General features: G+C 32.0%; 4 protein-coding genes across 5 annotated transcripts; all 4 read right to left on the bottom strand.

The window, feature by feature from the left end:
- Window positions 1-12,414: 12,414 nt before the first annotated feature.
- On the bottom strand, window positions 12,415-13,688 carry LOC108475073 (uncharacterized). Its single transcript, XM_017777076.2, is given in 2 exon segments — window positions 12,415-12,776; window positions 12,779-13,688. Coding segments are annotated over 2 exon segments (888 nt in total). The 5' UTR covers window positions 13,485-13,688; the 3' UTR covers window positions 12,415-12,594.
- A 6,919-nt stretch (window positions 13,689-20,607) lies between these two features.
- On the bottom strand, window positions 20,608-21,096 carry LOC108475072 (protein FAR1-RELATED SEQUENCE 5-like). The gene has a single exon (XM_017777075.1). The coding sequence runs from the start codon at window positions 21,094-21,096 to the stop codon at window positions 20,608-20,610; it is 489 nt and encodes a 162-aa protein (XP_017632564.1).
- Window positions 21,097-21,709: 613 nt separating this feature from the next.
- On the bottom strand, window positions 21,710-28,438 carry LOC108476194 (glutamine--tRNA ligase, cytoplasmic). Of its 2 annotated transcripts, XM_017778320.2 has the most exons (23): window positions 27,992-28,438; window positions 27,850-27,900; window positions 27,677-27,748; window positions 27,499-27,598; window positions 27,234-27,329; window positions 26,728-26,789; window positions 26,537-26,644; window positions 26,357-26,446; window positions 25,525-25,677; window positions 25,380-25,435; window positions 25,113-25,203; window positions 24,946-25,032; window positions 24,614-24,811; window positions 24,427-24,525; window positions 23,854-23,985; window positions 23,620-23,756; window positions 23,386-23,485; window positions 23,213-23,308; window positions 22,920-23,020; window positions 22,704-22,809; window positions 22,464-22,553; window positions 22,242-22,371; window positions 21,710-22,078 (listed from the first exon to the last, which is right to left on the bottom strand). In XM_017778320.2, exons 1-23 carry the CDS (start codon window positions 28,121-28,123, stop codon window positions 21,984-21,986), a joined length of 2,382 nt encoding a protein of 793 aa, XP_017633809.1. In that variant the 5' UTR covers window positions 28,124-28,438; the 3' UTR covers window positions 21,710-21,983. The 2 variants fall into 2 exon arrangements, with proteins under 2 accessions (XP_017633809.1, XP_052884040.1); XM_053028080.1 differs by lacking the exons at window positions 24,946-25,032; window positions 25,113-25,203; window positions 25,380-25,435; ... (7 more) ...; window positions 27,850-27,900; window positions 27,992-28,438 and having other exon boundaries at window positions 24,610-24,780.
- A 25,915-nt stretch (window positions 28,439-54,353) lies between these two features.
- LOC108475445 (uncharacterized) lies at window positions 54,354-55,903 on the bottom strand. The gene is made up of 2 exons (XM_017777410.2): window positions 54,841-55,903; window positions 54,354-54,731 (listed from the first exon to the last, which is right to left on the bottom strand). Exons 1-2 carry the CDS (start codon window positions 55,699-55,701, stop codon window positions 54,645-54,647), a joined length of 948 nt encoding a protein of 315 aa, XP_017632899.1. The 5' UTR covers window positions 55,702-55,903; the 3' UTR covers window positions 54,354-54,644.
- Between the last annotated feature and the right edge of the window lie 16,186 nt (window positions 55,904-72,089).

Raw genomic sequence — 72,089 nt, forward strand, 5'->3', positions numbered from 1 at the left:
CTCCTTTTCTTATAATTTTGATGTTTTTGGAATCCTAGAATAAAATACTACTTAGTATATGTTGAAATTTTGAAAGTTAGTAGATTTTTGGACATGGTTTATGTTGAATTAATTGATGAATTAGGGGTTAAATTGATAGAATTTCAAGTTAGAATTAGGTAAATGATTAAATTGAAGAATAAATTAAAAGTTTTGTGTAAAAAGGGACTAATTTGTAAACTTGTGAAATTTAAAGAAAAATTCTGAATTTTATGAAATATAAGTGCTGTAAATGTGAGATGTAAAAATCAAATAGGCTTGGAATAAAGGATTAATTTGCATAGATATTAATTTACGAGCCTAGGGACAGAAATGGAATTTATGAAAAGTTTAGGGGCAAAATAGTAAGTTTGTCTAGAACATGAGTTGAATTCAAATGAGTATGAAATATGTTGAATTGATGTTAAATTTATTTATATAGACCCGGAAAGATCGAAAAAGGAAAGTGATCGTGGAAAAGAAAAGATATCGGATTAAAAGAATTTCGATTACAAGTTGCTATCAAGGTAAGTTCGTATAACTTGAATGAGTATGTAAATATGTTAATTTAAATGTTGTATTGTATTGTATATGATGTATGAAATTGAATATATGAATTTTATAGATGTGAAATGAAAGAAATGATACATGTTTGGAAATTAATAAATGGGTGAAATTCCGTTTGAATATTGGTGATCGATGGATAATGGAAATTTCCCGAAATATATGAGGTTCTGCATGTGTTGCAGAAATGGATTGAGCTAGGATGGAAAAATCTGACAAAAGCCTTCTCAAGAATTAAAAGTGAATAGGATTTATTCCTAATTCACTAAAAGAAATTAAAGTGAATAGGATTTATTCCTGATTCACTAGAAATATATAAAGTGGATAGGATTTGTTCTTGATTCACTATGGTAACTCAAGGTGAATAGGATTTTCCTAAAATGGTAATCTTGATTTGCTACGGTTACTTGATATGTAACTCGAGAGAGTGCTTGACGATTTAACATCCTAAGGGCTAAATCCTGGATATGAATTGATGAAATATGAAGATGTACACTTTGTGTGTACTACTAGAAAATCCATCGATAATTCTAATGATTCAACGGATGAGATAGTAAAACAAAACATGAGAAATATGAGATGGAATGAGACAATAGCATGATGAGCTCATCTATGCCTATTGGTATGTTTGTTACTAACGTGTTTGATTGAAATGTTTATGAATAGGCAAATAACCAAAATGAATAGAAATTATGCTTTTATATGATTTAAATATTAAATATGATTGGTAAGTTTGATTCATATTATATGAACTTACTAAGCATAAATATGCTTATTAGGTTTTATTTTCCTTGCCTTATAGTGCTTGAAAGCTCGGAAGAAGTGGAAGACTGGTCGGAGACTTCATCATACTATCATCTTGTCAATTTTGGTATAATGGTTTACTTATTTTGAAAACGGCATGTATAGCTAAATTAGTGAAATAATAAATATTACACAATGTTTGGAAGTTAGCCATTGGTATGGCTAGCAATGATATATATATAAACATATGAGTTCATAAGGTTATAAATGGTTCTCATACACACATGGATGAAATAATATAAGTATGGTAAGGAAAATATGCATATTGATGTGCCATATGGTATATTAATTAAGGATATATGATATTATGTAATAGGTATTTGTGATGTTAAAGTAGAGTTTTCTTACATGAGGAACTATGTTCATAATATGATAGTGAAGGAAAATAAAAGGGAGTGATAGGAAATATTGTATTGAAAGGAAATAAAGATGTTATAAACTTAGTCATTAATATTTTGCACTAAAACAGTCTTACATAATAGCTGTAGTCTGATTTTGAAAATCCACCAAAAATTTTTAAGTTGAATTAGAGGTTGAATTAAATATGAAATTAAATCCTATTGAGTCTAGTTTCATATAAAGAAAACTTTGTAAGCAAAAGAATTTCATATTAAGAGATATTTGAATTTGTGTAAGATAGAGTCAGGATCATTTTGAAATCCCTTGTTCTGATTTGATAAAATCATTAAAAATTATAAAAAAATAATTATGAGTTATAATTTATATTCTTAGAATCCTTGATGAGTCTATTTTCAAAATAAATAAACAAGAACATCATTCGAATCTTTTACTAAGAGATAATAATTTTTTTGTGAATAGGGGTCAGGACTGTTGGACAGTGAAATAAGGGTGAATTTAAAGAATAAACTGTACTTATTGGCTGGACCAAAAATTCTGAAAATTTTATGGTAAGAAGATATATGAGTCTAGTTTCAGGAAAAATTAGCCGTTCTCAATTTGGAGTTCTTTAGCTCAATATATAAATAATTTAATGACTATGAATCAGGTGGACAATTTTGTTATGAACATAGGAAAATTTTTGAAATTATGTGTAATAATTCTATAAACTTCGGTAACATCTTGTAACCCTATTCCGGCGACGGATACGGGTTAGGGGTGTTACACAATCTTCATCTAGAAAACCAACACAATTAACAAGTAAGGTTCATAGCACACTAAAACACCAATTGTGCGCAAGGAAAACTAAAAACCTTATCATAAAAAAAATGATACTTACACTAAGATTTAATTACGATCAACTCTATTGAAACACCATGCAAATGATCACACAAAAGACAGTAGCACAAAAAGGCAAAAAAAATGGTAGAAAGGAAAAGAATAGAAGAACAAAAAGAAAAGAAAAGAGAAAAGGAAAAACTAATGTAAAAGGAACTGGGGAAGAAACTTGGAACGTAAGAGAGAAGAATGGAAAAGTGGGACGGCAGTTGGAAGAATTTTGGGGAAATTTTGATTTTTTTAAAAAAAATAAATCATATAAAATCCTATCTAAACTACTAACTAACCACCTATCAAATTACTCAGCAGTTAAATTTGATTGAAACTCTGACAAGTATGGACGGCAACGGAAGATTCTAAACAAAAATTTATTCCGCTCGCACGCACAAAATTCAAACACGGGACCTCTAAGTAAGCTAAGGTCTTACCACTAAACCAACAAGCTCATTCTTGTCAATAGTTGAGCTAAAATAATATATAAGCCAGATATTCAAAAATAGGGGTTGTAACAAAAATTCAAGGGAAAGGTTTCGAACTTAGAACTTTGCACACTATAACGCCCCGAATTTTGGGCCTAGAAGTTTTAGGATTTGAGCATAGGGACAATGAGGAGGTTGTACATATGTGTTTAGTCATGCAATTTAGTGACAGAATAGGCCTGTTGGTCTAGTGGTTGGATGAGTGTCAGTGTACCCCGAGGTTTTAGGTTCTAGTCTTGGGGTGCGCATTTTTTGGAAAGCCTTTTTATTTTTTATTTTTTATTTTATTTTGTTTTGTTTTTTATTTAGTTAATAATTATAATCTTTTAAAATTATTAAATTATGTGTTTAGGATATAAGTTTATTTTTATTTTTCATTTTTTTTCGTTTTCACGTTCTGCTATGTCTCTTCTCTTTTTGCTTTTCTTTTCGCTTTTGATAAAATTACTCAAAGATCGTTTTGGTTTTTGGCATCGGGGATTTCTGCTCAACTGTCATTTCCTTCATCGTCGAAATAGGTGTGGGATTCAAACCTTGACTACTTTTCTTTTGTTTTGTAAGTAATTGTTTCGACTTTTTGAAATAGTGCTTTAACTCCTTGGTTTTGGAGTTTTGATGGCTGAAAGGAAGTGCGATACTCCATTTTTTGATATATTTTTTATGTTGCTAAGGTTGGGGACTTAATTGGTGGCTAAAGCAATATTTTCGGGGCTGTTTAAGGGTGGTTTGGTGACCATTCAGGCAGCCACACGGGCGTGTGTTGACTCACACGGCCATGTGAAATCGGGCGTTAGGTTTTGCAGGCTGAATTGGGTGCCACACTGCCGTGTGGCCGATTTGGGGATTTTTGTCGATTTTCACATAGCCGTGTCCTTTCGGCACATGGTCGTGTGGGTTTAGGAATGAGGGATTCTGAGCTTTGGTGTTACACGGCCGTGTGACTGATTTGGGGATTTAGGGATCCCATACGATTATGTGTTTCGGTACACACGGGCGTGTGAGATCCTCATATGGCCGTGTCTGCCCTGTACTTGAGTTACACGGTTTGTTCACATGGTTGTGTCCTTACTTCACAAGGTGTGTATCTCTGTCACACAGCCGTGTGCATCTCTTCACCCGGGTATTTAGACCCCTAAACGACTTGGATTGTCCCACACGGCTGGGGCACACGAGCATGTGGCCCCATCTCATCAAATATTGATTTTAGGTCAATTTAATTGAAATTGTGACTCTGTGTGTTTCATCCCTTGGCTAAGCTTTAGTAAGGGTAATTATGTCTCTGTTCTAACTTCAGTTTAGGTAACATTTTAATTGGTTACGTAACATGTTTGATTCTGAACCCGGTTGATGGGGTGTGTGTGAGCAATATCGTTCTGTCTAATTGTCTGATTAGGCGTCACTGTTCTGCGAGGTTACATTTCTGTTGAATCTTAATTGGGTAGGTAAGTATTCACCTTTCTGATTCTGACTGACTGTACGTGAGTTCTGTCTCCGAATGACTGTCTATAACCTTGTACTCTAATTTTGTTCATCTATTTGCACACATACATATGCATATAATGTTTTTGGGTAGGATTTTGAAGAGAAGGAAAACTAAACTGGTAGTTTATTTGCTTGCTGAATGCCCTAATACCCAAAGGGTCGTGGGCTATCCCAACACCCTGAGGGTCGTGGACTATGTTGATAGCAGATTACCATATTGCACTGTACCACATTTACGTCAGCTTCACTGCGTATTCCCACTATCTGATTTGGCAGCTCATACTGCATGTCTGTACAGTGGTTTACCGCATGGCACCATACAGCTTACTATTAGCCCCAATACCCAGAGGGTTGTGGACATTATTGGAGTGCAAGGTTGGATGGGTTTTACAGTCCTATGTGGCGTAATTGGTCGGATGAGCTCAAATAGCTCTTATTTGGAGTGATGGGGATCGGAGAGGTGTGTTCACTGGATGGGTGGGTTTTATAACTGAACAACATTCATACGCATTGGTCTGACTGCACTGATTGACTAAAAAGTACCTATGTCTGGTGCACTTCGTGAACTCTGAATGTTTTGTCTGACTGATAGTACTTGTGACTGTTAGTGAGTTGTTATGGCTCGAATTTTAATAACTGTCGGAACTTCTGTTTTGAGCCTACCATATGGATTTGTATAGTGCTGTAAGTATGTTCTACTTTTGAACTATTTTCTGGCTTTTTGTATCTGATTCTGTAGTTAGACGGTTTTGATCTCACACTGAGCTCGAGCAGCTCACCCCCTGTTCTATTTCCCTTTCAGGTACCCTTCTGAATTTTGACGCTGAACTCGGTATGCAGAGGTCTTAAACGGTCATGGTTTCAAAAGCTTATTTTGGTTCTACTTTCTAAATTTTATTTTGATTATACTATTTTTGAGTTGTAAGGTTTTATAAGAATGTGGTACAGTTTCCGCTTCAAATTTTCATTCATACATTTATTCTGGTTATTTATCAAACTTAACGATAACCTTATTCAATGGATTTTAAACGATTAAATGTTTTGGTTCGTAAAGATATGAATGGTTTTGGAAACGAAATTAAGGTCGACTAGTTTTGTAGATTTTTCTCACGATCACTTCGGTGACCAATGTAGCATCCTGAATTCGAACTAAACTCCTAGGTCGGGTTTAGGTGTTACACACACATAAACACATCACTCAACCACTTAACTAAATCAATTCACTTGACATGTTTTAACAATTTAAAAACAAGAATTTTGGGCCGTTATATCTCTACCCTCCTTAAAGAAATTTCGGCCTCAAAATTTACCTAACTCAAATAGATATGGGTATTGCTATCGAATCGAGTCCTCCGGTTCCCAAGTAGCTTCCTCAGCACCATGATTCCACCACAGAACCTTAACCAAAAGAATAGTCTTCCTTATCAAGACCTTTACCTCTCGTCCCAAAATCTGTACTAGCTCCTCCTCAAAAGTTAAATCTAGCCTCACTTTTATCTCCTCAAATTATTAAAAATCTCGTGAATAGAATGTACGTCTCTAAATGCAATAACAAGAGCCAATGTAATCAATGAGCTAAACAATGCACATAAGAAGCTAAAAGACAACCATTAAGAAATAATGATTTCCATTCCTCACACATACTTCATCAAGAATATTCTAAATATAAAGACTATGACGAGAGAGAACATCACATATTTCATTCTTAAGAGTTAATGATGATGTATCTCTAACATGAACAGGGTCAAATAAATGCTCCCTAATAAAGCCATCTCTATTAACAAATCTTAAAACAAGAGCCATTTGTTCTCTTTTCGATTCATCACGAGCTTTATCAACACTGATGTAAAATTTTGAGTCTCCAATATCTTCACGAATCTTTTTAAGCACTTTATTAATAAGAACATGCAAAATCTTCTTTTAAATTGAAGAAGAGACATATTTAGTGGTTTTAGGAGCATTTTCCAACACAACATTTTTAACATCTCCATTATAGGAAGCTAAAAGTTGAATCAACTTAATAAAATTACCGTAATTTTTTTTAATCAAGTGTAATGACCACGGGTAATCAGAAAGTGTATTTTTGGGTCTCCGTTTTCGTAAAACAAATTCGTAAATATTTATTAAAAATATTTACGAAGTTAATTGTGTGGTTAATTAGGTTTTGACTAGGTAAATTAGCTTAAATTAAGGGTAATTAGGTATAAGGATTAAATTGAATATAGGGTGAAAGTTTAATTATATATTAAAGAAAAGTAAATAGACTAATTAAGCAAATAAACCATAAATTGACAATTGTATGCTAATGGTAATTTACATGTGTAATAATATTATATATAATAATATACATAATACATAATATTTAAGTTTAAATATTATAATATATTATATTATTATAATAATAAATTAAAATAAAACAAACAAATAAAGAAATAAAAGAAAAGAAAGAACAAGAAGAAAACGAAACCAGGGAAAGAAAGAAAGAAAAAGGAGAAAGAAAAATAAAAAGTAGGGTTTCAAGTTCAAAGCTTAATTGGTAAGTTTAATTTAGTCCCTTTTCATGTTTTTTTTTTCATTTTAGAGTTCTAGTATTAAATATTACATAATCTATGTTGAAATTTTAAAAATATTGAATTTTTATATAGTGCTCATGTTGAATAATTTGAGTATTTGGGACTAAATTGATAGAATATTAAGTTAGAAATGAAAAAGGGATTGAATTGTAAAATAAAGTATAAGTTTTGAGTTATAGGGACTAAATTGAGAAAATTTTGAAATTTAGGGATTTAAGTGAAATTAGAGAATTAAATTTAGTCTAAAATGGAAATTGAATGAAAATATGAAATTAGTTTTAGAGAAATAAAGTTAGTCTCGGTTTAGGGACTAAATTGGAATTTAGGCAAAAGTTGAGTACAAATTGAAATATTCAATATGAAATTATAATGTATTGATGAATTTCAATTGTTTCAATTTCGTCGCTAAAGTTATGCAGGAGACCTCGGCTAAGAAAAGAAAAGATAAAGTTAACAAGGAGTAGCTCGGAAATTACGGTTTGTATTTCTATAATCCGAATTTAGTAATTATTATTCGTTATGATTTGATTAAATGTTCATGGTAAGTAGTTGAATTGAGTATATGATATTTAGATATTGATTTAATTTAAATTAATCTTATGAGTATATGTGATTATTTGAAATGATATGAATGTTGATTGAAATTGAAAAGTGATTTGAAAACCCTATTAACGGTATCGGGCTGAATCAGATATAGATGGCATGCCATAGGATTGGAAGTGTTCAGGAATACTTCGACTTTGATAAGACACTGAGTGTCATATTATTACTTCGGATAAATTCGATGAGGTACTGGGTACCAATTTACTTCGGCATGGCCGATGAGACACTGGGTATCAACTTACTGCTTTGAATTATCCGATAAGGCACTAGGTGCCAAATTGGTGTGTTTTGGTTGGATCCGTGTATCTCTCAGGGTCCGAATCATGTTAATAGGGAAAAATAGAGGAAAAAGATACTATGAATGGAGCTAAAAACTTTGAATGTGGAATGAAAATGAATTGTGTATCATATTGAGAAAAGTTATTTGAATAGCAAGTGATGAGAATTGGAAATGCCAAAAATGATATATTTATGAAATTGATTATTTGAATGATATTTGTTATGGTAAGATTAATTGAATAACTATGGTTATTGTGTGATTTAAATGTATATGTTATATTAATTTACCTTTAAGCATTCGGATTATAGAAATACCATTGAGTTCATACTTACCATACGGTTTGTTTTCCGTGCGCAGGTTAGGTGTTAAAGTTGAATGTCGATTCAGCATCCACAACGATCTTGAAACCCAAACATGGTGAAATATATTTCTTTTTGGTAATGGCATGTACCTAGGTTGTTTTGTGTAGGCCATTTTAGGAAATGATTGCAAATAATGTTATAATATGAATTTGATTGAATATATATATATGAACATATGTGTTATGTTTAAAGTCATCAAATGGTATATTTTGGTTAAAAATTGGTATAAACTTAGAATTGGTTTGTATGGTGTTTTAATAGATTGTTTTGATAATATATGTAAAGTACCTATGAAAGTACATTGGTTAGGTCATTAGGTTGATTGTTTGGACATGTTTTAGACGTATTTAAATATGTTTTGGATTGGTTTAACGATTGGTTTTTGAAATGTTTGTTGTTCAAGATTGCAGGGTTAGTAAACTTGATGTATAAAGTTCATTGTGAGTCCACACGGCCAGGCACACGAACGTGTGACTAGACTGTGGGAGACATATGGCTATCACATGGGCGTGTGGTTCGGCCGTATGTCCCCTGCAACTTTAAAATTTCAAACAAAATGCTCAGGTATTTTCACACAGGCAGAGACATGGGCGTGTGTCTCAACCATGTAAGGCACACAGCCTAGCACACGGGCGTGTGGTTGGCCATGTGACCTAAGTCAGAGAGTTGCACGAGGTCGGACATGACCTGCGGCATGGGCGTGTCTTATGATCACATGGGCGTGTCCCTTAGCCACACAGGCATATGTGCCCTGCATCTAAGAAAAATTTTGAAATTTCACAAAAAATTTCTAAACTACCCGATTAAGTCCCGATTTATTTCTAACACGTATTTTGGGCCTCGATGGCTCATTATAGGGACATTATGATTGAATTATGATGTTTATGTGTGGATAATTATCTAATACTCGTATTTGATCTGAAAAGTCAGGTAATACTCCATACCCCTATTCCGTGACAGATAAGGGTTAGGGGGTGTTACATCAAGTGTCTCATCATGACCTCAAAAATCACAAGCTTGAAATGCAAGCCACCGGAAATCATCTATAAAAGTCTTAACTCATAACATATTATTCAAAATTCGTTGTGAACTTTATTGATGCATTACTTTATCAATATGCTCAAATTATTTTATCAAATCCGCACAAAACTTCATGGCATCATTATGTGGTGAACAAGGATCATCTCCAATGTGATTATGAAATGCAAAATTCTTCCCAGAATTAACTTTTTCCCAACTTGTAAATCCTTTAATAGTGAACACATCCCAACTGGGTTGCCTGACGGGTTTCATGTGAAAAAGGTAACATGGAAAACAATATGCAACATCCTTAGTTTGAGAATACTCAAGCTAAGAAGAAAATCAGTAAACCAAGAATATTGAAAATGCATAGGATGTTTTCCTAGTGATTATGGATAATTAGAGAGATGAATTTGATACGAATATGCTCTCAAGTAAGCTTGTCAAACTTCATCTCGTTGATTAATTGGATATTCCCACATTGGTCGATGTAACCCCAGATTATGTTCTATAAGAGGATAATTAACATCTTTAACATCAATAGACAGATTCTAGAGGAGATTGAGTACAATTTTAATGCTCAAGCTTAGGGGATTTGGGTGGTATACTATTTTTGTAGTATCGACTTCTTTATTTCTAAGAAAAGAGTCTAATTTTTATTTTTTTCATGAACAATAAATTCACGCAACATATAATCACATATATAAATATGTTAGTTTAAATTTATATATTTTATTTTGCTTCCAATAAGAAACATAATAGCAGTTCCACTCCATTACAAGTTTGCAAGATATAAATATTTATATTTTTATGTGTATATATACACCTACAAACTTACTATATATATACATCCACTACGTTACAAGTTTTGTAAGATAATTTACATATATACACCTTCTACTTTATAAAGCTAAAATTGTTAATATCAAAGAAACATCCTTTGAAATAATGTTTTTAGTATATTTATTTTTGTATAAAATTTTAAAATTATTAAAAATATATATGTCATGAAGTTTAAGCTTATTTATCATTTTATTGAGTTGAGCGGGTCATGAAAAATAGAGAACTAAAAACATGACCAAAAAAAAAAAAAATCTTATAAATTTGCCAAAGAGAATGGTAGTCTCCTTCCTTTATCTTTGTTTAAATTTGTGAAATCCAGCCAAACTTGTAATGAGTTTATGATGCTACAAACAAAAATATAAAAAGAAATCAAATAGAAAAACAAAATTACAATTAAAAAATACGAATATTTACAATAATAATTTATAAACCTCAACTTCAAAGAGAATTGAGAAAGAAACTTGAAGTTTGATATTTCGTAATCGAGATTTAAGATTCAAGTTTTGTGAATAAAAATATAATATTGGGAGAGTTTTGCACTTTGTCTAGAGTTGTATCTTTGACATGATTTTAAATTTAATTAAGTCTCAATTTAAACATCAAAAATTTTACAGAAGATAAATAAATAAATAAATTACAACCCCAATCTTAACAGTAAAATAGACATCATATACTAATATATAAGTTTACTTTTAATGTTAGAAATTAAAATTGAGTTAATATTTGATATCATGTAAGTAAAATAATTTAATTTCACTAGTTTTTTAATACTGGCACGCGCACGTCTTACTTTTTTATGCTTAAAGTTTTATATTTTTACTATATCTTAAATGAGTATGTGTCACACATTAAACCATATTTAAACTCAATTAAATGTGTATAAAATAATTTCCATAAAAGCTTACTTAAATTTTTTTATTTTATAAATACGATTAAAATAATCAATGTCTTAATGTTTATTACTAATAATAAATGGGTTATGTTATACTCCAACTCCCTATACGGAATATAATTGTACTTTTCATATTTTAAAATTTATATTCAATTATTAATATTTATCTTTTAAATTCACTAGTTTAACATTTTGAAATATAAAAAGTCAGAGTGATTTACCTTTATTGAAGTTTTTATGAAAACATATGTTGTAATTTAGCAAGGGGTAGAAAATAGTGAGAGACCTAATTTGGATTAAACAAATTTACTTTTGCAATGAATTTACTAAATAATCTTTTGGTAATCTATTATGTTTAGAGAGATAATTGTAAACAAATAACAAATACCTATTTTATAAGTATAATCTCTTAAAAATATTCCCAAACTTTTGATTTTGGGTAGCTTAAAAGTGCAATATTTTATCCGGTTTATCACAGGAAGATAAGTCATTTTATCAACTCCAATTTTTGAATTTAAGTCATGCTGGATAGAGGTTGAGTCACGCAAATATTAACTCCTCTTCATCAACTTAAAATCCAAACAATTTTTTACACATCTTTGTTCTTCAAGTAAATAAACTTTGCCCAGTTTTTATAATAATTATCTTGTATCTCCTACTTAACTTTGTAATCTTTAGAAAATCTTATTAAAACTCATTTTGTAATACAAAGTTGTAGGGAAAGTTTGATAGTTTCTAAAAGATTTAAAATAATAAAACAAACAAAATTATATAAAAATAAATTTATACTTTTAAATTCAAAAGGTAAATTGATTATATTCCTTGAAATAAAAATAAAGAAACTAAATTTTAAATACACAAATAATATAAAGATTTAAGGAAATGATTGAATGAAACAGAGATATCACTTTATTATTTATCTCTTACCAATTATTTAATGTCATTTCAGCATTTTTTCATGTCACTAATACATTATTTTAGTAATATTTTAACACAAGTTCTAGATCTTAAACCCTAAAGTTAAAATTTTGAAACCTTAAACCCTGCAAGATGCATGGTTATAGGGTTTCAGGTATAAGATCAAAGATTTTAAAATTTAAGATTCAAGATTGAAGGTTTAAGTTAAAATTTATTAAAATGATGTGTCATCCACGTAGAAAAAGATATTAAAATAACATTAAATAATTAATGAAAGATACATAAAAATAATGTGATGTGTATATTTTATACAACACTTTTTTCAAAGGTTTAGTGCATATTTTAATCAAATAAATAGTATTATAATTTATTAATGAAAATGAGGATAATTTACAAATTTCGTCCAGACTAAGAATTTTCACGTATAAGCAGTCTCATCGTTTCTAAATAAATAAACGCGTTAACACAGTCAGGTTGAATCGTCAACCCGCTCTTCGGAGACGATGCCGGAGTCAGCATCCTACCAAATATCACACTCACATTTCGTTAAGTTCCTTAACGGCGACATCACCATCCTCAGATCACCCACTGTCGCCAACTTCTCCGTGACGTCACCCCTTATGTAAACCTTCTCGACGCCGTCCGCATTGATCGCTGCGATTTTCTCCACTGATTGTTGCGGCCTCCATTCTGCTACAATAGCCGGTACCCTACAACGAAGGCGAGTACCCACGCGCCTACAGCAGCTCGTCCAGATAACGAGTCAACACCAGCAGAAATGATGACCGCGGGCGATGACAACGGTGCAGAAATCGCTTGAAAGCCGTCCTTGCAGCCGAAAATGGAAGCGGCATTCGTTCCTTTGTTAGCGTCGTACACGTTTAAAGCGTCCTTGCTTTCGACACCAAACCCGAACTTTAGATTGTCCCATAGTTTCACTACGCTTTTCCCTCTGCTTAGCTCCTCACTGCTTCGCCTATTTGGAATGGTAAAATAACTCTTTCGCCACTCGTCGCCTACAAGATGACCGGATTCAGACTCTCTAACACGAAAATCCTCGTCAACTTGTCGCCAGGTCCTGGAAGTAAACGACAGTTCCTCATATTCTGGTTCATCGTCCGACGAGGAATCAGTGTCAGTGTCGAAATCTGTATCATATAGAAGAGGTTGGGATGGTAAAGAATGGTGTCGCCGGAATCCGATGATGAAAGTCTTGAGTTTATTGATAATGGTAGATAGCGAAGCTATTAGGGCAAGAATCAAAGCTCCCAACTTAAAAAAGCTATGGGTTTCATAGATTTTCTGAATCCCAGAAAGCAAATGATGTGGGGAATTGAAAGGTGGGTAGTTTAGAGGGGTAATGCCGGCCGTTTCAAAATCGCTTATTCTGTTGATAACTGGAACTTCCATGGATTGTGTTAAAAAAAGATGTTGAATACTTAGAATTATACCTAGAGTTTTGGAGATAAGAAATGGAAGTTTGTGAAGGTGGTAAGGTTATGATGGCGGAATACATAAATAACAATGTGGTAGAGAATATTGGGGACACGTTAGAAAAAGGAAGGAGGCTTTTGTTGGGAGGGATGGGATGGATGAGTCAGCAACAAATGGCCCAGCCATGAGAGTTTTCTTTTTCTGGGTTTCATTTTTAAAATTTTAAAATTCAAATTTAGATAAAATTTTGAGGGTTACAATCTAATACCACCCGCGGTTGAACACCGGCATTTCCTACGAAGTCAAGGAAAGATTTGTTTGTAGAAAATGAATATAGATGTCTAGGCATCGGAGTTGAAATCCATGTGCCTGCTCTGCGTTGTTATTTGCTAGACGGCAACCCAATTAATTAATTATTTTGTTCAACTTATTTAGCTCATGAAAATCGTGCCATAATTGATTTCTGCATTTTATCTGTTATTATATAGTCAACTAGAGTGGAATGACAATATAACCAATCCATCACCATCAAACATATGTGAACTCATATTAACAAACTGCTTGCTTTATAATTTTTCTTTTTTATCAAAATCATATTTACTCCCCTTTGAAGAATCTCATCAAACAAATTTCAAACTTTTTCAAGGCTTTAAACAATTTTTTTTTTTTAAATTATATCACACCTTTCCTCGGGTATTAAAACAAACAAATACATGAAAGGGATTCTCGAGCATGATTTAAAAATACCAACTTTTGGAGTGCAATAGACCTTGTAAGCTATTAATTACTGTTAGAATTAAGTGATTTAAATTCTTATTTAAATAAAATACGATGGAAAATAAAATAAAAGTAAAATTCATATAGAACTAGACTTCTTTTATTTTATTTTATAATAAAGTTTTTAAACCTTATTAAACTCCATCTATTTTATATTGATTAGGATAAGGTGTTTCAATCTTACTAGAATATGGCTTTGCAAGCCTATAAATAGACATAGTCTATTCCTCTTGTATTTGAGTCAAATTTTTTCGACATAGTGAATTTTCTTCTCCTCTGCCCGTGGTTTTTTCCCGAAAGGGTTTCTACGTAAAATTTATGTGTTCTTTATTTTATTTATTTTATTTTATTTTATTTTTCACAAATTGGTATCGAGCTTAGGGTTATTCATCTCGATCACGGTAATGGCGTCTTTGAAGTATGAAATTCATTGTTGGATCGCAACACCGATTTGCGTTGTGGCAAATTAAGATGCAAGCGTTCTTGCAGATGGATCTGGAGGATGCCTGCTAGGATAGATAAGATGCCTTCGACATTAACAGATGAAGAGAAGAAGCGTAAGGATCGAAAGGCATTAACACAATTACATCGCATTTGTCCAACGAAATTTTGCAGGATGTGATGAAAGAGAAAGCTGCATTGCATTATGGAAGAGGCTAGAACAAATATGTATGTCGAAAACTCTAAGCAAGTTGCATATAAAGCAGCGTCTTTATGCTCATCGTTTGGAGGAAGGTGAGTCTGTACACGAACACTTAACAGTGTTTAAAGAAATTCTCTCAAACTTGGAGGCCATGGAGGTTCAGTATGATAAGGAAGATCTAGGGTTGATTCTACTTTGTTCGTTGCCCGTCTTATTCAACCTTTAGAGACACGATTTTATATAGTCTGAGTCTCTCACAGTTGATGAGGTTTATGATTCTTTAACCTCGTATGATAAGATGAAGCATCTTGTGGTTAAACCCGACTCTCACAGAGAGGGTCTCATTGTTCGTGGGAAACAAGATCGGAATACTGATGATGATCGTGGTAGGACACAAGAACGAAATCCTCGTGGTAAATCTAAGGGTAGATCAAAGTCTTCAAATAGAGGTAAAACTTGTAACTTCTGCAAGAAGAAAGGGCACATTAAATTTGAGTGCTATAAGCTACAAAATAAGATTAAAAGGAGGCTGCGAATCAAAAGGAAAACAACCGAAAATTTGGTGAAGTGATGTTGTAGAAGACTACAGCGATGGTGAACTTGAGTCGCTTCATCAATGATTCTAAAGTAAGCGAGAGTGGATACTTGATTCAGTGCACATTCCACATGAGTCCCAACCGGATTGGTTTACAACTTACGAAACAAGATCTCGAAGGTGTTATTTTGATGGGAAATAATGCTTCGTGTAAAATCGCAGTGTTGGAACAATTAAAGTTAAGATGTTTGATGGAGTTGTCGAACACTTAGTGACGTGCGGCATGTTCCGAATTGAAAAGAAATTTAATTTTGTTGAGTACTCTTGATTCAAAAGGGCATGATATACAAATTGAAAGTGGGGTTTTAAAGATTTCAAAGGGTCCCTTGTTGTGATGAAAGGGCGAGAAAGATTGCCAAGTTATATGTTTCTGAGGTTCTATCATTATCGGTGATGCAATTGTCGCTTCCTCTTCCTTGTCGATGATGATGTTACTAAACTTTGGCATATGCGCCTAGGGCATATGAGTGAGAATGGCATGACAGAATTAAGCAAAAGAGGACTTCTTAATGGGCAAAGAATTTGCAAACTGAATTTCTGTAAGCACTGTATTTTTGGGAAGTAAAAGAGAGTTCGATTCACTAGAGGAATCCATAACACGAAGGGAACGTTAGAGTATATTCATTCTGATCTGTGGGGGCCATCCAGAGTGCCTTCGAGAGGTGGAGCTAATTATATGCTAACCTTTATTGATGATTTTTTTAGAAAAGTTTGGGCGTTTTTCCTGAAGCAGAAAAGTGATGTGTTTTCCGCATTTAAGTCTTGGAAAATTATGATTGGAAAACAGAAGGGAAAACAGATAAAATACCTCCGCACAAACAATGGCTTAGAGTTTTGTTCTGATGAGTTTAATAGATTGTGCAAGTCAGAAGGGATCATGAGACACTTGACAGTTCGTCATACTCCACAACAAAACGGCGTTGCAGAACGAATGAACAGAACGATCATGGAGAAGGTTCGATGTATGTTGTCAAATGCCAACTTACCGAAGGCATTTTGGGCGTAAGCGGCCTCATTGCATGTTTTTGATCAACCGATCTCCATCCGCTGCCATTGAGAAAAGACTCCACAAGAGGTATGGTCTCGTAATCCTGCTAATTATTCTGATTTAAATATTTTTGGGTGTCCTGCGTATGCTCATGTTGATAATGGAAAATTGGAACCGAGATCTATTAAATGCATTTTTCTTGGTTATAAAGCTGGTGTAAAAGGGTATAAGTTATGGTGTCCTGAAAATAGAAAAGTTGTGATTAGCAGAGATGTTGTTTTTGATGAAACTTCTATGCTACCTAACTTATCTCTTAAAGACTTCCAATAAAGAAAATCAAAATCAGGTGGAGCATCAGATTAATACAGAGTCAACTCCTCAAGCCAGAACAAAAAATGAGAATAGAGTTGTTTCTTCACCACAATACTCTATCGCCAAAAACAGAACTAGAAGAGAAATTAAACCTCCAAAGAAGTATGTAGAGGTTGATCTAGTTGCTTATGCTTTAAATATGGCTGAAGATATAGATGCGAATCAAGAGCCATCTAATTATTCTGAGGCGGTTAGCTGTGAAGACACAGAAAAGTGGATGTTTGCTATGCAAGAAGAGATGAAATCACTCCACAAAAACAGAACATGGGACCTTGTGAAACTTCTTAAAGGTAAAAAGGTTGTTCGTTGTAAATGGGTGTTTAAAAAGAAAGAAGGGACTCTAGGAGTTGAAGAACCCAGATATAAAGCAAGGCTTGTTGCAAAGGGTTACAGTCAAATTCCAAGAGTGGACTTCACAGATGTGTTCTCTCCAGTTGTTAAGTATAGTTCGATTCGAGCTTTGCTTGGTATTGTGGCCATGCATGATTTGGAGCTTGAGCAGTTAGATGTAAAAACTGCATTTCTGCATGGAGAACTTGAGAAAGATATTTACATGCAACAACGTGGGGTTTTATAGTCTCGAAATAGAGGACTATGTTTGCTTCGAGAAAGCCCTTTACGGTTTGAAACAATCACCAAGACAAAGGGTACAAGAGGTTTGATTCCTTTATGACTTCTCATGATTTCAAAAGAAGTAGTTTAGACAGTTGTGTTTACTTTAAGAGAAAGCAGTGATGGTTCTTTTGTGTATCTACTTCTTTATGTTGATGACATGTTGATAGCGAAAAGATAAAGGAGAGATAAAAAAGTTAAAGCCCAACTAAGTGAAGAATTTGAGATGAAAGATTTAGGACCAGCAAAGAAGATACTTGGTATGGAGATTCTCAGAGATAGAAAAGCAAGTAAATTGTACCTAAGTTAGAAGGGGTACATTGAGAAAGTTCTTTGCAGGTTCAATATGCAGAGTGCTAAGCCTGTTAGTACTCCTTTAGCAGCCCATTTCAGACTTTCATCGGCCTTGTCTCCTCAATCAGATGATGAGATTGAGTACATGTCACATGTTCCATACTCTAGTGCAGTGGGATCTTTCATGAATGCTATGGTTTGTTCACGTCCAGATTTATCATATGCAGTCAGTGCAGTTAGCAGATATATGGCAAATCCCAGTAAAGAACATTGGAAAGCAGTTCAGTGGATTTTAAGATACTTACGAGGCACTACTGATGTTTGCTTACAGTTTGGAAGAACTAAAGATGAAGTTATAGGGTATGTTGATCTTGATTTTCTTGGAGACCTTGATAGAAGAAGATCTCTCACGAGTTACGTCTTTATAATCGGAGGTTGTGCAATTAGTTGGAAAGCCACTTAGCAAACTACGATCGCTTTGTCTACCAAAGTCGAGTACATGGCGATTCTTGAGGCTTGTAAATAAGCTATTTGGTTGAAGGACTATTTAGTGAACTCAATGAAGACCTTCAAATCAGACGATGATTTTGTGACAATGAGTGCCATCTTTCTTACAAAAGATCAAATGTTTCATGAGAGAACAAAACACATTGATATTCGGTATCATTTTGTTCGTGATATTATTGCTCGTGGTGATATTGTTGTGAGCAAAATTAGTACTCATGAAAATCCTGCAGATATGATGACTAAGTCACTTCCTATAACCAAGTTTGAGCATTGCTTAGACTTGGTTGGTGTTCATTGTTGAAGTTAAACCCTTAAGGGTTTTATGGAAGAGGTGGAGAACTTGTTTATTAAAAGTTCGCGATGAAGAACTTGTTCATTGAGAATTTGTGTCAAGGTGGAGATTGTTAGAATTAAGTGACCCAAATTCTTATTTAAATAAAAACGATGGAAAATAAAATAAAAGTAAAATCCATATAGAACTAGACTTCTTTTATTTTATTTTAGAATAAGGTTTTAAACCTTATTAAACTCCATCTATTTTATATTGATTAGGATAAGGTGTTTCAATCCTACTAGAATATGGCTTTGCAAGCCTATAAATAGACATAGTCTATTCCTCTTGTATTTGAGTCAAATTTTTTCGACATAGTGAATTTTCTTCTCCTCTACCCGTAGTTTTTTCCCGAAAAGATTTTCATGTAAATTTTGTGTGTTCTTTATTTTATTTATTTTATTTTATCTTATTTTTCACAAATACTTTGTATAGCTGTACCATTTAAGCTACTAACTTACATGTCTTGAGACTTTGAATCCCTGAAGCTAAATTTTGGTTATTAACTTTGTATGTCTTGCGACCTAATTGCATGAAACCAAAAATCTTAAGAGCATTTGTTAATTTCATTTCGAGGAAGCATACAAATTTGTTCCCATCTTAGACAAAAATCTTACGAGTCACTCAAACTCTACTTGACTTTTTGAGGCAAGATACAAAACACGATTAAAAAAGGAAATTAATGATCCTTGACACAATTTCTCGATTACATCACTGTCGATACCAGAATAGATGGATGGCATGCTAGCATATCTGGCATTCTTGGTTCATCAGTTCATCATGCAGGACCCCGGTATTAACTTCATATGCTCAATCTTCGTCACAAATATAGAATGTCGGCAAGGAAACCCTTCAATTTCAAACATTGTACATGAACAACTCATTGTTCCATCTGATGAATCGTAACACAACTTTGTTTCCTTCTCAAGATGAAAATACTGTATCAGCCTATACATTCTCCTATTTTGGTCCATTTCTATTGCATTCTCTTTTGTATTATAGTATCCTGCCTCCTCAACTCTTTCCAGAATCGCTTAAAAGAATTTATTGTATAAACTTCTGCAGCATGTTTCTCAATTGGTTGTATGAAGCTTGTAGTCACAGGCTCACTTTGCCTCCTATTCCAACCTCCGCATGCTAGGTACAACATTATCGATTGAATATAAAAACCTAAGAAACGATCCACATTTCTCTTTATATACTTCTTCAAGTACTATGAGTTGCGCCCTTTGCATTTAGATGTTTTCATACGACCAAAAAATTTACTTGTCAGAAAAGCTTGCACCTACAGACATCTTGTGTTATATTTCTCAACAATCCATGAATGATTTGGTAGGTTATGTGTCTCAACCATGTTCTTCCACTCTGTCAAATTCTTCTTCCGTCCAGCATGAGTACATGCATTTTTTAAATGACCTAGAATTTCAGCTTTGTGGATATGAGACAGAACATTCCTTTGTGTGTCAGATGCAAAGTCAATGGTTAACTTCTGGCATAATCATTTTCAGCGCCAAATGCATTGCCCAGTTCCTATACGTAACCACCAGCACAGACATCTTTGATCTCATACATCATACAAACTCATTCAGCCCCCAAACAAAACAATTATGCTTCTCATTTGAAAATATTGCAAATGCAAATGTTATTATCTAGTGATGACTGTTCACTCCAACAAATACCAATAGCGTGAGATTGTATCCATTATTCTTGTATGTCGTGTCGAACGCAACATCTCTGAAGTACGCATAATCAATCCTCTTGCAGGAGTCAGCCCAAAAAATATTTTGAAGCCGGTTGTCCTCATCTCATGTACAAACTCGGATCATTTGTTCTTTTTGCCCCAAAATATTCTAAAGCAGCATTTGCCTCTCCGTGTTCAACTGCTTTCATCAACTCCACTTGTAGCAAGTTAATAAGATCATTTTTCCTGAAGCTCATTTTATCATATCACCAAACTCGGTCAGCGAATAACGACATCATCTAGGAAGGTTGGATTGTGGCTCGTCTCATCGCCAAAGCTTCAACCTTTGCACCAAGGGGAACTTCACGAAATTCATGATTATGCTTTTTCACAGAGCTCGTAACAACCCATTTGCTTTTAAACTTCTTAAACACCACTCGCATCTTCGCTTCACATCCAGTTCGAGTTATATTTTTTGGTTCTCGAATCCTTTTATTATTGTTGTTGTGATTATCCGACCACTCCCCTTCTTTATTACGGTATAAATACTTAGCAATAACATCCCAAGTTTTGGGATTTGTCTTTGTTCCTCCAAGACTAACACAAAAACCAATGATATGAGCATAGCTTAGATAAAACGATTGAGCATCATCTAAGCTATTGAATTCCATTGCTTTAACTTCCTCTGCTGTTAATTCAGTAACGTTAAAATCAAAAAATTCATGAACCTGTCTCTTCCCATAAATATTTGGCATTCCTTGTTTTGATTCTTCATTTAACTGTATCATCTGTGTGTTGCCCTCAACATTCAACCATTCTTAAACAATTTCCTATTTATAAGTACAATTTTTCAGATTTAATCATACAGAGTTTCAGAAATCACCGGACTTACTGATTAAGTTACTTGACAACAATTTTAAACTTTTCCCCAGTACTTTAAACCAAAATCTAGATTAATCTGTCTTCAAAGATTACCAAATGGCCACACCTAAAGTTCGTAATTTTGTTCTCGTTCTCAATGGGTTCAACAGCTTCAGTTAGTCTACTGCAATAGAGAGAGAATAGTATTACTTTCGTTTAAAGCTTGGCTGAAAAATCCCTTGCTTGTAGATGGAACCGGTTGAATTGGTAGAACAAAAATAACATAATTATCCATAAAACTCCAACGTACATCATCAATGATCTTTTCTTCTTCCTTTTAATTTCAACCCTTAATTTAAAGAATCCCACCAAAAAGAATCTTTAAATAGATGCCACATGCAATTAAGCTTTCCTTCTTAACACTATTATATTAGTAATATTTTAATAAGCGCACTCAATTTATAAAATAATGAGTTTTTTATATTTTTATTTTAATCCTTAACATTAAGAAAATACATCATTCTATCTTTCAATCAAATGTTGAAATAAACACAGTCAACGGAGACTTCTCTGCATTGAAAAAATTAAATTTCAACAAGAGTTGTTTCAATGCATTTGTCTAGTTCATTTAAAATTCAACTTCCCAACACAGTCTATCAAAATAAAATAAATTTCACATATCGTAGAATTCTATTTAAAGAAAACGACTAATAAACCTATCAAAACCATGTCGAATTCATTAAAACAGCAAACTGTATAACGAGTGTGTGTTCATAACTGCATTCTTGATGTGCGTGGTTCAAGGGGCCACTACCTATTTCCCACCCTTACTGTAAGTATCCTTAAGGGTAACCGTACGATTAAAGACAAGCTTCTCGGCAGTCGAGTTCTTATCAACTGTGAAATAGCCTGAAATTACAAATCAAAATAAGTACACTACAATGAAGACCAAGCACAACAGAGGGAAGATTTATAACTCAATACCATATTGACGGTATAAGAACCAATAACTCGTATCATAATCATCATAATCTATTCTCAGATACTATATTGATGGTATTGTTCAACCTACCTAGCCTTTCGAACTGAAATGTATCCCCTACAGCAGCCTTACCAAGTGATGGCACTGCATATGCATTAGGTACCACCACTTTGGAATTCGGGCTGAGATCAGTGAGCCAATTATCAAGTTCAGCAGGATTCTGATGAAATAATTCAAGTCGTAAGATTTCATAATACAACTGGCAGAAAGCAAGAAACAATTCCAAATCACTAAGAAATAAAAACTGCCAACCTCAGAATTAAAGAGTTTGTCAAACAATCGGACTTCAATCTTCAATGGATCAGAACCCGGGGACGGTTCAGCAACCCAGTGGAGAACCCCCTGTGCAAAAGTTTTGAAAAGGACATGGGACTAAATACGGAGTAGAAAAAAGTATATATTGCATTGCACGAACCTTAAAGAATATGATTCAAACAACTAGTAGTTATCAGAATACTCCAGAACTACTTCAAGAAATAAACAAATAAGAACCTTCGGCTTGCTTTTTTTGGAAGGATCGTATTCAGCTCGAATCTCAAGCACAGTTTCTTTATCATCTGCCAATATTACATCTGTACACTTTATAGGGAATGCATATCTGCAAAATAGAATCATGCAAACCATTAACTAAAATTTACTACACGAAGTTAACATGCGTCGATGTGCAAGTGGTTGGGGTGTGGAGGGGGATTCTGTACACATGCATACCTTAGCAGTGCTGACTTGCCAGGAGCCAATCCATAGTAATCTTTAGAATCTTTCATCCGGAAATCTGAGCGCTCAATATATACAACATTTGAAAAGGGCACCTAAAATTAGAGTAGAACAAGTGGTTATGATCACAGACTAGAATAACAAAAAAAAAAAAATTGGAGAATATTGCTATTTGAAGTTGATATCTGTTTTTGTAATTGAATTGAGATACATGATCGGACAATACTCCATACAGATAATTCAAATTTAAAACAATCCAAAAACATGTCATTTTTATTTATCCCCACCTTGTAAAAGGCAGATGTGTCATCTGTTCGAGCATCAGGCCATTTCTTTGCATCAAGATCCAAAACAGAACCAGATTCGAGGTTGGTTATGACAACCTGGAAAAAGGAGAGAGAGATGAGGCAGACAGTAGAAAATATGGTTTTTGAAGAATGAATCCAGACTAGATGATGACCTTAAGAGGATGCAGCACAACCAATACACGAGGTGCTGTCTTGTTTAATTCTTCTCTTATGTGATACTCAAGGCGATCCAAACGAATCATGCTACAATCACTGCGGCACAAGTTGTTAAAACATAAGGCTCAGCAAATGAAAAGCCACATTCGTCTTTGTTGCATGTACTTATAGTGTACTATAACATAACTACACATTTAAGTTCATGAGATGAGAATGTGTGTATATTCAACCTTCTAGTGATTCCAATTCCTCGAACAAAAGAATTTATTGCAGTTGAAGTCACACCCCTACGTCGTAAACCAGCTAATGTCATGAGACGGGGATCATCCCAACCATCAACATATTTGTTTGTCACGATGTAGTTTAACTAAATCACATCATAGTAGATGAATATTAGACATATAACTCGATCAACTCCGTGACACAAACAGGAACTTTTGATGCAAAAATATTATTTTTTTCACCTTCCGTTTAGACATCACAGTGTTTGTAACATTCAGTCGTGAGTATTCCCACACATATGGCTGGTAAAGGTCCAATACATGTAGCAGCCAATAGTAAGACGCACGCCTCGTCTCAAATTCAAGTGTACACAGCTACACAAAAGAATAAAACAGCACTTTAAATATCTTTAAGAATGAATTGGCACTTTAAATAACTAACAGGACACAGTATAAAGAACTCAATCTATTTGTCAGCAAAGGCAGCAAGAAAACATAGATCTCCCATGCCCTAGAAGCTACTTTTGAAATTTTAATTTTTGTTCAGTTAGTTCAATAAAAGAAAATATATATATCTTCTATTTGAGAAATTAGGTCCACAAAGCAAAAATCTATCCATGAAGCAAGAAATTTAGGTCCAAAACAGTACAACCTTAAACAAAAAGAATTAGACAAAGAAATCCTGTATCACACATATCACATACATCTAGCATATTCATGATTTCAGTAGATGCACTGGTTTAAACTAAAAGGCAAATTACCCAATGTTGTCCTTGAAAGTTGCAAAATTAAATAGAATAGTTAAAGAAAACATACTGAATGTGTGATATTTTCGAGAGAGTCCACGATGCAATGAGCATAATCATAGCTCGGATAAATGCACCACTGATCCCCAGCATGAGGGTGAGGAGTAAACTGGAAATAGAGAAAGAGGATGTCAAAAAATAATGGCAGATGGAAACAGACTAATCATTAACTGAACATCAATAAGATACATACTTGCCTTGATACGATAAGCAATGAGGTCATACATATTGAAGTTATCACTCTGCATATCTTGCTTCATCCTAAGTGTTGCTTTGCCCTCTTCTATCAGACCTCTCTTCATGTCATCAAAGAGTTTTAATGACTCAGCAATTGGTCTATCTCTCCAAGGGCTGTTCATCTTCTTTTCCCTATACTCCTTTATCTCTTCAGGGGTCTAACACCAATAGAACTAGTGCTGGTTAGGTCAATCGGGCATTGCATGAAAGCAACAATTAAATGTCAAAGTAAAAACAAGAAAGTAGCATGCATTTGTTGTTCCATGTTATGGATAATATCATGTATAAGAACCTGGTGATCAACATATGCATGACCCCTTCGTATCAGCTCCACTGCTAATTCATACAATTCTTGGAAATAGTCACTAGTGTAAGTTATCTGCAAAAAATCCAATGCAAACATCGTCAACCAAATCTTTTACTAGAACACTCAGCTTATACTGTTGAGAAATGTTATACCTTGAATGGTTCCCAGCCCATCCACTGGACAATTTCTTCAATGTGATTAATGTATTCTTTCTTTTCAGCTTCAGGATTTGTATCATCATATCTAAAAGTAACCAAGATAAGATTAGAAAAGTATGCAGCTAGACATATCATTAATCCGTTTGAGTTGCCAGAACACATTAGAATAAAATACAGAGCTCCATTGATTATCAAGATGTATTAACAAAGAAAAAATAAGTTAAAAAAACTTTGGATGATAGCACAAAGAGCAATTCTCACCTGAGGTAGCAACACCCACCCCTCTCTTTCGCAAGGCCAAAGTCAACAAACATCGCCTGAGAAATAGTTATATCATTAGAATAATCATTGTAAATTATCAATAGAATGTCTGTACCCTTCTGAATGAATTCTAAATAGAACTTACTTTTGCATGTCCAATGTGTAGATACCCATTTGGTTCGGGAGGGAAACGAGTAAAAACTCTTCCCGCGGTGACCTTCAAGTGATTGTCAAGCCTTTCCCTTGTATTGTAACATCTTAGCACAGAACCATTGCTAAAAAATACTTCTGTGTGCACCTAATATCCACAAGAAAGTTACAATTTATGGAGCAGTCCACTGGTTTTCCAATTAAAAGGAAAATATAGGCCATGTAAAATATTGCTTCAGTTCTCATCTTCTTTTCCCTTTGTTTTCTTCAATTTTCCAGTTCTATTTCTTTTAGAATTAGGGAGTCTAAATAAATAAATACTCTTTCTGTTGGAAAACATCGAATTATTATAAGAAAATTAAAGCATTAGTTCTCTTGCAATTGCCTTATGCAATCAAACTTATGCCAAGACTCCTAAGGAACCCCGGTTTGAGGATTGGGGTTTTCTACAATTCCAACTTAGATGTGACTCGAATTAGATTTCTTTGGAGTAATAAAACTCTTCCCAAGGAACTCTAGGTGCCAAGTTGAGGAATACATTTCTTTTCTCTATTTCCGTTAGAATTCTTATCAGAAAATGGCCTTAACTCTAACCTAGTTGCTATCTTACGACATCTTTACCCTTTATTTTTGCAATTTTCCAGTTTTGTTAATCATTGCCGGACCAATAAACACAAGTAGTGCAATTATATACAGCCAGAACTACAGACAACAAATATAGATTGTAGCAACAATGGTACTGAGGTAAATAATGTTGTTCCTGAATCTTTGATTAATAGAAGGCAAAGGAAGAAGAGAAACTCTGCAAGACAAATTTAGCTATATACCTTTATATTGTCTTCTGGAGCAGGAAATATTGAAAATGGATTAAGTTCTTCTTCAGATGGCTGTGCAGGAGTCTCATCAACAACAGCTTTCTACACAAGTGTAATACGAACTGGTGTCAAGAAAAATTATATCACAGAAAACTCCCATGTAATATATGAAAAACAGGCTGTGATGCTCACTTCAACTTTAGCAGGTTTCTCTTTCTTTTCCTTCTTTTTAGAAGGCTTCTCATCATCTGCTGCTGTCCTCTCACCAAGTAACTCATACATTTTTGCATCTACAAGTTGCTGTTAGAGAAGAAGAGAGCAGAATCAGAGAGTTTTTATATTAATTAATAGCCCTTCAGGCAGTTGAAAGTATAGAAAATCACCTTAGCCATCTTTGGATCCGCCCAAGGATGCTTCTTCCTAATGCTCCCAAACAATTCACCAACTAGATTTGCCGGTAAATTATGAAAAGAATTAGAAAAGTATACTACAATGCATGTACATGATAGGAAAGGTGCAAAAATCGCAGAAAGCATACACCACAACAGAGAGATTAGAACAAACTAGACAGCTGGTTTCAAAAAGATAAATGAAGGCATAACAGTCTGTTCATGTTATAAGCTCCTATAATCACACTGTCCATCATAGTGCATAAAGTTTGCACATCCTTATACATGCACATTCAATGCCTGCATGTTTCTCTAGGTGTCTGTTTATCTAGTAATTTAGGATCCTCATATATGTGTGCAATTGTGCATGTTTATAAGAACAAAAGGAACAACATAGGAAGAGGAAGACTGAAAAACATATAAATATATAAACTCACATATATGTTCCTCTAGTATGTTTATATGTATATAGAGAGGGAGGGAGATAGAGAGAAATAAACCATTTGTTCGGTAACGTCGTTCCAAAATTACAGCCTTATACTCTTCAAAAATTTCATTGACAGTCTGTGTAAGTTCCTCCAGAGAAACTTCGACTCCTGTTCAAACATACAATGAAGTAACCAATATCTATACTGTAGGGCATTAGAGAAAACTCAAGCTAAAACTAACGGCTCTGTTGAGAGAAATACCACCGGAAAATATTAGTAAACAATATCAATTGCATCTAGCATTATCAATCATAAGATGAACGATTTTATGACATACCTACTCCGCATGCTTCTTCAAATTCATTCCTCTTAAACTCCTCCGATGCAACATTCGAGAGAAATGAAAATGCAGCTTCTAACTGTGCCGGAGTCTTAATCTACAAAAACTCAACTGTCTTAGTGATAATAATAATCCGTGAATTAAAACCACTGAATACACAAATTATGTTCCAAACCTTGGAAGAGACAACATATTCAAGTAACTTTGGACGATGTACGAGTGCATTCGCAGGGTACTTCGTGGCAACCTATGTGATAAATGCATACAGCAAAGATCATCTCCATTTTTCATTTTTATGAGCACTACAAATAAAAACAGAGAAATCAACCAACAAAAGGATCAACTTACAGTATATAAAAGATTTCCAATTGCACGGTCACATCCGTTAGCCAAAGCAGCCTAAAGAAAACAGATTGAAATGAAAAATTAATAGTTCAACTTTTTTTAGAAAATAAAAAGAGAGAGAGAGAGAGTAGATTCAGAAGCATACCTCGTGAACGACGGCAGTGAGATTAGCAGTGACCTTGTTGTTAGCGATGGTGTTGCGAGCAGTTCGTTCGTCTAAACCAATCTTTAAGAAGAGCTCTAAGATTTTGTCAGATTCTTCGCCTTTGACCACCATTTTCTTCGATTTGTTGTTCTTTTTCTGAGGATTTGGATTATGCAGGTGTGAAGGAAGGAGGTGGGCCGGCTTTCTGAGAAAAGGAACGGATAAATCGTGATATAAACCCTAACCAGCAAACGGAAATTAGGCCAGGGCGTTAAAGGGTTGGGTGAGATTCTAAGGAATCTCAATCTGAGAAAAATCTGCGATGCTTTATTCAAAATACAGACAATTTTATATATGGAGATGGAATAGGGTTCCTCACTTCTTTTTTTTATTTATTTATACATTCATTTTTCACTTCAATTTTTGTTCTTTTTTAAGACCACCGGTAGTCGGTAATAATTTTGAGTTTTATTAGTTTGTACGTGAAAAAAGCTCTTAACAAAATAAATAAAAAAATTAATTAAGTTGATGTATTAAATTTACATCTAATTAAATCACTTTCGTTAATTAAAATAATTAATTCAGCGTCTCTGATAATAGTTTTGACATTCCAATCAGATATCACATATTACAGTTTCTGATTTAATTTAATATTTTCTATAAAAATATTAAACAATAATAAAATAGAAAAAATATTAAAATATATAAACTAAATATTAAAAATATTTAAATTGATATCAAATTATTAACCTTAAAAAATTGTAAAACTTATAAATATTATAAAAATATAAAAATCTAATAAATTATAAAATTAATTGAACTTATTCAAAAGATTTTAAAAACATATTAAAATCTTAAATAATAATTGTAAAGAAATATTAAAATATTAAAATTAATATAAACTTATAAAATTACAAAAAAATCATAAAACTTGAATTGGACCGCTTAGCTCAAAATCGATAAGGGTATCAATCCGAAAAAAGCCATTAGACCAGTTGACTTGAGAAACAGGTGATTGAACCGATTTTTTATTTTTTTAAAATTTTTATCAAACCAAAATTTCATTATACAATTATTAGCATATGTCTGAATGAAATATTCTAACTAAAGTTTTCAGATTAGGACCAATGGTCAAATCGATTAGGCCGTCAGCCTGTCAGTTCAACTAATCTATCTAGTTCAATTAAATAAAATATTAAAAAAATTGGTTCAATTATCCAATTCCTAAGTCAACTAGTCTAGCAACTTTTTCTAAATCAATACCCTTGATGATTTCAATCTAACCAGTCCAACTAATAGATCTGGTGTAGTTCAAGTTTTATGACTTTTTTAATAATTTTCATAAGTTTATATCAATTTTAATCATTTTAATCATTTTATAGAATTTTAATACGTTTTTATAAAATTTTAAATATTTTGAATATGTTTTATTAATTTTATATTTTATAACTTTTATAATTTATTAGATTTTTTATATTTTTATAAAATTATATCTATTTTCATATTTTTAATATTTAATGATCTTATATTTTTATATTTTTTCTAATTTTTAGTTTTTATGAGAAAAATATCGATTAAACAAAAAGTTACCACATGTCATCGTCTAATTGGTACATCAATTTATTTTGACAGTCAACATGGAGGGGGTTAATTGATTGTTTTAATTAACAAGCTTAATTGAGTGGGAACTTAATATAGAGACTTAATTAATTATTTTGCATTTTCTAAGGGCTTTTTTGAGATATAAGCCTTGATTATTTAGGCTAGATTTTAATATGTAATAATAAGTCATAAGTCTATGTGCTCTTTTAAATTTTAAAATTTAGTCTCTATACTTTTATTTCTAGAAATCTAGTCTCTCTATTTTAGATTTCAAAATCTAGATTCAACTATGGACACTATTAAATTTTTTGTTAAATTCAGGTTAATTAAAGTGTCGTTTTTTTTTAATTATATGGCCATCAAATGAGTATATTTTTATTTCAAAATATTACACCAATAAATTTAACAAAAATAGATTTGTTAATAGTTAGAATTGAATTTTAAAGTCTAAAAAGAAGAGCGAGTAAATTCATGGCAATAAAAGTACAAGGATTAATTTTAAATTTTAAAAGTAGAGAGATTTATTGCATATTTTAATGTTTTAGATAAAAGAATCTATTAGTAAATTAATTTCTAATTTTTACATTTGATTTATCACTAAATTATATCTTGATTCCTATTTAATTGTTAGAAGTAAAAGATTAAAGTCTTTTATGATAAGTTTTGATAAAATACGATATTTTATTAAGTAATATTATATTTGATAAAATTATGACAAAATTTATAATTTAAGTATTTATCTGAAAAAATATAATTTAAAAGTCAATTTGTCAATAAAAACAGTCTTGAATCTGCCTGTATTAATCAACATATTTCTATTAGTTTAATTATATAGTATAGTGATATGACAATAAAACAATCACTAACAAGATATTTTAGTATATAAAAGTTTGTAAAGAATGAATTAAAATATCAATTTTCTGGATCAGGGCTGCAAGTTGCCGCCAATAATTTCAATACACCGTGTGGTTCATTCCGTGGGCTTCAAATTCAAGCAACTTCAGGCAAACTTCCGTTTCCATATTGCGTGAGAATCAAGAATAAAAATCGATGTTTGAGATTCCGGTGAGATAGGAAATCCTTCTTAATAATAAACACTTAAAATATTTGGGATTCTCAAATATTTAAAGGTATAATCTTCTTTAATTTTATAATAAAAAAATAATTTTAAAGAATCGGAACATTTTGCAATGATAAATGCAAAGCCAGGCACTCAATTGATTGCATCAGATTTTCATCTTTTTCTAGATGATTGTCCTAAGACAGCAAAAGAAAGAGAGCATATGAGTAAGATTTCATATGCTTCGATAGTTGAAAACCTTATCATGCGATGCTTTGCACATTTCTAGATATCTGTTTTGTAATAGGAATGATTAATCGATATCAGGCAAATCATGGTCTCAAGCATTGGCAAGTTGTAAAGCATATATTAAGGTATCTTAAAAGAATAAGGGATTATATGCTTGTGTATTTTAGAGAGAACCTTACTCCTATTGAAAACATAGACTCGAACTTCCAAACCTGTAAAGATTCGAGAAAATCGACATCAGGAAATGTATTTGTTCTAGGCCATAGAGCCATAGTATAGAGAAGTGTAAAACAAACTTGCACTACTGACTTTACTATGGAGGCCGAGTATGTCGCTACTTCTGAGACAATTAAAGAAGCAATATCGCTTCGAAAGTTCTTAATCAATCTTGAAGTCTTGGTATAGAAAAAGCTATAACATTGTATTGTGATAACAGTGTTGCAATAGCTAATACCAATGAAATAAGAAGTTACAAGAGGACGAAATGAGAAGTCACTTGATACGAGAGGCAGTAACTGAAGGAATTGTAGATGTGGTGAAAGTAGCTTCTGAAGATAACATTGCGGATCCATTTACTAAAATTCTTATAACTAGGAATTTTAACAAAACTAGGGGTTTTAACAAACACGTTGAAGATATGGGAATGTGAAACATGACACATTTACTTTACTAGGGAAAGTGGAAGATTGTTCGGAAATGTTCACATATTGTAGTAAACATGTAATTGTTTTCTATGTATTTGAACGATGAATAAATAAATTTGACATTTCACTGTTATATCTTTTGTAATTCTATCTTTCATATTTTGCATGCATAGTGACATTGTAACAAGCAAAAATTAGCTCATTGATTGTTTAAGTTCAAACTGATGATAAGTGGCATTGTAAGAATGTTTACATTGTAAGAAAGACATCTTACTTCAATAGATAATCTAAGTGAGTCTGTAATCCCGTAAAAAAAACAAAGTAAGCATTTGATTCAAATACTAAAAATGATATTATGTTGTCTACAATTTTAATTAAGGAGATGCCTAATCTTGGTTATCGAAGCAGTTGACTCTACGGGTAAAGATATAGATGTATTCATTGGCAGAATGATATATTGGACCAGACCCAAGATGAATTAATTCTGAATCCGTTTGTGAATTAATTCACTTGCTACATTCATGGTGTGATTTACCTAAATCCTGAGTTAGTCACTGACCATGCGTATGTAACTCACGTGCTTTGAAATAAGTGGAGGCTTATGCTCTAAAGATGATCAAGCCGATAGTTAGTACATTGGGTACATGACTTTTGTATGGCATGACTTTACTAGCAACAATGGAATTCATAGCTCAATTAGACCATGCATATGTAACTCATGTGCTTTGAACTAAGTGGAGGCTTATGCTCTAAAGATGATCAAGCCGATAGTTGGTACGTTGGGTACATGACTTGTGTATGGCATGACTTTAATAGCAACAGTGGAATTCATAGCTCAATTAAAGAGTTAACGATATTCTCCCATTGGCATTGTGTAGACTGATAAATATGAAACATGACCACGGGTTACTCGTTTTCGAACGAGAAATTTATCACAATCATTTGTTGACAGTGGTCATATTAATCATTAAGAAGACACAATGGTTACAATGAGATAACATATGATTATATTGAGTAAACAGATTTAATTCAAAGGAATCAAGGATATCATATGAGGATAACATACACATGACAAGGTCATTGGACAAAGTAGTTCGATGAATTGCTTTCGTAAAGAGTATACAATAAGTAGTTTTCTGTAATAGCCTGAATTTTCAGTGGTGTCGGAATAGTGATTCGAGATCACTAAATCCGACAAATGAGTAGAAAATATTAATAATTTAGTGAATATAAGTTAAGTGTGAAGTTAGGAAAATTTTTGAAAAAATTTTTGAAATAGCGAATAGTGTACTTGAAAAAAAAAATTAAATTAGAATCGGAAACGAGATATCGAGAATTTGAAAATTTTTAAAACGAGCCATAAATATTTTTATAAATATTTATGGAGTGTTAATAAGTTAGTATTAAAGTTTCGTCAAGAAATTTTAAAGTTTCGATAGTTAATTGAATAAAAAGGATTAAATTGTAACAAATGTAAAATTATGGGAAATGATTAAATAGCTTAAATGATAAAAGAAAGAGGGTTTAAAAGGAAAATAGACCCCAGGCCTATTTGGGCTGGACGGCAAGGTGCATGAAATCAGCAGGAAAATTGATGAATTAAAGGCAAAATTGGAATATTGCAAAAATTTACTTAATAAACTAGGACTAAAGTGGAATTATCTAGAATTCTCATTATTTTTCTGCATTTTCATCAGAAAAAAAACACCATAGAAGGGTTTCCTTAAGCTAGTTTTTCATATTTTTACTGCAAGTAAGTTCAATTCTTGATTATTTCTTGAAATTTTTGTGTTTTTATGACTTTTACAACTAGGTCCACTTGTTGAATTCATTAGTTTTTGATTCTATGAAAGAAATTGAAAGTTGATATGAATATGTGCTGGAATTATATGATGATTTAGCATGGAATTAGAGTTTTAAATTGTTTATATGCTGATTTTATTGAAAGAATTGAATAGAAAGTGAATGTTTGGGATCTAAAGGTGAAAAAGTTTGAAGTTAGGGTTTTATGTGGAAATTCTGAATTTAAATAATTGTGAAATAACTTATAATGTTAAGGTAAAGCATTAATTGGGAAGAATTAGCTTCATTGAGGGATTAATTGAGCAATGACTGAATTGTATGAACTGTGAAATTTGGGGCAAAAATCGAAATCAATATTTGCACTAAAACAGTTTTGGACAGTAACAGTAGTCTAACTTTGAAAAATCACTAAAAATAGTATAAATGGAATTAAATGATGAGAAAGTTATGAAATTTAAGCTTAATGAGTCTATTTTCATATGGATAAAAAAAAGAGGCATATAAATTATACTTTATGATATATTTGAAACCTTGTGAAACAGGGCCAGAGTGATTTCTAGATCCTCTGTTCTTACTTTAAAAATTCATAATAAATTGTAAAAAAATAATTAGAAGTCATTCTTTATATGTACAGATTCCTTATTGAGTCTATTTTCAATAGAAATAAACATGGACATCATCCGAATTCTGTACGAAGAGATAATTAATTTTTAGTGAAGAAGGGTCGGAATTGTCGAATGAGAGCAGGGTGACTTTAAAGAATAAACTGTACTTGTTGGCTAAACCAAAATTCTAAAAATTTTATGTAATAAGATATATGAGTCTAGTTTCAGATAAAATTAGCGGATCCTAATTTGGAGTTCTGTAGCTAAAGATAAAAATAATTTAGTGACTATGACACAGATGGACAACATTGGAATATACATAAGTAAACAATTAAATTATAGATAATATTACTTATAAGCGGGTTGAAGATGAAGTCAATACTGATAAATGAATGATTTTACAATGATAGATCAAGAACCTGAAGCAAGTCGAGGAAAAGAAAAAGTAGCTGATTAGTCCCTGAATTTTCACAAATTTTACAAATCGACCCAGGTAAGTTCATATGGTTGAAGTTTAATGATTATATGTTAATTTTATGAATTATATAATGTATGATGAAATATATTTATTGATGAATAGAAAATAAAATAACAACCTGAAAATCGAATAAATGATCAAATTGAGTGGAATGTCGGATTTGAGTACTTCTGATCAGTGACAAGTGATAAGTGATAAGTGGTAGCCTCAGCTACACTTATCTGATCAGTGATAAGTGACAAATGATAAGTGGTAGCTTAGCTACTCTTATCTGATCAGTGACAAGTGATAAGTGATAAGTGGTAGCTTTAGCTACACTTATCTGATCAGTGACAAGTGATAAATGTGATCGATGTAAAGACCGCAAGGGGACTATGATTTTAAAAAGTGATAGCGATCATATGCAAGACCATAGTTATACTATGACAAAGTGAAAGTGAAGTACTCAATTTTCCTTTACCATTCCCTAATTTGGTTAAAGAATGATATATGACAAATGGGCCCAAAGGAATTAATGGAAATGGATAAGTAGTAGTGAGTTTATATAGGGAACTCACCAATGACTGTGATTGACAGGTGAACTTAATAATTGTGTATATAGTATAAGTGTATAAATATTTGGTAAGATTTATGTTTTATGCCTATGAACTTACTAAGCTTTTATAAGCTTATTTGAGTGTATTCAAAGTCTCTTGTAGATTGATGTGGAAGTATACGGAGGATCGGATCAACACAGAGGATCACACTATCCAGATTATCTCCGGTAGCTTTTGTAAATTTCCTTTTTGATTTATATGGCATGTATAAGGCTTGGTGATTATATAAATATTAAGACTTGTTTAATGAATATACATTAAAGTAAAGAATGATGAGTATGTCAAATAGTATAATTATAATAGAAGTATAATTTTGTATTAAATTGACTGAAATGAATTGGTTGGTTGGATTGGTCTCGGTTTTAAAAATTGCAGGGAAGGTTAGATATTTATAAAGGGGTTATATTGAGCAAAAAAAAAAAACTTTGGGATTTTGCGAAAAATTCCCTATGGTTTCGATTTAATTCTAGTTTGGTCTCGAAGTATGTTTTGGGCTTTGGAGGCCCATCTAAAGGACACCATGACATGTTTTAGTAAATAAATAGTATTTAACTCGTATTAACGAAAAATTAATTCGGTAAACTCCGGTAATGCCTCCTACCCTATTCCGGCGATGAATACGGGTAAGGGGTGTTACATTTTCAATGTGGACTGACTCTATGATTAAGTAATTGCAAATTATCGGAAAGATGCTTCTAGACATAATTGTAATTACTAGAGCCTAATTGTATATGTCTGATTAGTCCCTCTGCTAGCTTAATAAAAGCTCGATTGAACTTTATTTGAATTAGAAGTAAATTCTACGATTTGGAAATACTTTAATTAAGTCGATTTATTTTAGGTCTAGAACTCACCTGAATCCTTATCGTTTCCATAGCTTAGCCTTCTCGAATACCAGAGCTTCCATTCTCTTGGTAGCTAAGCGTTACTACCTTTAAAATAGTTCTAAAGTTTTATAACTTCATTCTACGCACATAAAAGGGTTAAGAACCTTACTCGCTTGTTGGTTTCCCTACTTTTCCATTTCCATCCTTTTGAAGTTTGCTCCATGCTGAACCTTCCATGGTTAATCCTTTTTCAGGCTATCAAAAAAAATGATGAAGAGAAAAAGAAACTAACTCAGAAAGAAAAAATCATACCTGGGAGCCATCTCCTAACTATTTATAACCCTTCTCGCGCTATCACCAACCTTATGAGAACATTGCTAGTTATAATGTCTCCCATTAAGGAACTAATAGGTTCCATCCTAACTGAACCAGAATTAGATCTAAACCATGTCCAATTTAGTTTCCAGCTTTCCCGTTTCTTTCAATATAGGCCAACTTGCGATCTCTAATTTAGTCCCTTATTCATTCTTAATTTCGGGTTAATTGAAAACCAGGTGTTACAATATATCTCTTTCTGTGAATCCTAAATCATCTTTGAATGCTCCATGAAATAGGCCCATTTCGCCCGGGCCTATACAAAAACCAAAAAAAAAAAACAACAAAATAAATAAAACCAAATGTTTTAATAGTCCCAGTCCATTTACATTTATAGCCCCATAAACCCCAAAACCTAAATAGGTCCAGATCAATGCAGGGTCAGACCTGAATAAGCAAGGCCTGATTAGCCTAAGTACAAAAGCCCAAAAATAATAGCCCAAATCTAAACCTTTGGCCCAAATAAAAATTAACCCAAAAGGGCCCGATGTCTAAATTCTTTCAGAAACCTTAAGGGTTTCTGAAGTTTCCTCACCCCGCAATAGCCTCCAAGCCCCAGCAGCTCGACTCCGGGGTAAGCTCGTAGGGTCCAAGTAGGTTGAAGCTTCTGGAAGCCTGTACTGCAGCTCCTACAAACAGCCTCACCACGAGCAGACCTTTTCCTCCGTACATCCCACGTACGTCACCACCTCCAACTGGCTCCTTCTGTACCTGTAACAAATTAACAAACCACAAGCCACAGCAAGAAGGGTGCAACAACAAAGCAAATCTACAGCTAATGGGCACCGAAAAATAATAGAAAGATCTAGGGAATTTCTTTTATTTTCTATTTTTTCTTATTTTTCTTTATTCGACTATAAATAAAGACCGAATGTAATTTGTAGAGGGTCGAAGATACGGATATTGAAAAAAGCAATCAAAATTGAAAAGGTGATTTTGGATTCAAATATTTTTAATTTTTCTTTTCTCTTTCGATTCCATTAGTCTTTCATTAGAGTTTATATGCATTTGAAAACAAAGAGAAAACAAGAGAATTACCTTGCAAATGTGCTAAGAGATTTCGTCTTTTTCGTTGAAATCGGAGCGTAGAAAGAATCTCGCGGTCGAGATTGTCGTCCCTTGAAGCCCGAATCTGTTGGTCACTGTTGATAGGGGCAGATCGGTGCTTAGGAGAGGAGATTGGGATTCTGTTAAGGGGAAATCAAAAAGGAGATGCTGGGGTTTGGTTTAGCCGAATTTGGCTTGTTTTTAGCCTTTATAAAGGAGTAAAAACGGAGTTTTGAGCCTTTTTCAATGGCTCCAAAACGATATCGTGTTGACTATGCCCGATCCGACCCGATCCGGTTACCCAGCAGGATCCGCGCTTTCTGCTTAAAGGGAACATTTGCGCAATTGATCCTTCCCTTTCGCATGGTTATTCAATTAGGCATTATTTGTTTCTTCTTTGTTTTTTTAATTTGTCCCTGAGATTTGCGCGTTATTGCAATTTAATTTGCGCCTAAACACAGCGTTTTGAGATTTGTTGTATTTTCCGTTTTGATCCTGAATCATTTGTGCGCATACTATTTCAATCCTCAGCTCAGTTTTAATGATTTGTCTATTTATAAATTATCCTTCCAAATTTGTTTTATTTCAATTAAATTTATTTTATGTGTTATATTCTTTTGGATTTATTTATTTAGTTATTTATGTAATTAATTTTTTAAAAACCTATTATTTTAACATATTATTTTGAACTATTTTTATTCCATTTTGTTTTAGTTTTTTTTTAATTTTCTTTTATATATTGTTGAATTGTTTTACTATATAAATTATCATTTTAAAATTTTCTCTATGTAATTTTATGTTTAAAAGATTTATATAATATTCATTCTCATATATTTATATAAACATATACATATTTTATGTCAAATTACTTATTTGAATCCTCTTTTGAACATGTTCATATAATTTTTCTTTAAAATTTTACTTATATATATATATTATTTGTTTCTTTTAAATCCAATTTTGGTATTACATATTTTGTTTGTTTCAAATATTTTCCTATATTATTATCCTATTATATATGCATTGTTTGTACTAGGATTTTCATTTCATGTATATGAATTATTGTGGATAAATCAATCTTGTTTGAATTATCTTATATGATCATTAATTCCTTATTATATAAATAGTAGTTCATATCGTTCTTCTATATATTTTTATACGGTTATATTTATCTTAAAACTTTCTAACATGTACATCATTGGTTTAAAATTTTATATTGACATCATTACTATTTTTATGAATATAATTTATATTATATCTTATTGATAAATTTTGGGTTTAAATTATTTTGTATAGCATTCTTTTCAAAGTTCTTCTTATAATACTTATTTTAAAATTCATTTATATTTTAAATTTTATATATTATTTATTCTATAGTTTTTATTTGATGATTTATTTCAAATTTTGTGTGTATTATTCACTTATATACATATCCTAGTCCTTATGTAAAATATTTCAAATTCTATCATATGCTATTTGTTCATCAATTCATCACTTTCTTAAAATTGTTTTGTATCATATTGACTTCTAATTTCAATTTTGTTTTGTACATTTGGTATTGATTGTTTTATATCATTCCATATATTATAGTTGCATGCTATTTATTCGTTTTTTTTGTATTATCATAACAATTGTTCTTCGTTCATGTTTGAAAATTTAGTTATATTTTTCTTGGATTAGTTTTATGTAATTGTTGGTTTTGTTAGCTGGTTAAATAAAGTTATATTATCTTCATACACCAAGTTTTGTACTTTAGTTGTACGTATTATCTCATGTTTATTATTTCTCTTGTTGTTTACAAATGTTGCTTTGTGATTTTCAACTTTTTAAAATTAACTATTCCATTTTATTTCAAGTCAAATAAATGTGTTTTGAGCTGGTTTACAATTGTTTATTTAAAAAAATTCTAAAATAAGGCAATATTCAATATTTAGAAATTCGAGAAATCGTGCCCTACTGTGCTGGGTTTCGATTTCCCGTTGGACTAAATAATTGAACATCCTTTTGTAATTTTCAACGTATGAGCTTTTGGAATTCAAAAATTAATCGTGTTTTCAAAGGTATAAAGGATCGTGTCCTATCGTGCTGGATGTGATGCTATATTCCTTTGAAACAATGATGACCAATTTGAACCACTCAGATGTTTTAAAAGAAACCATATTTCAAGAACTTTTTTAAATCTTAGACATAAGGACAGTACTTAATCAATTTGGTACCAATTTTTGGGCGTAGTGAGGGTGCTAATCCTTCCTCCTACATAACCGGCTCCCGAACCCGTTTTTTAAAATATACGTAGGCCAAGATTGATTTAAATGGAATAAAATGTTTTATTAGGTGATCCAATCACACCTAAACAAAAGGATTGGTGGTGACTCCACACTTTGTTTTAAAAGTCGATCCTCGTTTTTTTCTAAAATAAAAAATGGTTTCGACACTACAAAGCCTATAAACCAAAGAGAATATAACAAAAGTAACAATGATTATTAATCGTTCCCCCTCCCAAACTAGGTCCTTCACAAAAAATGAGCTTGAGCATTGGCAAAGAGAGGTGTGGGATACCTCAAAAGGAGGTTGTTGCTATCACAAATAAGGGAAATATCACCCTAACAGAAAACTCGCTATCTTTTGAGCCATAATTCTTTTACAACAACAATGATTATGCTAGTGTCGAATTTAGTAAGGAGACAAGCAATGAGGTAAAACTAGATAAGAGAAAGTTTAGTCATTCATCCCACTGAAAAATAGGGACTTCAAGTCACGTAGTAAGAAATTGTACTTTGGTGCTCCCCCTTGTACATTAATATTACCACAACCTATTACTATATATCTCAGGTTGATCTCAATAGGATTCCTAACCCCAAGGCAAGTCATTTGGAACCTAAAAGACTCAAGATGGATAATCAAAGTATTGGTTGAAAATTACAATGGTGAGAATCTAGAGATTCACTCAAGAAGCATCCAAATTTTAGTATAAAGCTGGTTCTAGATCTAGTGGTACTTCACTTCAAGCTTGATACAAGTTTGTTGTTGCTACAAGAGATGGATTCGATGCAAGAAAAAGTAGAATTGAAACCAAGTCTAATGAGAGATATACAGAGAGGAAGATTCCTTAAGATGCTAGCAAACCCTTAACTGCTGAACCAAATGCTAGTGTTAATATGGAACTGTAAAGGAGCTAAGAACTTAGGTTTTGTTTGTAGTATGAAAGATTAGGTCTTCATTGTAACACCTCTCACTAGACCTAATCATCGGATCCGAATGTGAGATGGCACATTCTTTGTCAAAGCAACTATGATTTTCATTTACATATCTAATAAATAAATCATACTAGCCATTAGGTTCCAAAATTAATTAAATGCATTGTTTAATCAAACATGGGTTATAAACAAGCTTACAAAATCTTCTTTGAAGCACTGATGATACACGAATGACGAAAACATAAAATTTTCAAAATACAAAGGTGATGTCGGGACCATGAAGGAGGCATGTCATGACATCGAGCGCAGAAGCATGACATTGCAGCTTTAACTAAGGTGAATCGCAACTTTTAAGACATGATGTTGATGTGGCGACTTCAACAGGGGAACGTCACAACTTTGGAAATAGAGAGGGTCAACTATGAAATCAAAAGCTCAATGTCGCGACGCCAATAAGATAGTGTCCCGACCTTTTGGGAAATTTTTCCCAAATTTTGCTTTATTCACCTCAAACCTGCCAATTACAAAGCTTAGGTGGCTTAAGTGACCAAAAACTCAATATTGTACATTTTAGGCATTAATTCAAATCTCAAACTACCTTCTTTAGTTCATTTAACATTTTAAAACATATGATTATATGCATATTCACATTCATACTAAATTCAACATCTCTACCATATAATTGGCATACATGCTACATTCTAAATTCTATTTATAGCATCACGTATGTGCTTTCAACACTTATAATTATATTCAAGGTTAACATTCTAACGTTAAGTACCAAAATGGCAACATAAATCTAAAGACAACTCAAAGGTTTGGTACATGTCATTTACTACTAACATAACAAAAATGTAGAAACTTGTTGGGTCCATATTTGATTCTGGATGCCGCCAATCACTTTGACACTTTAAGATCTACAACACATGTGTACAAAAGTAAATAAATCGTGTGCTGAGCAACAAAGCTTAGTGGTGTTTTCATTATTTAAATCAATAATACAAATAAAAATAAGATGTCAAGTACAATCAAAATGACAAATAATAATAAAGAAAAAGAACATTGTATAGTTTTTCTAATGATTTAAACTTATTTGAATAAAAAAAATATTGGCGTGTAGGGATAAAAAGAAACTTATGAAAAATTAGCGACGGCTTCAAGACGTGTATCAATGCCACTTTATTTAAGGTTCTATTCGCCCCCACCTATATTATGGTGTGGGAAAGAATTACTAGAAAATGAAACTCAATGATACAATGAAGCCCAATGACTGTTTATGTTTTGTACGACGGAAACAATCCACTAAGTACTAAGTGGAACATAGCAAGGATATCAATTTTTATAATGAATTTTTGCAATAATTCTTTATATAACGATCTAGAAATAGAAAATATGGTTGGAGAAATAGAAAAAAACTTTGTTTCTATGTTTTTAGGTGTATCATGCAAATGAAATTTCACTCCTATTTATAGGAGGTCTCATGTCTCTTCTTAGGGACATAACTACTCAAATGGATAGTCATACATTTAGCAATACAAAATTATTCAATAGATGTCTACTTGAATAATTATAATTGTTTGTTAATAATCAAGTGACAACTTTTAGTTACTTAGAACTTTTCATTTGCAACTACTAGAACACTATATATATTTTGAAAATGTTCCAACAATCTCCCCCCATTTTCAAAATATTCTAGATTTTGATGATCTTGGAAATCAATTGTTTAAATGAAGGTGTCTTATGATTGAACCTTCACTTAGTAAAAATATATTAAAGTTAATCAAAATTGAATGGTAGATGATGCTTTGAACCAACTGTTCCATTTGATTAACCGAACACATCTCACACAATGATTTCAACACCAGTCAATGCACAGTATCCAGGGACAATATTATGGCCATGTGTCTATAACCTCTTTTTATGAGTGTTGTTAAAGCCAAACATTTGAGCTCTTAGAAGTGGCCACACTGTAATTATAACACTTTAACATATTTATGTTATGGGTCTATTAAGAGTATAATACTCTTATCATTTCATTATCATTACGGGTAACTAGCACTTTTTACCTTGAAATGATATATTATATATTATTTTGCAGTGCTAGCAGTTACATATTGATGATGTACTTTGTCTCACTAAACTCAAGGTTTGACATTATACTAAGCGTTGAGTTAAGTTTCCATCATGGGTGACTTAAATATTATAGGTTTGTACCTCATCCCTAAGTTTCCAAAATTTCAACATAGCTATGTTAATTATCTATACCATATGGTGAAACTTTATATTTATTTTTGTCTTAAAAATTCACAAGTCCAACATCCCCACTATGTTTAATTACCCATTTTTTTGCAACAGAATGCTATCGAGGATATCCTTTCTATTATCATCAAATTAGAATGATCACATTATCTTTTCTTATCATGATAATTTCATATTTGGCTATTTTATTTATTTCTTCAAAGAAATTATTTTCACGATCACCAAATATATGAAACCATACATCATTTCTTTTTCACCAAGTATGTTGTTGTAAAGAGGCTTCAAATCTCTTAGTGAAACTAGACAACATATTTGCTATTTGTTATAGCTTTCTTTCAAAGTCAATACATGAATATAATTTTTTTTTGGCATTCATATTCAAATAACATTATTTTTCTTAACACACCATGTAACACCCCATACTCGACCCGATCGTCGGGTCCAAGCTAAAAGGTGCCACATTCGTTGCCGAAGCAAATACAATTGGTCACAGTCAATTTATATCACTAAATGATTAAATTCAGTTGAAACATGCATTCAATTCAATATACAAACATATTTAGGTCTTATACAATCTTACAAAAGCTAAAATATTAACTCGAGGTCAAAAAAGGATCAAATTGTAAAGGTTTAAAAATGCTGAGTTAACGTCGTGACATCAACATTTCCACGTTGTGACATCGCCAAATTTTTTGTCACATCACAAAGTTAGACCACTCGATGTCGTGACACTACTTACTGTGTTTGCCTCGTCAAGACGACCGGGTTCCTCTTGTCACCGTGGCATTACAAGTCATTTCTTGTCACAGAGACAGACTTTTGACGTCGCGATGTTACATACTATTTTTACACTTTTCTTTTTAGTTAAAGCCTACAATTTTCCAAACTAAATTCTAGCAACCAAAGCAACATAACTATTTAGTATTTGCATCATATCAATGTTATTTCACATACTACAACCATTTACCAATGCCATCATACATGTAAACAAAATTACCCCACATAATTCACCTATGTCTTATATGCTTACTTCTATATACTTATATATCTATTCATGCATATCTTTTATATCTTAACATTCACATCTCATACCAATTCATTTGACTAATATACATACTATACATCCAAAAGATCAATTTCATTGTCAAATTCTATTCACAAAATCATATAAGTATAGTAATATACCAAGGTGACTCAGCTAGGTACATGCCAACCTGTTTACAACAAAATGTATACGAAATTTGTTGAGCCGGGAATCGATTACTGTATGCTGGAACTCTGCTCGAACTACTAAGAATCTACTGTACCTACAAATGGAGAAAACAAACCATACGCTGAGCAATAAAGCTCAGTGGTATTTCTATAATTTAAGAAGCAAAATGCAAGTTAAATCAATTATAACATTCAACTAATATGCCATTCATATTAAATACAAAGTATCATGATAAGTGTACCGCTTATGCCATATAATTCAACCTATACATAATCAGTTAACTAATTTAAGAATGTATCACATTTTCATACAAATTTTCGAATTGAATCAATTAATTTGTCACATTTTCATATCAGTCCTTTAGACTTGTATATTTGGTTCTCATGATCTTTCGTATACTATCAAAATTCATATATTATAACTCTTCTTTTAAGCATAAATTCTCAATATCAATTCAATTGATATACTGTTATCAACTTTACATTTTATGTCCCCATTAACTTGACTCGGACTCAAACGGATACATGAATTCAATCGACACACCAAATTTGGCACCCTGTGCCTTATCGGGTAATCTAAAGTAAATAGATTGTGCCCAACACTCATCGACACCCAGTGCTTCATCGGATCATCCTATGGCATGTCAACTATATCCAACTTTTTCCGAATAGTTAATAAGGTAACCAATTATCCAATTCTCAGTATAGTTCAATTTTGCATTTTATATTTGCAATTCATCAAGCAATTCACCAATATATACATATAGCATAATAATATGAGTCATCATAATTCAAAGCCAATTTTACATTTTCATCAAGTCATACTATTTTCAAATGTATTCGATTTAGTCCTTTATCTCGATAATCAATCAAATTCATACCAATACAATTCGATCAATCATATTTAACTTACCTCAATCCATGCAAAATAATACAAATATGCAGCAGTTCAAGTAATTCAAATTATAGAAATACAAATCGAACACTCGAGTTACTCATCGTCTATTCTCGACTTTCCTCTCCCTTTCGACGTTCCCACATCTTCTTTAGCTACGAATAATAATCCAAAATTACATAATATTAAATTCCAACTCAAATCACAATCAATTTACATAATATTAAATTCCAGCTCAAATCACAATCAATTACAAAGCCACACATATTTTACAATTTATTTAAATAGTCCTTAAAACTAGGACTAACCTAGCTTTCAATTTAAAGCTCTAAATTTAAATATGTTTTCACTATTATTCATTAAGGACCTTATATTTCTCATTTATCCCTTTAATTTTACATTTTATTCAGTTTTTCCCTAATGTACAAAACTATTAATTACCTTTACAATTTAGTCATTTTTCACAACTAAGCTTAAAACCTATCAATTTAACATCTAAAAATTCAAGAAATAAAAAGCGGTAACTTCCTAAGACTTTAACATATTTACAAATTGACACATGATCTACCTAAATCAAGCTCCCATGCCCTCAAAAACATAAAAATTACAAGAAAATGACTTGAATTACCTTAGAATTTAATAACCGAAAGCTTTGAAGGTCAAACCCTATTTCTTTTCTCTTTTTTTTTTCTTTAGTTTGGACGAAAGAAGAAAGGTAAATGATGACAACAATCCACTTATGACTTCCTTATGTAATTTGTTTTATTTTTAATTAAGCCTGATTAATTAATTAAAGCATATTTACTTAGATTCTAAGCTTGATTAAGAAAAGTTAATGGAATTCTTAATCCTCCACCACTGCTTAGCCATTTAAAACTGGTTTTATTGCTCAATTGGTCCTTTGATCAATTAAAAATCTATAATAATAAACTTTTACAATTTAGTCCATGTACATTAATAAACTAGCAATTCAACAAAATTATTGGACTAAACTTTAATACACTCTATATTAACCTCATAAATATTAAATATTCATATTTATGAACTCGTTTTATGGAAATGAGATTTTGAAATCGTCATTTTCGACACCACTAGAAATTGAGTCATTACACACCATATATATACAATGGTGTCACATATATAGTCAAATTAAAGGATCATCAATTGTCCAATCAAGTGACTTTAAAAGCACAAATTTATTCATTCATCGCCATGGACATTATCAAATACTTTTTGACTATGATCAAAGCCATGTCCATCACCTAAATGGGTCAAATAACATTCATATTGTTATTTTCTTACTTACGAGATCTTTGATTCATGGCTTCCAAAGTAAATTTTAAAATTTACATCTCAAAATTTTATAAAACCATGAGATTATAGATCATATCAAGTCATATATAAAAAACCACATGCACTATCTTAAATATGCACAGTATGATCTCAATTTCAAATATATGATTATCAATGTTTTCCACTATTCTATATTGACTAGAAAAATTAACCATGCATATGCATATAACTTATTTCATTTCTAGTCGAACCATTTCTAGTCCAAACTTTATAATATAGAATAAAAATGTGCAATCATATATAAAACCCATTTAGCTTATGGTTATTTAACAAAAACAACCAAAATTATTTATACTATATGATCATCTATAAACTTTCATTTTAATAATGAAAATGATGTCTCATCAAGTATCATCCAAATGCTAGTTACTAATATCATGATTTAAATAAATAAATAATATCATATCTCAAACTAAATATATATCCTAAAAAGAAAGAATACTTTTGTACTAAAAATTTCAATCACAAATTGAATGGAGTGAATTAAATTTCAATTGCCCAAACTTATTGTTTATTTATAATACAATTAGAGGTGCATAAGTGACTCTTTAAAAATATTACTTTTTAAGTTGCACTTTTTGGTTTTAAGAAATCATTTCAACCTAACTTTTTAAAAGTAATTGTTAGATTCAATAACATAACTTTTGGCTTAGGAAAGTTTTCTCAAATGGTCATAATGCTTCCATTGCATAGAAGTTTATTCAACTAATGTTTGAATAATGTCATCACCATTCAAAACAAAAGTATTGCTTCAATCCATTAATAGAACTTTTCCCAATTGTGCATTTTCATTCCATCCGTCTTTTTTATTTCTTTCTTTTTTCTTGCATGATATATAATATATATTATATAATTTATAACAATCATAATTATGTATCTTAAAAGTCATGCATATAATGAACTAGCATATGATTTTTCCTTTTTCAAGTAATTGATACATGATACACCCATATATTTTGCATAATGCATTCAATAAACACATAAAAATTAAAATCTAATTTATGCAATAAGAGTAAAACAATAAATTTGACAAGATCACTAACCTTCATGCAACCACATTTGCTGATATCCACCTCATAATACCATGCTTGTAGTGGCATGTGAATGCGTAGTAAACAGTCAAGCCTTCTTTAATTTCTCATAAATTGGGAAATTAGAACCTTAAAATTATTAGTGCGCGGGGATAAAAATATGAGAAATTAACAAAGGCTTCAAGGCGTGTGTCAATATCACTTTCTTTAAGGTTCTATTCGCCCCACCTATATTATGGTGTGCAAAAGAATTATTAGAAAATAAACCTCAATGATACAATGAAGCCCAATGGCTATCTATGCTTTGCACTGACGGAAACATCTACTAAGCACTAAGCAGAACATAGCAAGGATATCAATTTCTATAAAGAATTTTTGTAGTAATTCTTTATAGAACAATCTAGAAATATAAAAGATGGTTGGAGAAATAGAAAGAAACTTTGTTTTTATGTTTTTAGGTGTATCATGCAAATGAAATTTCACTCCTATTTATAGGAGGTCTCATGTCTCTTCATAGGGACATAACTACCCAAATGGATAGTCATATATTTAGCAATACATAATTATTCAATAGATGTTTACTTGAATAATTATAACTATTTGTTAATAATCAAGTGACAACTTTTAGTTACTTATAACTTTTCATTTGCAACTACTAGAACACTATATATATTGAAAATGTTCCAACAAAAAAACATGTACGAATTTTGGTTAACCACCCAAAATAACCGAAATTAATTCAGTCAACTAATAGCTTTCAAAAAAAAATTTAATTCGGTTAACGGTTTCAAAATTTCGATTTATTCGATTAGTGGTACTTCCATTCAAGTATTAACCGAACCAGTTGTTTAAACACCTTTGTCTTGCAAACGAATTATATGATAATTATTTAACAGAAAAGCACATTAGGCAGTACCATGAGGCGAGCTTGCAATTGGTGAAGCCGTTTGTAACTTATTCCACGATACAAATTGATTGTCTTTCTGACCAGGGACAGTTGATGCACTTTCAAATGTGTTCCTCCTCATCATGCTCTTCTTTATTGCTAATCATTGTCCATTCCAGATTGTTAACATCAAAAATTGAAATTTGAGGTTTGGTGCTTGTAGTTAGCAATTGTCTCCTAGGATAAGCAGAAATATTTTGTTTAAAGTGCCTGAAAGCGTCCCTAGATACGTTATATAAGAGTCGGCATGCAGATTTTGTTCAAAAAAAAAAAAAAAAAAAAGAGTCGGCATGCAGATTTGATTTTATACGTATTTTCCATTAAGATTATTATCCCATACAACTTCATCTTCTCCTTAGAGTTTGTAAACGTGCGGGTTTGAATCGGATTTACTTCGTACTCGGGTTTTTCAGGCTCGAACTAGTTCAAGTTTTCTCATGCTTGTATTTTATTGGGTTCAGATCTGTTATGGACTTGGATTTTCTTTAGTTCAGGCATTTTCGGGCTCAAATTTTTCGGGCTTGGATCGAGTCAAGTGGGCTTTAATGAATTTAGATAGTTTTGAATTTTATAAGTTATAAATATTTTAATTATGAATGTAATAATTCATTTTATTTTTATACAATAACAACACAATTCAAATTTGCTATATAAAAATCATAAATTATATATATTTAATAATGTTATTTTATATAAAAAATATCAAAGTGCTTATTATATGTAAAACTTATTATTTTATGATATTATATGAAATGTAAAACTTATTATTTTATGATATTATATGAAATAACGAAAATATATTTTATTATTTATTATATTTTATTGGCAATTGAATAACTTTTTATTTTTCTTATTAAATTTATAAGCCTAATACTCATACTCTAAAATTTTTGTTTGAACACAAATATATTATACTAAGCTCAAACTCAAATAATATATTCATTATTTCCCAAACTCAAAATAAACTAATTATACCAAAATCTCAAGTCCAAAATAAAAAGAAATTAAACTCATTACCCAAATATAATTTGTAAAAGTTAAAACCCAATTCAAAATCTAATTTAAAAATAATATATTATTAAGATTTTAAATTATTAATAATATTTTATGCATTGCTAGTTATAATTATAAATGTATATTTTAATATACTAAATTATACATAACTATTGATGTTATATCTTTTATTATAATCTATATTGTAATAATATATATATATATATAATAGTAGTAGTACATTATATATTACTATTACTATTATTATGTATTATTGTTTATTATTATATTAGTTGAAATATGCTCTAAGTCCTTACACTTTTTATACATTTAAAAGTTAGTCCTCCTACTACATTATATCATATAATATATTAATAATTTATATTACGCATCAATGATTAAACATTATAATATTATGTAATATTATATCCTTTATTATAATCTATATTTATAATAATAGTTATATATGTTTTCTTTTAATAGTTATTATTATGTTATATTATTAATAGTACATATATTAAATGATTATTTTATGTATTAGTGATATACTAATTTAATATATTGATTTAAGGTTAGGTTAACTAATCGATTTTGATAATAGTTATATAATATATTATTATATTATCATTAAAGTTTAATTTTATAGATTTTAATAACTATTAATTCTATATATTTATTATACATTATAGTATTAAAATATTTTATATTAAATTCATATATCTAAAAATTTATTTCCTTTTAAATTAACATAAAAATATTATTAGTTACTTTTCCTATTAATAAAATTTTAATATAAATATGCGATGGTTATGAATATATTTTCAAAAATTAAAGAATTACCATTTATATATATTTTAACTAATATCATAAAATTATATTAATTATTAATGTTTATTATGGCTGTTCAGTTATAAAGTTGAGTTTTTTGGACTTTGAGTTAAATTTATCTCGAGTTTGGGTCAAATCGTCTTGAGCTTGAGTATATTATGGGCTCGGGATTTCTTAGACTCGGGCTTTTTCAAACTTGAATCTGTTACAAACTCAGATAGGCACGGGCGACCTTTTGGGCTCAAGCCTATTTTGTCAACTTTACACCTCTTGAAAAGGACAAACACCTACTCATAAGTTCATATTTCCAATCCTCACTTATTTAAGTGATCGTGTCTTAAGGTTAAAAAAATATTACATAAGCAACATAGATTATGATTTTGTCCAATGACCTTGTCACATGTGTGTTACCTTCAAAAGATATCCATAATTCCTTTAGATTAAATCTATTCACCTAATTTGATCGATTTTATCTCATGGTCAGAATAGCATCTTCTGTAATGAAAATGAACAATATTTGCAAACAGTAGTGATATTCATTCATCCCAAACAAATAACCCATTGTCACATTCCATTTTCATAGTTCATGCAATGCCATTGAAAGGTTTATCAGAACTATGAATTTCACTATTGTAAGTGAAGTCGTGTCATACAAAAGTCATACACTTAATATACTTTCACTCACTACCATGAGAGCACATGTTTTCAATATATTAAAGTAAATGAGTTTTGCGTACAAGATCAATCACTTACTTAAGATTGAGGTAAGTCACAATATGCATGTCACAAGTGAATAAATTAATAAATAGATCAAGAATAAATTCTACTTTGGTCCAGTCTAAAGTATTGTAGACCCAACCAATGACACCTATGTTTCTATTTTTAGGAGTCAATAGCTCCGATAGCCAAGATAAACTATCTCCATAATTGTACTTATAGATAATATAATCGTCCTCTAAAGTCATTTGTTTAGTTTGATTCCTTTGGACAACGGACAATTTAGATTACCTATTAATATAATTTATTTTTTTTCATTATAATCATTTCCTTTTGATGCAACTTAATATTTATTAAAATATTAAGTAATCAATAAGTGAATAATTTGATTATGCATTTTACTTGTCATGCAAAAATCATTAAAGACAACTATAAAAAATATGATTAATTACTTATATGAAAATTTATTTATTAAATTAGTTCAAAAATTACGAAATTAGTGTACTAAAGCACAAATCCTAACATGATTACCCTATGGTAGAAGGCTTGTCTTAGGGCTATGAGAAAGAATGTAATGAAAAGTGAATTGATGTGAGCAGGTCAAATGGGCGAAGTCTGCACTGCTATTCTTGTAGACTGGTCTAAACAAATCTAGTTTAGGGAAGTAGGTGATTTCGCGAGGTGGATCTTGTTTGTATGATATAATAAACCTCATTTTCTATGTAAACGAGACTCAAATCAATTCAATTTGTCATGCTCAATCTTCTCCTCCAGTATTTTTGTAAGCTTCGTTTTAGAGTTTAAACTATTTTATACCTTCAAATTTTTTTATTAAATAGATTTTGGATGGAACCCAATTTGATTTTGATCTATATTGTCATAGAGACAAGGTAGTCAATAAAGATGAATATAAAAAATTTTTTAGGCGTTGAAATTAAATTGTAATTTAAATGAAATTTTTAAATTTATTAAAAGCAAGTGGGTAAATATGAAATAACCCCTTCAATTCCTTTAAAGTTTCAATCACCAATCTCATTTGGCTAGCATAGAACCTCAAGTCCCACAACCAATTTACTCTGCAAAGATGACTATTTGTCAAATTTTAAACAAACAAAAAAAAAATCCTATTAGGGGATAGTGTCGAACAAGAAGGTGATGATGGGGTGATATGGTGGTTGAAGAGATGATGAAGGATGGTGATAAGGCCTGCGCAAAGCAGCTTGGGACTAAGGCATACTTTGATGATTTTTCTTGTTTATTGGAGTTATTTAGTTTAACAGAACTGACCTATTACTTAGAAGAGACTCAACTTTACTTGTATCTTCATTAAATTGTAAACATTCCAGTAACTTGTATTTTTATCAAGATTACTATTGTAAATCTTAAAAGATAAAGATGTATAGAGTTTGAATCCTTTAGAACTCTCCTATTGTAGATCAGAACTAAAATTAGCTAGTGATGTAATTTAATATATATTGTTTAATCTAGGGGAACTCAATTATAAATAAAGCACTCTCTCTTCATTTGCAATCACTTCACTTAGTTAAAGAATATATTTGAGAACGTTTATTCAAACACTTTGTGTGCATTATTTTTTTGTGGTTTTTCAATTCTTTCGTTACTCATACGCTTTGAGTTGTTTCTGTTATATTTTGGTGCCTTAGAGAATTTTTGTGAGAATTCTCATATTTCGAAAGTTAAGTTGACTTAGACAAATTTGAAGCAAAGAAATCGCCTAAAATCGCGCGGTTTTTCAGACTAAAATCCTAACCCTGTGACAAATAAATGGTGATGAAACAAAGAAACCAAAACTATTAGGGTACTTTTTAAAATAATATTTTTTATTTAAGAAAATTCCGTTCTACGTCAAATTTTCGTTTAAAATTTTAAAGGAAGTGATCAAAATTATCCAACTTTGTACGTGGGAGTATAAATTGTAAACTTATTTTAATATTTAAAATAATTTTTATGATAATTAAGGATAATTTTACCATGCATTATAATATAAAAACATAACGCATAAACATAAAAAGAAGTCATGTATCGGTCTCTAAGATTCTTAGGGCATTCAAATTATACATAATCACATAATAATTAATCGAAAAGTTAACTATGTTAACTATTTGGAATAATTAATAATATTATAAAAATATAGGGTAAATTATTTTAGAAATTAAAGTATAAAGATTAAATTTTAGATTTAGACATAATAGAAGGACCTAAACTATAATTTAATCATTTTTACAACGTAGAAAAAAAATATCATTGACGCGTGGCATATATAGTTTTTATATAAACTGTATAGATTGTTTTTCTTAAAAGAAAGAATGAGTTATTCAAATATAAAAATATTATTTTAAAGTGAAATAAAAAAAAGTCATCATAAAAATGTTTTAATTTTTAAATATAAAAAGTAGTAGAATTGGAGAAAATATATATATATTTATTAGGATTTATATCAAACTAAAATTATAGTTCAAATTTTAAATTAGTTCATAAACTTTAAAATATTTTAATTAAATTTTTCATCAATATGACATCAATTTCCATATTAAAGCTCGGAACATTTTAAAACATGTGTATACTTATTGTATGAATAATTTTAAATAATTCCATTAAAATTTAGAAAGATTTTCTTTAACACTATTCGAGATAATGTATTTAAAATTCGCCAAATATTTTAGTATGTTGCATCGATTCAACCTAACATTCAACACTAAATTAATAGAAAATTTTGATTAATAAAATAATGATATTTTTAAAATTCGATTAACTCTTTCGAAATAAAAATTAATTTAGAATCTAATATGAAGATACAAGTAGTGAAATTAATAATATTATGAAATTTAGGATAAAATAAATCTAACTATAATATATTCTAAGGAAAATAATTAAAGCTTTTAGACTGTACAAGCAAAATTAAGATAATGATAATAAATATAAGTAAATAAAATACTGAGATATGTTGCAATTTTTATCTAAAATTAAAATATAAAATACAGAATTTACTTTAAAATGACCTTAGTCATTTATTGTTTTCTTTCCTTCTCTTTTCATGTGGCTTTGAAGTAACATTTTGACTTTAGTATCAGTAGGAAAATATTACTAGTCATTTCCATATTATCCAGGAAAATATAAAATAGTTTAAAAGAGTTAACACTAGAGGAACATATAATAAATAATATACGTATATAATATAGTAAAGTTAACTCACTTCAAATTTTATCATTACAATTTCCTTAATTGAGTTATGCTTAATTAACTCATTCTCCCAACTTAATCAAGAGTTTATATTAAAATAAACTTTTAATTAGTTAATAAAGTTAAAATTTATTTATGTAGCTTACTCAAGTTATTTTTTTTACTTAAAAGTAAAAAAACTAAATTATTTTTATAATTTCTCTAAATTATTTTGATCAAAATAATACTTCTAATTCAATCAGATAAGCTCAACTTTGAAGCTCAACTAAGGATTATTAAAGTTAATACAAAACAAATCGTAATTTAATAGGTAAAGGTAAATTTGAAGCTCAACTTTGATTTTGAAGGTCGACTTGTCTAAACTCATTTGATTCTAATTCCACAAAATCGCACCAAATTCGATCTTTTTTCTTCTCCAAATAGCAAAGCATCACAGATGGAAACTTGGTGAATACATTTCTTTATACAGCTTTTGAGAAAAGATAAAAATGAATGAAGAAGAACAACTGAAACTACAGCACAATGTTGCTGGGAAATTCAACATTTATATGAAATATTCCCATTTGAGATACTCTAACACTAGTTACGGTCAGCAATTTACCATATGTCAGCTTACACAAACAATCCATGCCCACACTTTACCATCTCCGCACCACAATTAAATTTCATTTCTTTGGTTGCCCACAAATTGTGGGAACCAGAGGTAAAATAAGGTGAGAGTTTTTAGATCTCAATTCAACTTACATTGCCGTTTTCAATCACCTCTGGAACCTTGTAAGAATCCACCCTCACCTCCCTCAGTTGTAAGCCCGGAAACAACGACTGCACCCATAAAGCAAAAACCAGTGGTTATTGAAGTAAACCGAAAACAATCGGGTAATCATTACCGGAAAAAAAAATATACAAGTGAAAGAGAAATATTAAAACTTACATCCAATTCCCTTTGAACATAACGTGCGCGTTTCTTTGGCCTTTTTCGAGGGCGACGCCCAACCATCACCATGAAATCCTCCTCGATCTCTTTCTTCGACAGCGGCACCGAGAATTTCGGTCGTGCTCTTTTGTTCTCGTCTGCCGCCGTCGCCGACGCTACCGACGGTCCTCTTACTCTTACTCTGGATGAGTTGATCACCTCATTCTTCGTCGGAGAACTGTGGTTGCTGTTCGTTTCTCCACCATCAATCGGAGCTTTGCACGCCGCACGCCTCGTCCTGAGATTCCACGACCTCGTCTCCACCTCCACCTCCACCGTCGGCGATTCTTCCTTCTCTTTTTCTTTGTCTTTCCATTTCTGTTTAGGCTCTTTGAATTCATTCTCATCGACCACCATCTCATCACCGTCGGAGACTTTGTCCCTAAAAATTGCATCTTTGATCTTATCCGCCGCCGTTTTAAGATCCTTCATAATCTTCTCCCTAACAGCCTCGATCCCCTCCGCGGTCTCTCCCTTCGGAATCATCAAGCGCTGCTCCCTCCCATAATCGTTGGTCGGAGACGACGCCGATTCTTGCCGCCTCATCCCACCAACCATCAAGCCCTCAAATTTCGACGGGGGAGATCGGCGTCTCTGAAAGCGAGGACGACGATGACGATCAGCAAAGGAGGCGGAGGAAGATTCGTCGGTGGCGGTGGCGGTGGCGGTGGCGGCGGCGGAAGCATCACCAAGTTTCATACACCTTAGATACCTCTGATTCCCCCACTTCAAACATGGGAGATTGAAATTGTGAAGAGGATACGATCTGTCGGTTCCCATCGCCATGTCTCTATCACCAGAACACACCATTGGTCGCATAAAAAACACACTGGCCAAGCTCAATCTTTCAAACAGCCAACGGAGAGAGGTTTTATATATATATAAATTTGATTTCCCGTTGAGGATTGGTTCCTTCTTTGCGAATGCCAATCACGGTTTTAACGTTCGGGTATATGAGATTTTTGGAGGGTTTTCTCGTAATTTTAAGTCTTCGGTGGAGCGCTTCAGGCTAAAGTGCGCCCCGGTGCTTACATTAGGGGACCTGACTTCACCCGGGTGATACGTCGTTTTGAGTTACATGGTTGGCCTAACTACCGTTTGATAAAAACCACGTTTTTTAATTTAATTTCCCTTCTCCTTCTTGTACTTGATAATTTATACATTGCATTGCATTTTATTTATAATATTTGTACTCACTTCTAACCATTTAAATGTCTTGTTATTCGATTTTAACATTTTTAAATATTATATTTATGGTATTTTTTAATTTAATATATACATTTAATAAATATTTAAAGGTAACTTTTAAGGTTTAATTCAATTAAAATATGATACTACATTTAATATATAATTTAATACTCATAGGGTTTTATTTTTATTTGTCTTCATGATTTTATGGCTTGTTAAATATGTGTTGTTGAAATAACTTAAATTTTTATATAAACAATTTTATGTAAAAAATAATTTTAAGTTTTTTTTGTAATTTTATATAAAATTAGGGTTAAATTGATAATATATATAAAATTAAAAACTAAAATTATTATTATACCAATTAAAAAGTGGAGTGAACACATTAATAATGAAATTATAATATTCTTAATTAAATAGACATAATTAAGTAACCGATATTCTAGTTAAAATAAGAAAGGTGAACATGATGAAACAGTAATAGCTCTCTGATTGAACATAAATGAGACTAGTTATAGTAGTAAAAAGAAAAAGAGTTGGAATTTAATTCAAAATTTCCAAGTTTGATAAATTTTTTATTTTTAAAATTAATTGAAGATAAATTTCAAATAACTTAATTCATTCGATTAGATAAAAGATAAGTTTGAGTTTTATAGTTGACTTCAAACCTATTGGGATAAAGCTCATAATAAGATTAAACTAAAAATAAAAATTCCAAAGTATTTGGATTAAATATTACAAGAGCAGGCTAACACAAATAACAATTTGGTTTTCAAAACATATTCACCTTTTTCCTAAAATGAAATTTTGTCATAGGCGCATGTATTTAACATACAATAAATAATTAAATATATAGTTTAAAATTAATTGTATAGTTGATGTAGATAATAAATTGTATATTAAAATGAAATTTTAGTCGAGTGATAAAATTAAAATTTTAATAAATTAATTGGTGTGTGTTCAAATTCTATTATAATTATATTATAATCGAGTTGGTTTCAGTATTATGTATATTTTAAAAAAAAATTAAAATACTTTCAATTTTAATTCCATACTTTTCAATCACTAACTCAATTAAGACTTAATAAATTGTATAAATAATGTATATAACATTCATGATTTTTTTAATGATGAAAATTTTAAACTTCGTAAAACATTGTCACTTATTTCAGTAAATTTCTATGGATTATTAACTTTTAAATATATTCATTTATAAAAACAAATAAATTTTACGATAATTATGGGGCGAGGACACCAAAACCTATTCACCTTACATAACAGAAAAATTTTAAGCCGGCTTATAAAATATAGGATTAATTAGTACAGTAGTGGGACATGTTAAATTATTGTATTTCCTTTACGTATAATTATATTATGTGATAGAAAATTATAATATTGCTTAAAACCATATTTTATTATAATATTTTTATAAATTCTTTATATTTTTCAAGGTTGGTTTTTTGGTATATGATAAAGTTCTTGAACTCTTTTGCAAAAAAAATTAACTGAGTCATTGCAAACCTTTTGCAACTCAAATGGGCCACTGAACTAATAAAATCAATCAAATTGGCTCTTTGATCGTTTCTAGTGAAATTGCTAATGTGGTCATTAGCGACACTCTAGTCATCCAATCGTTGTTGATGTGCATTACTAGGTCAACATGTTATATTAGCAAAAAAATAAAAATAATTTATTTTCCTTTTACCCATTTTTATTTCTTTCCCATTCTCTCTCTCTCTCTTTTCCTTTTCTTTCTTTCTCCTTTCCTCCTAAAAACCCTAGTTGTTGCCGTTGAGGTTTTATATAATGGCCCAAAGTCTATTGGTGTCGGAAACGACAGTTTCAGAACCCCATATTTCAATGATTAAGTCAGTACATATTATTTAATAGTATTTATAAGGTTATTATAGTATTGTACTAAATTTTGGTGTAATAATTTTAGTTATGTGGAAAGTTTGTTAAGATACAAGTGTATCAATTCAAAAGTCAGTAATTGTGGAAATTGAGGTTTTAGGACCTCATTTCGATAAATTAATCTCATAAATATTTATTAAAAATATTTACAGAGTTATTGAATTAGTGAATTAGATTTTGAATAAGTAATTTCAAGATTTAATGACTAATTAAGGTATAAGGATTAAATAGTAGAAACTGTAAATGTTGAATTTCATCGATTTTATTAGTAATTGGGTTAATTATGAGATGTTTGAGGTTTGAAATGGCAACTTGGCAATTGTATGATATGTTGGATGGCTGGCACTTATCTTTTTAGTGAGATGGGGGTTAAAAATTATATTTTAATTAGAAGTTTAAGATATTTACAATTTTATCTGGTTAAATTAGATAAATATGCCTTTTTTTTTTAATTGGCCAGATAGGTCGTTTTTGGAGAGGGAGAGTATGAAAGCGCATCAAGCCGACACGCTTTCCTTCAACAGTCAATTTCCAATGGCTTTTTAAACGTTGCTATCGGTAAAATTTTTTAAGGGCCAACAGTAATTTTTTTTCTTATAAATACCAGACTTTCATTCTTTTCACTCAAATCCAACTCTCTATTTTCTCTCAACTCTCTCAACTCTCTCAATTCTCTCAAATTTTGTTTAAAATTTTCCAAAACACTTGTTTAAAAAGTTATATTTTTATTTTGTTATTTTGTATATTATTCATTTCGATTAAATTTTCACGAACGGAAAGCTCTCTGATTTGTTTCGACGACAAACACATTTCTACCGCTCAAGCGATAATGGTAAGGAGAAATTTTAAATTTTGTTGTTTTCAGTTAAGTTAATTTTAAGTTTTTAAAATTTTAAAATATTTTAAAATATTTTATTTTGTAGATATAAATAAGCGGATGATCATGTTTCTGAGGGGTTCATACATAATTTGTCAAAGAGCCTAGACACTGAAATTCGTGGTTATTTACAAGATTCATGATTCTTACATGCATCCCATATGCTCGGGAGCTACAAATTGGATCCTACACTTATTAGGGCATTGGTGGAAATATGAAAACTCGAGACACACACATTTCATCTTCCATGCTATGAGTCTACAATCACACTCGAGGATGTAGCTTTACAACTCGGTTTACTTGTGGATGGGCCAATCGTTACGGGGTCAACTATTGTTCCCAGTAAAGAGGACTTTGAGATACATTTTTGGGGAAGGTGTTGAACAAGTTTCAAGGTGGTCAGATATATATGAAGTGCTTGGAAAATAATTCCAAAGAACTTCCTAAGGACGCAATCGACGTTGTCAAAGAAAAATACGCTCGAGCATTCATCCTGAGGTTAATAGGGGGTTATTCTAATGTTTGATAAATCTCAAAATTTGGTACACATAAGATGGCTACTACACCTAGTCGACTTCAAAAAATTCGAACGATTGAGTTGGTGTAACGCCTCTAACCCACCTCTGTTGCTGGATTAAGGTTACAGAGTGTTACGACACATAATGAACCAAATAACAACATTAAACCATCCAATTATTAAATTAAATATCAAATATTCATAGACAATCCTCATTCATAGCATGTATACAATAACATGCCTTATATCGAGTTTATAGAACCTAAAAATCAGTTTAGAAATAATCAAGGATTAATTTAAAATAAAAAAATGTAGAAAAATTGAAAACAAGGGTCACATGGCCGTGTAACATAGCCTAGACATTGTGGCTCAAGGACATGGTCATGTGACCAAACCGTGTACAATTCGAAAATAGGGTTACACGATTGTGTTGTCGAACCGTGTATAAATTGAAATAGGGTCACACGGTCTTGTCGCAGATTGTGTGGAATAAACCTACACCAAAATTAAATAGGCCACATGGCCGTGTGGTGTGACCATGTATGGCACACGGTCGTGTGATAGCCCATCTGCACCTAAAATGACTTCCAAAACGAGCCAAAAAAATACACATTCCTTAGGTTCCAAGCCAAACCATTATCAACCATTCACATTCCTTCAAAACACACTTAAACAAGCTTAAAACATACCAAAACATCCAACCTAGGTGCCTAACCAATATGCCCTCATTGGCACCACATATAAATCAATATTTATCAACCAATCAATTCATCCATTCTAGCCTTATAACTATCATTAAATACACCAAACTTATTATCATATAATCATCCAAAAATACCATTCAAACATAACTTATATCTACACATTACCAAGTTACCAAATATGCAATACATATACCAAATTTACACATACATACACTTACAAATTAAGTACAAAAACATGTACAACATTTGCAAAGTAAATATCCTATATACATGTCACAAGTAGCCACAATTCAAGACTTCAAAATCTACCAATGTTAGAAAATGGTAGGTGTGAGCTTCGTTGATCCGATCAACACGCCTCGATTATCCAAAATCTATAGAACATAATAATAGGAGTAAGTATTTACAATACTTAGTAAGCTTATACAATTCAATTCAATAACTTACCTTATTCATTTAATAGATAATAGCAAATAACCATTCAAACTAATATACCTATCATGACAAAATTCAATAATACTAGATCATTAAATAACGATCATACATATAGTCAGAATTCATATTTTGTTCACGTTAATAATATACTTTACATCTTTTAATTTTTCGATGGAACTTTGTAAAAGAAATCAATACACAAGTGTGAAATTATTTAATGCTCGTTTGAGCTAGTCAGGTACATAAATACGTGTGTTAGGTTACCCTCCTGGCTAAACCATTGACAACATAGAAAAATAGCTTGGTCAGGGTATGTATACATGTAAGGTTACCAATCCAGGCTAAACCTTTAAAATGACAACGGATTACTAGTCCAGGTTAAATCTGTGTCACATGTATATCCGAGGTCGCAAAAAATCCTAGAGCTTAGTCCAGAACGGGAATCATTTAGAAACCTCATGTATGAGACTTTTACTTGGTCCATCGAAATTATCTCAGAATTTGATTTCTTACCACATAGTATAATTTCCTTTAAGCAGTTTATATACAAATAATTAACAACATTTAATAACAAATAGTAACCATGGAAGATAGTATGAACTTATCTGTCAAGTGATTCAACTATCAGGGACTAATCAACAATTTTTCCTTTTCCTCGTACGCCCTTCAATCATTGAGATTCTTGATCTAAAGTACAGTTTAGTTTAATTTAATCAATTCAAACCACATAAACAATCAAATTTATGCATTTAAGTCTTTTTAATCATATTTTACAAAATTACACCTAAACTTTACCTTCATGCAATTTAGTCCCTAAACCCGAAACTATCAAATTAAAGACAATTAAGCTTAAATCAAGCTAGCCAAATTTCCTATAATCCTAGAACAACCCATATATTTCTAAATTTCACAATAATTCCATGTAATTCCACTAATTTAACAATCAAATCCTTAACATCAAAATCACTAAAAATTACCTTACAAAATAATCCTATTTAGTTATCAAGCTTACAAAACTATTAAAATAGGACTTACTGACATTGATACAAGCAAAAGAGAGGGGGTGACAATGGACAGGAAAGAAGGCTGCTAGGAGTGGAAAAAAGAAGAAGTTTAGGGCAACAAATAGGGCTGGTTTAGAAGGTTTAGACGTTAGATAGGGTGACTAGAAAAACCAAAATAAAAACTCTAACAATGGGGCAACACAACTTTGATGAAATCCCAGAGAAATGAAGAAACCTTGAGAGAAAAATAAGAGAAGAGGAGAAAGGCTAGGGTAGGATAAAAATTGAATTAAGCCTAAAAAATAAGTGAAAAAAGTGATATTTACAACTAGATTAAAAGGCATGGGCAGCACAAAAATAATGGGAAAGATAAAATTTAGCAAAATTAAGCTATTTTCAAGGAAGGGAATCAAACTTGGGTTTCTAAGTGAATTGCACTATCTCATTGTTTTCTCTTAACCACTAGGCCAGTTACTTATTATTGAAATAATTTTACCAACTTTAAACCAAAAATTTGGGATGTCACAGGCTCGAAGCAAAATTTGCAAAATAATAAAAATGGTGCAAGGGAAGGAGTTTGAACTTGGCTTTTAAAGACAATTTCAACAACACTTAACCAATAGACTAATAAATCAATTTTTTTCCTAAAAATGCACATATAATCTCAAAAACTAAGGCTTGACCCATCCCTCTCGATTTACAAACCTGATTCTACTAACCCCCGATTTTTTGGGATGTGACAATGTGATTTCTGCTGAGGGTATTACAGTAGATCCTGATAAGGTAAAAGCGGTGCTTGAGTGGAACCTGCCCAAAAATGTATCTTAAGTTTAGCATGTTATTACAGAAGATCTGTGAAGGGCTTTTCAATTTTAGCAACATCTCTTACTCAACTATTGAAAAAGAAAGAAAAGTTTGAGTGGAATGATGAGTGTCAACACAGTTTTGAAAAGTTGAAAGCAGTTTTGATTGAAACTCTAGTTTTAGCACAACCAAAATCTAGTGTAGAGTATACAGTTTCTATTGACGGATCTTTAGATGGGCTTGGATGTGTGCTTATGCAAAGGGGTAAGGTTATAACTTATGCATCATGACAACTTATTCCTCATGAAAAGAATATCCAACTCATGATTTCAAATTGACAACAGTGGTATTGGCATTGAATATTTGGAGACATTATTTGCATGGAGAGAAGTATCATGTGTTCTTTGATCATAAAAGTTTGAAATACTTGATGACTCAAAAGGATTTAAATTTGCGCCAAAAAATATGGTTGGAAGTTTTGAAAGATTATGATCTGACTATTGAGTATCATCTAAGGAAGGAAATGTGGTGGTTGATGCTTTAAGCAGAAAGACAGTGGCATCACTAGTCTCTCTCTAAGCAAAAGTAAGTATGACTGATAATAGATCATTACTGGAAGAATTAACTATGAAGCCAACTTTTCTTTTTCAGATTCTATAAGAGCAGCTAAAAGATGCATAGTGTGATTTGTATAAACAGATAATGATTTTTGGTAAAGCAATAACCTTCAATCTGGGTAAGATGGTGAATTGAGCTTCATGGGAAGAATGTTTGTACCAACTGGGAACGACCTAAGGAAAGCTTTTCTTAGTAAAGCTCACCAGGGACCTTTCTCACTCCATCCAAGGAGTATTAAAATGTATAGAGATTTGAAAAGCTTATATTGGTGGTGTCGAAACCATTTTTAAATCGAGTTTTTTGAAAATGGGAATCGACTTTAAGAGAAACGAGAACAGGAGTCGCCACCAACCTTTTTAGGTGTGATTGGATCACCAATAAATCATTAGTTTTGGTCTACGAAATAAAAAGAATGGATTGGATCACCAATAAATCATTAGTTTTGGTCTACGAAATAAAAAGGATGGGTTTGGGAGTCGGTTACGTACGAGGAAGGATTAGCACCCTCGTAACGCCCAAAAATTGGTACCTAATTGATTATCAAGTGTCTTTAATGTCGGAAATTTGAAAGTTTTAAGATGCAATCCTCTTTAGAACGCTTTAATTTTGAAAATTAGGGTTCTCTTGTATCAAATGAATCAAAATATTATATCCAATAAGTTAGGAAGTGATATTTTTAAGACATTCGAAACTAAGCTAGCCCTTTTTGAAAATCCCTATCTGTAACACCCCGTACCCGAGTCCGCTGCCGGAGTCGAACACGAGGGGTTAACGGCTTAAACCATTCACTTTCGCAGTCCATTTTAAAAATTTTCCAGACGACTAGCTAACTGCATCACTGTCACCTTAAAAATCATAACTTGAGTTCCACAACTCGAAAATCAGATTCGTAATTTTTCCCCGAAACTAGACTCATATGTCCATCTACATATTTTTTCTTAGAATTTTTGGTTGGGCCAATTAGTACAGTTTATTAGTTAAAGTCTCCCCTATTCCAGGGTTCGATTACACTGACCTTCATGCATTACGAATCGGATATCTCCCTGTACAGGGATTCAATACTGATGCCGTTTATTTCTATAGAAACTAGACTCAAAAAGGAATCTATACATATATGACATGACTTCTAAATGTCTCTGGTTAATTTATAATGAATTTCCAAAGTTAGATCAGGGGATCCAGAAACCGTTCTGGCCCTGTCTCACGAAAACTTTAACATCTCATAATATAATGTTCATATGAACGTTTCGTTACTTTCCTATGAAAATAGATTCATCAAGGTTCGATTAAATAATTTATTCGCTATTTAATTCCATTCGTACTATTTTTAGAGATTTTTCACATCCACATCACTGCTGCTGCCAGCATTTATTTTTAAGGTAAACTTTACCTATTTCATGATCCTCCATGGATCAACTAGAGTTTGACATACATATACCAAAAGTGATCATGAATAACCATTCCCATGACTAACCGTTACCAACATTTCCATACCTCTCGATGGTCGACATACAAAATGATTACAATGCTATGATCAAAGTATACTTAAAGCCATTTTCGCATGGCTTATATACATTACCCAAAATATCCTCCCGCTACTAGTCTATTCTATACATGCCATAAGATATTCCAAAACATAGCAGTACCAAACGGTGGATAGTGATAGTGTGACTAGTTGCTTGACGATCCCCGAGCACAGTAGCTCAAGCAATGAGACCTATAAGGCAGAGGAAACAGAGTAAACGGAGTAAGCATTACAATGCTTAGTAAGTTTTAAGCAGTGTCAACAGACAACATCCAAATTATAACATAGTTTTTCATATTTTTATCTCACTCTTCCTTCGGGCATACCATCCCTTTACCGAATATGCACATCTTATCATGTACAATAGGCAAATAAACTCTCACATAAAAGTGAGCTCATGTGACATAGATATATCGTATGATTTCACATAACCTCTCACACTAATCCGATGTCACATAATCATAGGAATAGTCCCATAGATTGCTCTCGTATGCATCATATATAAACTTGGAGTACATACCTGTTAAACCTTTCGCATTGCGTATATTTATAAGCAATTCTTATTACGAAGTCTTACCCGGACATAATCTCCACACGTAGTCATCGGGTCGTACCCGGACAAATCTCCACACGTAGTCATCGGGTCTCACCCGGAACATATTTCCAAGTTTCATGTACACTTAATCACATATTACAACATTCACATCAGCCATTCGGCTTTACCACATATATATATACACTTTCATATTCATCACGTCGGCCATTAGGCCTTATCACATATATATACATTTTCACATTCATCACGTCGACCATTAGGCCTTATCACATATATATACATTTCCACATTCATCACATCGGCCATTAGGCCTTATCACATATATATACCTTTTCACATTCATCACATCGGCCATTAGGCCTTATCACATATATATACATTTTCACATTCATCACATCGGCCATTAGGCCTTATCACATATATATACATTTTCACATTCATCACATCGGCCATTAGGCCTTATCACATATATATATACCTTTTCACATTCATCACATCGGCCATTAGGCCTTATCACATATATATACATTTTCACATTCATCACATCGGCCATTAGGCCTTATCACATATATATACATTTTCACAAATTTTGATATCAAAGATCCATCTAACACTCATGTATCATTTTACAATATCACAATTTAGAATTCAAGCATGGGATCAATCAATAGCTTATGAGCAACTAAAACAAGTTTTTATCCATGTTTACAACAAAATCACATTTTCGCTACGAGCTGTTTTCCTGAGCAATAGTCACTAAATTATCTATAACCGGAGCTACAAGGCTCCAAATCACTTGCCGTTACTTTTCCTTGAATATAGACTCGTATATCTTCCATCCATAAATTTTTCAGAATTTTAGGTTTGGCCAATCAATACCAGATTTTTCTTAAAGTTTCCCCTGTTTCACTGTTTGCCTAACCTGACCAGTCTTCACTACGAATCAAAATTCTCATTGGACAGAATTCAAAGTATGTTCTATTTGATTTCATTTGAAACTAGACTCATTGAGGAGTCTAAGCATATAAATTTTATCTTGTAACCATTTTTGTACAAATTATAGTGATTTTCTTAAAACAGAACAGGGGATTTCAGAGTCATTTTGACCCTGTCCCACACAACTTTAAATATCTCTTTATAGGAAATTTCTTTGCTTCCACAGTCTCTTTTATAAGAAACTAGACCAACTAAGCTTTGATTATATATTTTACTCAGCCTATAATTCCACACCAACAATTTATAGTGATTTTCTAAAATCACCTTACTGCTGCTGTCCAAGCAAATTATTACAATTTGCTCTTAAATTTCCAAGTCCAAACACATATGAACTTACCATTTGAGTTTAAGACATATCATGGCCACATCATATCTTATTAAATCAACTCATTATGTCCTATTATGGTTGAATTTACTCAACGTTTAATCGCTTAAAACTTACCTCGGAAGTGGTCAACGATTAGATGTCCACGGCTATTCGTTTACTTTCTCTTTTCCCCCATCCGACTTCGATCCTCTTTGCTATTAAGCTTAAGTAAAACAATAGATTTGCTTAAGTACTTAACTAATATTATTCACTTAACAATCACATTTGGCACTCACATATCATTTAATCTTTGATTGACCAGTTTAACACATACCAAAATCCAATCATACATCTAACCTTTATCTCAATACCAAACCGAGTTATAAGATCATACATTATACTAAGCATATCATTAAACATACCTATTCAATTTAGCTAATTTCATAGCCGATTAATCACCTTGAAACTTACCTTAATACACATTTTATCCCATTGCCGAATACATATATATATTCAACCCAAATCCCTTTCTTAACTCGTGATTCACTAACTTGGGAGTTATTTTCTAACAAATTTTAACTTACTCTAATACCGAATGCTACTCAAGCTTTAAGCTCATGTCCTTTCATTATTAAACAAATGTTATAACATAACTAACATCCCTTTTTCAATTTGAGCATCAACACATAAAGAAATTAAACACAAAGATTCATAGTCGAAACTTATACATAACATCATTCAAGGTTTAATCCCCTAAATTCATGCACAAAGCCGAACCTATTGAGAGATGTATATATAACAATATCTAGTTAGTACATTCAAGCACCTATGGCATTCCCTTCAATTTAATACTAAGACAAACCAAAAGATTTATTCATGTAAATTCAAAATTTCAAGTTCATCTCTTTCTCATATAAATACCAAAAATTAAGTATTTACTAGCTTAAACTCTATTAAACCTTAAAACATCAATCCACCATCACATGCATCATTACAAAGCTTCATTTTTAGCATGTAAATGACATCAACACCAAGCAAGAATGATGCATCCATGGCCGAGTGTCATTTCCATCACCTAGCAAGATTTAGACCATGGGCTAGGTAGAACTCAAGCTACCAACTAAAACATGCATGCATCTCATGGACAACATCACACATACCTTAGTCTAGCAAATCACCATAGCCGATTTTCTCAAGCTCCTCCCCTTCCTTTCTTTCCTCTATTTGGCCAAGGATGTTCAAGGATGAACAAAACATTTTTTTTTCTTTGTTTTCTTTCTTCCATTCACGGCAAAAAGGGGGGGGGGGGCATGGGTGAGACCATTTTTTTTTCCATTTTTTTTTCATCACTCCTCCCTTTCATTATTTAATTCTTCCTTACATACATCACTAACCCAACATGTTTGTGACATGTTTCCACCCATAGCATGGCCGGCCACTATGCTTCAATTTGGCTAATTTGACATGCAAGGACAAACACTTTCCCACATGTATTGATAGGCCATTTTACCTTTGCCTAGCACATTTCTAAATTTTCTCACATAAGTCCTATGTACTCCATTCACGTGCAATTAACTAAATCGAAGCTTAAAAATTTTTGCACATTCATATTCACATATTTTAGACCATAAATATCACATCCAAATAATTTGGTGACTCGGTTTAGCGGTCCCGAAACCGCTTTCCGACTAGGGTCACTTTAGGGCTGTCACAACTCTCCCCCACTTAAGAAATTTTCGTCCCCGAAAATTTCTACCGATGCATAGTTTAGAATAACGTCCTCTTATTGAATTATATTCATATAAACATTAGCTCATCGATAGCAATTGTAATTCATTATTGATTTCACATCGATCTATAAAATCATTTTCTTATCTCAAAACAAATACATAAACATTTCTACAAGTATGCACATATATCTCATTTCCTTGATTTCATAAGAAATAATCACTTAATTTAATTCACAATTGCATTTCAAACACATATCAAGCACATACTAACATGTATAATTCACATCATCAACCCACATATTTGTAACCCACATTTTCATCCATGTATAAGTCAGTAACTTTGCCGAAAATACACATATACTCAAACATCCCAATAAATATGCTTTATAACTCCATCGTATCTCAATATTCAACTTCCACACACCTGAACATTTAATTCATTCAGCACATACGAACATACCTCATTGCTGGAATTTTTTGCAAGCGTATTAACTGAATTTTTTTTTTTTACAGCAAGATTGCTCATTTCCGAATCACGTACCTTCAGGATTTAACCGGATATAGCGACTCGCTTGATTGTCCTCGGGACATAGCCCGGTTATAGTGATTCGCACAATTGCCTTCGGGAATTAGCCCGGATTTAGTAACTTAGCACAAAAGCCTTCGGGACTTAGCCCGGATACCATTCGAATAACCAAGCACATATATCAACAAATCAATACACATTCTTATTACATTCTCATTACCAAAGCTCAAACACAAGACACTCATCATATTTACAATTTCGGCTCAATAGCCACACACCAAGAGCATGATTTCGATTTGCTTAAAACATGATCTAATCAAATCATAATTTAAGCTCTATTTACTCAAGAACTTACTTCACATTACCAACCCTTATGTTCATACACAAAAGATCAACTTAGCCAAAGGCCGGTAGCTCGTTTATCAACTGAACGAATACTTACTTGTAAGGGCTCAACTAATTCAAGCACATAGAGCTCTTACAATGCCATATCCTAGATATGGTCTTACATATTCTCACATCTCGAGCCGATGCCATGTCCCAGGCATGGTCTTACACATTATCCCAAATCAATGCCTTCGTCCCAGACGAGGTCTTACATGAATTCCACTTCACACACTTAGTGCCCACTGACCGATCTCGCACTCATAGTGCTCGGTTAAAGGGATTTACACACGCACAGTGCCTCTAATCATTCACACACATAGTGCTCTTATTCATTCGTTATTACACATTGAAATGACTTACCCAAGTCTATAAACATCACGTATGTACACTTTTAAACATATCGTCTCATATAAATTTGAATTCGTATAATAATGAACCTCTAAACTTTGCTCAATTTATCGGCAAGAAGCCTACTAGGCACGGAGGCCCGAATACACGTCACCAGCATGATTGCTCTTCGGGATCTAGCCCGGATACATCACTAGCACGAATGCTCTTCGGAACTTAGTCCGGATACATCACTAGCATGAATGCTCCTCGGAACTTAGTCCGGATACATCACTAGCACAAATGCTTTTCAGGATTTAGCCCAGATATATCACTAGCACGAATGCTCCTCGGAACTTAGTCCGGATACATCACTAGCACGAATGCTCTTCGGGATTTAGCCCGGATACATCACTAGCACAAATGCTCTTCAGGATTTAGCCCGGATATATCACTAGCACGAATGCTCCTCGGAACTTAGTCCGGATACATCACTAGCACGAATGCTCTTCGGGGTTTAGCCCGGATATATCACTCTCAATTCTCATGTACATATACACATATAGAAATACACATTAGTATATCATTTACATTACTTGAATACAAACACAACATGCTTATCGACCATTCAACTTCCAGTTCCATAGCCACATACAAAAATCACATTTATAGTCATAACACTCTTTCAAAATTGCATCACTTATACCCTTAATTCAATCCAAATCGAAATTCAAATACGAGTACATGATACGTACCTGATCAACTTAATAATTTAGGCATATCTAAGTGAAGTTATATCGCAAATTCTCATAGTCAGAGGCTTGCTACAGCTCGATCGGGATCAAGATTCATTACAATACAGCAACCACATTTTAATAGTCAAAAATCATCACACTATCATTTCATCACTTTATGGCATGTATAAATAGACTCACGCGTGCTACGTTAGTCCTAGAATCGACTAAACCGTAGCTCTGATACCAATAAAATTGTAACACCCCGTACCCGAGTCTGCTGTCGGAGTCGGACACGAGGGGTTAACGGCTTAAACCATTCACTTTCGCAGTCCATTTTAAAAATTTTCCAGACGACTGGCTAACTGCATCACTGTCACCTTAAAAATCATAACTTGAGTTCCACAACTCGAAAATCAGATTCGTAATTTTTCCCCAAAACTAGACTCATATTTCCATCTACATATTTTTTCTTAGAATTTTTGGTTGGGCCAATTAGTACAGTTTATTAGTTAAAGTCTCCCCTATTCCAGGGTTCGATTACACTGACCTTCATGCATTACGAATCGGATATCTCCCTGTATAGGGATTCAATACTGATACCGTTTATTTCTATAGAAACTAGACTCAAAAAGGAATCTATACATATATGACATGACTTCTAAATGTCTCTGGTTAATTTATAATGAATTTCCAAAGTTAGATAAGGGGATCCAGAAACCGTTCTAGCCCTGTCTCACGAAAACTTTAACATCTCATAATATAATGTTCATATGAACGTTTTGTTACTTTCCTATGAAAATAGATTCATCAAGGTTCGATTACATAATTTATTAACTATTTAATTCCATTCGTACTATTTTTAGAGATTTTTCACATCCACATCACTGCTGCTGCCAGCATTTATTTTTAAGGTAAACTTTACCTATTTCATGATCCTCCATGGATCAACTAGAGTTTGACATACATGTACCAAAAGTGATCATGAATAACCATTCCCATGACTAACCGTTACCAACATTTCCATACCTCTCGATGGTCAACATACAAAATGATTACAATGCTATGATCAAAGTATACTTAAAGCCATTTTCGCATGGCTTATATACATTAACCAAAATATCCTCCCGCTACTAGTCTATTCTATACATGCCATAAGATATTCCAAAACATAGCAGTACCAAACAGTGGATAGTGATAGTGTGACTAGTTGCTGACGATCCCCGAGCCTGTAGCTTCGCAATGAGACCTATAAGGCAGAGGAAACAGAGTAAACGGAGTAAGCATTACAATGCTTAGTAAGTTTTAAGCAGTGTCAACAGACAACATCCAAATTATAACATAGTTTTTCGTATTTTTATTTCACTCTTCCTTCGGGCATACCATCCCTTTACCGAATATGCACATCTTATCATGTACAATAGGCAAATAAATTCTCACATAAAAGTGAGCTCATGTGACATAGATATATCGTATGATTTCACATAACCTCTCACACTAATCCGATGTCACATAATCATAGGAATAGTCCCATAGATTGCTCTCGTATGCATCATATATAAACTTGGAGTACATACCTGTTAAACCTTTCGCATTGCGTATATTTATAAGCAATTCTTATCACGAAGTCTTACCCGGACATAATCTCCACACGTAGTCATCGGGTCGTACCCGGACAAATCTCCACACGTAGTCATCGGGTCTCACCCGGAACATATTTCCAAGTTTCATGTACACTTAATCACATATTACAACATTCACATCAGCCATTCAGCTTTACCACATATATATATACACTTTCATATTCATCACGTCGGCCATTAGGCCTTATCACATATATATACATTTTCACATTCATCACGTCGGCCATTAGGCCTTATCACATATATATACATTTCCACATTCATCACATCGGCCATTAGGCCTTATCACATATATATACCTTTCCACATTCATCACATCGGCCATTAGGCCTTATCACATATATATACCTTTCCACATTCATCACATCGGCCATTAGGCCTTATCACATATATATACATTTTCACATTCATCACA

The sequence above is a fragment of the Gossypium arboreum genome, chromosome 5 (assembly GCF_025698485.1).
Source record: "Gossypium arboreum isolate Shixiya-1 chromosome 5, ASM2569848v2, whole genome shotgun sequence".
Lineage (NCBI taxonomy): Eukaryota > Viridiplantae > Streptophyta > Magnoliopsida > Malvales > Malvaceae > Gossypium > Gossypium arboreum.

Coding starts and splice junctions, on each gene's coding strand:
- LOC108475072 (XM_017777075.1), bottom strand. CDS start 21,096: ATGATACAGTTAAATGAAGAATCAAAACAAGGAATGCCAAATATTTAT.
- LOC108476194 (XM_017778320.2), bottom strand. CDS start 28,123: ATGGTGGTCAAAGGCGAAGAATCTGACAAAATCTTAGAGCTCTTCTTA. Junction 27,901..27,991: donor TCACTGCCGTCGTTCACGAG/GTATGCTTCTGA, acceptor TGTTTTCTTTAG/GCTGCTTTGGCTAACGGATG. Junction 23,986..24,426: donor TCGAAAATATCACACATTCA/GTATGTTTTCTT, acceptor TCTTTTGTGTAG/CTGTGTACACTTGAATTTGA.
- LOC108475445 (XM_017777410.2), bottom strand. CDS start 55,701: ATGCGACCAATGGTGTGTTCTGGTGATAGAGACATGGCGATGGGAACC. Junction 54,732..54,840: donor ATGTTCAAAGGGAATTGGAT/GTAAGTTTTAAT, acceptor TTATGGGTGCAG/TCGTTGTTTCCGGGCTTACA.